Source organism: Sceloporus occidentalis, unplaced genomic scaffold, assembly GCF_023333645.1.
Source record: "Sceloporus occidentalis isolate IW3139 unplaced genomic scaffold, rSceOcc1.0.p SCAF_19, whole genome shotgun sequence".
Taxonomy (NCBI): domain Eukaryota; kingdom Metazoa; phylum Chordata; class Lepidosauria; order Squamata; family Phrynosomatidae; genus Sceloporus; species Sceloporus occidentalis.
In genome coordinates this window covers 9490577-9562665 of record NW_028316999.1, presented here as the reverse complement: position 1 = coordinate 9562665, position 72089 = coordinate 9490577, and the positions used below count along the sequence as shown (strand labels likewise).

Genomic DNA, 72089 nt, shown 5'->3' with positions numbered 1-72089 from the left:
AAAAAAAAAAGAAAAGAAAGGAAGAAAAAATTCAAGAGAGAAAAAATGTAAGAGGAACTGCTGTTCCTAAATACCAAAAAGAAAAGTATACAAAAAGTATACAAACTCTATAAATTCTGGTGTATGCACTAGCTCCAAAACAAATAAACAATATTTAAAATACATAATTGAACATATAAAAAGCAATTGATATAATATACAATCAACTTGCAAAACAAATACACAAATGCCAGTGACCTGACACATTTCGCCCTCAAGGAGCTTCTTCAGAGGATTTTTAGAGCTGGCTTAATAATATGGACACTGTAACCTTTAAGGCCCGCTTTAAATAGTAGTGATATAGTATGGCTGGGTTCAGTATAGTGCAGCTGGATTTAATAAAAAACGGTGTATATCCCTCACCAGGTTCAATTCCGTTTTAAATAAGGAGGCGTTCACAGAGGTCTACCCGCTACCCAGATTGATGCTGCATTAAATTTAGACCATACATTAAATTGGATCAATACAGGGCTTTTATAGTTGTCTGGTGACAGGGTCATTTTTCCCAATACCAGTGATCGTTTTCCCTTTAGCACCCTAACCCTCTCTGACACAGTATTCGTCCAAGTTTTTCTCCCCTACCCTATCCTTTTAGTTTCCTCCATGGTCTATCTCCCCAAGCTTTTACCCTCTTTGTCTCAACCAATCTTTTCCATCTCTCTATAAGCTGTGTTTTACTCCTTGTTGAGGTTTTATTCACTAAGAGAGAGTTCACAAGAGAGATACAATTTCAACTTAACTTCATTATGCATTGTTCCAGTATCAATCCTGAAAAGTTTCCCTTTCATACAGGGCTTGGTCAACCTTGTGTAACGCAGGTTAGTCAGTGAGATGCATTATATTGAGCCAGCCAAGCTAATCTTGCGGAACAGGCGCCCCCTGGAGTTGGCCCTTCACAATGCATAATAAAGTCATGAAGTTTAAATGTTGATCTTTCCTGGAAACTTCTATTTTGAGTAACAAAGCTCAGCATTTCTATTTCCCATTATGTCAGGCAATCCTGAGTGGTTTTTCAGTGTAGCGAGTAAGAGATTCGTGGTTCTGACAGCTTGCCCCCACCTTTGGCAACTATGGTTTTTTTTACGACAATGGTACCCAAAAATGATTTTGTTGGGAAGTATATCCAGTCATTTTTTTATTGTGTCAGAAAATGTGTTTACATTTGATGGCTCTCCATTTTTCCTTTATTTTTAACCATTTTTCCAACTTTACTTTTAGTTTACTTTTACTTTGCTTTGAAAAATGTGGTATTCAATTAAAAATTATTTAGCTAAATCAAGCATTGCATGCTCTGTCAGTTCATATATTTATTAGAAAAAATCGCAAAGTTATAACAAAAGGTACAAAGCAACAGCAAGCCTTCCTTGAGCTGGCGTCCTTCCTCATGCTGTGCTGCGATTGTCACAGGAAAAAAAGTTCATTCACTGAAAGCCTACTATTGTTTAGAGCCATGTCTTGTGGTGTTGGTTACTATATTGCTGCTATAAATAACATTAAATAATACATTTTGGGAGATCCTGTTTTGTGGATGGACTACACAGAAGTTCCTGTGACCTTCTATAGAGAAAAGAATCTGACATAAAATTCTATTTTTCTAAATAGGTATCTCAGGTAGATAGCCAATGCAGGAAAAGTAATCTACTTTAGTCACCTTTCCTCAAGTATTGAATAATGATATATCAATAGGTAGAGCCCCCAAAAAGGAAATAAAGGGAGGGCTGTCAACGTTGGGAAAACCCAAAACGAATAATCCAAGTCCATGACAAAGGTCAAAGTCTAAATAATCACAATCATCAAATGGGGAACAAAATGACTAAACAAGGTCATAGTCTCAAGCCTAAGGCCAGGAGTCAAAATTCTGGGCTCCAAACATACAGGATCCACAACAATGCAGATCCAGGAAATAATGCTCTAGCAAGGGTAGCTGGGAGCAATGGCCCTTGATTATAGAACCAGTCCAGGAACCCTAAAGTCACATGGAGATGACAAGAATAAGTGCACTACCTTCTATATGTAGGGTTGTTGGGTCAAATCTCCATGGTTCCTGGCACATTCATTTTGGAAGGCAAGTCCAGCTAAATAAAGACATTTAGCGGAGAAGGCATTTGTTTTTAAGGATACATTTATAGTTGCATTAAAATTGTAAGTAAAGCACCACTTTTTTTGGGGGTGGTAGGTCAAACTATTTAGATCAAAGACAGCCAAGTGTCATTGTGCATTTTCCCTCCATGCCAGCCATTCTCCAGAATGCAACAATGGTAGAAGAATACTGTGGCATATACAAGTCTGTGAATATAGAAAGAGCCCTCAGCTATCTTCAAACAACTTCCCATATGTTATTTTTGCCTTCACCAAAATCTTTTTTCAGGTCTCCCTTGTCCCCTACACTACATTCTCGCTTTCTCGGTCACAAATATAAGTCTCTATCAACCTAACCTCTTTTCCACTTTCTCCACCTCCAGAACATTTTCTCTCCTCTACCAATTATCCTCTCATTCTCTGCCCTGGCGGTTTTTCTAGTACTTACTACACAAAAAATGAAAAACAAAAGCAAAACAATTACAAGCTAATTTCCCCTTTAAGTGGCGATGTTTCCTGCGATGTCTGCCGGAAAGCCCACTGACTTCAGCGGGCAGTCTTGGCCGTGTCACGCAAGGGTAGGCTCCGGGTAGCCACAAGTTCACAAGTTACGAGGTATGAGTATACATTTCACATGTTGTTGAGTAGCACATTCATACTGCTGCCCCATGTGAAATGTATAAACATACAGAAAAGAACCAGACCACCAATTAGGCAACAGACCACACTAAACAGGTCACATACAAAGTATAAAACTTTATTTATCTTGCACAACTATGCTAAAGGTTTCATATGGTATTGTTCCCAGGCCTAGTCTAGCTGCCTTTGGCTTGTATTCTAATTTTGAAATGATCACCGTATCCACCTGTTACATAATACATTTGAAATATGTGTCGCCATTAGCACAGCTGTTACCTTAAGCTACTGAATAGTTAATAGTCTCCCATGGTACACAGGCTGCTGTTTTTTCATGTCAGTTTAATTTCCCTTTATAGCGGTTTAGACTTTTCGGGCATTTCACAGAGGAAGGTATTTTGCGACACTTGCTTATTTTGTATTTTAATAAGAACTGGCAAATAATCCTGGGAAAAACATCAGCCCTTTATCTGTGCTAGATGTCTCGATGTTTTTATAGAAGTTACCTATATCCCTCTAAATCTTAGTGTGGCTTGATACAAGTTTGACAAAACAAAAGGATTTTAAAAAAAATGACAATTTAGTATGTTATTTTTTCTTTATTAACTTTTCTGCAGATCGAAATTAGAATTCAGAAGTGCTTTATTGACAGCGCTTTGTTAACAAGTGGTTGGAAAGCCAACAAAAGAAATTGTCTTCTATAACACAATACAGAAATATTCAGCTATTTGTTCTCCTTCTCCATAAATCTCTGTGGATGGCTCCTTTGTGTGGGTGCAGGACAATATGACATCATAAATAACAATAAACGCAGAAAATAATGATGGATTTAATACAATTACAGAATAATAATGGTTTCATTCATGGGCGTAGGAACCCCTAAAAATCTGGGGGGGACAGCATTTTCCCCCATCAGATCCCCACTTTCTCCCTATCTCTCACACTATCTACCCCCTCTCCCCCTTCTCACACTATCTACCCCCTCTCCCCCCTCTCACACTTTCTTACAAATCTACCCCCTCCCTACCCTCCCTTCTCACACTATCTACCCCCTCCCTACCCTCCCTTCTCACACTATCTACCCTCTCCCTATCGTCCCCTTCGCACTAGCTACCCTCTCCCTACCGCCCCCTTCACACTAGCTACCCTCTCCCTACCCCCTTCTCACCAGCTACCCTCTCTCTACCCCCCCTTCTTACTAGCTACCCTCTCCCTACCCTCTCTTCTCACCAGCTACCCTTTCCCTATCGTCCCCTTCGCACTAGATACCCTCTCTCTACCGCCCCCTTCACACTAGCTACCCTCTCCCTACCCCCCCTTCTCACCAGCTACCCTCTCTCTACCCCTCCTTCTCACTAGCTACCCTCTCCCTACCCCCCCTTCTCACTGTCTACCCCAGGGGTGTCCAAGTTTTTTCTGCAGTGGGCCACTTCATCAGAATTGTATACGTGCGCGGGCCGCACTCATTTTTCACTGTGAGAAAATATGGCCTTTAATAAAATATGCAGATTAAAATAAAGTAAATGACACAAAACCTTTGCTTTTCCTCTCACTGATTTCTGGGCCTACAAAGTGTTGTGACTACAAATTCAGGACTCAGGATAATTAAAAATGAAATAGTTCTATTTATTCTAGGGATCCTCCAAAATGAAAATTCTGGACCAAAACATTCACAGTTCACTTAGCCAAAACCGAAAATGACCCCCCACCTTTAAAAATAATAATAAAAACTCACATCTTTTATAAAAGTAGGTAACACACCACAATTGGACAAAAAAAATAGCAATATGACTTCGCATGATAGGAGTGTGATTGCTAACAGCAATCACACTCCTATCATACCCAGGCAGCCAGTACATGCTGGTACAGGGTGGCTGTAAGTGATGTGCAGACCCCATATTGCTAGCAGCATCAATACACAAGGGGGGCAGCTAGCTAGGTTTCAGCATGTACTGGCTGACTTGGCATGATAGGAGTGTGATTGCTAACACCAATCACAGTCCCATCATGCCTAGGTTCCAGCACTTACACATCCAACCAGTACATGCTGGAACCTAGACATGATGGGACTGTGATTGCTGTTAGCAATCACACTCCTATCATGCCAAGTCAGCCAGTACATGCTGGTACAGGGTGGCTGTAAGTGATGTGCAGACCCCATACTGCTGGCAGCATCAATACACAAGGGGGGGCAGCTAGCTAGGTTTCAGCATGTACTGGCTGACTTGGCATGATAGGAGTGTGATTGCTAACAGCAATCACAGTCCAATCATGCCTAGGTTCCAGCACTTACACATCCATGCTATCACACACACACTCATTCATTCATATACTCATTCATTCACAGATTCATTCCCTCAATCACGCATACTCATTCAAACACCCTCCCCACCCCCTTACTTGCACTGCAGCTCCTCAATGCCGCTCACAGACTTCAGCAGGGGGCGCGGCCTCCCTCTGTGTTCTCTGGTACTGCCAGAGGAAGCAGGATGTGATGTGATGTCACGTGAACTCTGTTGGGTTCCGCTTCCTCTGTGCAGTACAGAAGACCCTCCCACACGTAAGTAGCAGGGCTCAAGGTGCGGACCCTGTAAGATCGGTTGCCCTGGCTGCCAATCTTACGCTGGCTGCTCCTCGAGGTCTTGCGGGCCGCATTTGCGGCGTTTCTATTGTGGGGGGGTTCCTACGGCCCTGGGGGGGATTTCTTCATTATCAGTCCCCCCCGCATGAGTTACTGGGGGGGATCTGTCCCCCCCATCCCCCCCAGTTCCTACGCCCATGGTTTCATTATTGAAATAAAGTACTATGGCAATGATCCAGTTTTGACTGGTGTGAATGTATAAGAGACAATGTATGTTTTTCAGGTTTTTTTTGTGCTTGTTTGAAAAGTACAGGTATGCAGAGCGCAGTTTGCTAAGTGCTGAGCCCTATTTCAGTCTTAAGTGCTCAGCATAAAAGCCAGGATTTTATCACTCTACGGCTGAACCTGCTGAGCAGATCAACTGGAACATCTCCTGTACACAAAGACTAATTAGACCTGTTACCCTCTGTGGGGAAAATCAAGGTATTCCTAATTTGTGGTTATCACCTAAGGATAACCAAAGATAAAAAAAATACATAGTACAAGGTTGCATAGATTTTAATGCATATTATTTTCAACCATTTGACGGATTGAGGCTCTGTAGGGCCCTAGATGACCTTTCTCATCTATACCACCCTGTGCACTGCAGCACAAAGTAGGGTGATGGTAAAATGATATCATGACATCCTTACCACAGTTTCTGGTTCCAAAAATGTGAATAAACATTAATGGCCATCGGACTTTCCCATGACTCGTTGCACTAATTGCGATTACCCTAAATGCCTGCTTTATGAATAACTCTATTTTCAAAGGTAATATAATAAAATTATATAGATACAGATATAGATATATATATATATATATAATATATATATATATAATTAAAGACAGGAGCTGAGAATACCGGCTGTGTGTGTATAAATTAATCTTGAGCCTACCAATTTATAACTAAATCCTAGATTAATTAGACCCATCTTAAATGAATGCGCCATCAGTGTAGCACAAAAAAAAGGGGGAAATATGGACAGAGAGGGGAGACCAAAAGCATTATACCCCCTGTTCGCAACCTTGTCTTTTCAATACTAATGTGACAAGCTATTAATAAGACAATTAGATACCAGCAGTTAATTTTTTGAGTAGCTTGCTGGTCAAAAGTTTACATTTTTAACTGGGCATTTGTGCGGGCAATAACAAACATTGGACTATATTTAACCCCTTAAGGACCAGGCTGTGTTTTACCTATTGTACCATTGGGACCGAGGCTGTTTTAATACTTTTGCGGTGTTCGTGTTTAGATGTAATTTTCTCTTCACTCATTTAGTGAACCCACACAAATTATATGTTGTTTTTTTCAGGACAAGAAGGGCTTTCTTCAGATACCATTGTTTTAATCATATTATCTAATTTCCCATAAAAAAAATAATAAAATATGATGAAAAATGTAAAAAAACCCCACATTTTCTGACTTTTACCCCAAAAATCTTTTACTCATCCAAAAAAGCTAATGAAAAAACCTACTAAATATATTCTACTATTTGTCCTGAGTTTAGAAATACCCAATGTTTTTATGTTTTTTTGCTTTTTTCTGCACGTTATGGAGCATTAAGTACAGGTAGCGTTTTGCTATTTCAAAACCATTTTTTCCAAATCTGGTAATTCTTCCCCCCATGTGCCATTTCGGGTATCTTTGAAGCCGGCCAATGCAATTTACCCCATCAAATCATATATTTTTGAAAACTAGACACCCCAAGGTATTTCAAATGCTAGTATTTTAACCCTTTCCATGCATAAGATTCTACCACCAGCCTTTGCCACACTTTGTGTTAGTATTTTTTTGGTATTTTTTTTTATACCAGGTCAGGAGACCGTCTAGCGAACTTTTTCAACTTTATTATTTTTTTTCCCGGACCGCTGCCATCTTGCGGATGGTGAAGACTGCGTGCAGCTGCGGCTGTGACCGCTCTCCGGAGCGGTCACAGTCCATCAAGAGGTAAGTGTTTGGTGTCGCTGGATGCCTCCTGATCGAGGCATTCCAGCGACACCATTGAAGTTTAGGAGGTGATCGTTGATCGCCTCCTAAACGCTTTTAAAACGGGCGTCCGCCGCCATACAATGTATGGCGGCTGTTGACGCCCCGGGGAGGGGCCAGACATGGCCCATCATGCCGATCTCGGTGTTGCTGAATGCCTCGACATCGAGGCATTACAGCAACACCGTTTAAGCTTAGAAAGTGATCATTGATCACTTTCTAAGCTTGTTTAAGTCTGATGACGTGTCAGGCACGTCATAGGTCGTTAAGTGACCGTTTTGCATGACGTGCCTGACCCGGCAATGGACGTTAAGGGGTTAATTAATACTCAAAAAGCTTCATAACGACAAAAAAAATCATCGAAAGTGTTGTTAGTGGAGCATGAAAAATCCTCTTGCTTGGTTACGTATGAAATTGTATCTGCTTCAGTGCACCTGAGCTGTGGCAAATAGACACACAGTTTGTGAGGGTTAACTAATAGTCAAAAATGTCTTTACATATTTTATCTGAATTGATACAAAATGCTATTATGTATTTAATAAATAAGAATATTTATTAATACAAAATATTACATATGTAATATAATGATGGTTTTTATGATACTTGGCACTTATTAACTACTAATTCTAATTTTCCTTTATCACAACGCAGAATTTTCAGGTAACACACTATTATGAAATGGTTTTTTGGTACTAAATCTTTCTGATTCTGCCATTTTTCAGTTATTGGAATGTATACATCAGAGAAATAGCATGTTTTCTATTGCCGTGCGTGACTGCACCCAAGGGGTCAGCTTGCTCCATATAATGCAAGCATTTATTCTGCAGTAATATACATAATTATCCAGTAACACCAGCAGCTGCTTATATGAGGGCTGATGTCAGCAGATCTTACAGATTGTATTCTGTAAATACCGGCATCAGCAGTACTCAGAAATGTGTTCCTGTCAGCATATGTTATAATATCATATAAAGTGCATTATAAGGAAACAAATAAGGGATAAAATGAGTGTGAACTGGGCCGATATTCGTACCGGAGGCTTATATCTGTACACAGACACAAATTATATCCTCTGTTTGAATATACTAAGAAAGTATACTACCTTCCGTGCAACTGGAACGGGCCGGATGGACGTCCAACAATTACAATGAAATCACTATATATGTATAATGAAAAAGGATGTAATAAACAGACTAACTTTGCAAAGGGCTGGAAAATAGAGATCAGCAGCACATAAAAGCCTAGTGATCTTACGCTTGTGGGTTAGATTGTAGGTTATATGGACAGAGATCACACTAAATTATCTATTAGAAAGATGTCAAGGGCTGCAATAATCCATCAGGTACAGATATTTAAAAAAAAAGAAAAGCTATTCTATTTATTATTAAATTCAATTATTATTATTTATGAAGTCTAGGCTTATTCTATCATTACGATGACCACAGGATCCATTTGCCAATCTTTTTATCAGCATCAAAGTCATGGAGGATAAATAAATATTTGTGTCTCAAGACATTCACTATAGACCAGTGACAAGTAGCGAGAACTTGTGAGGGAGAACACTTGGCGAATTCAATGTTCACCAGATTCTAGGTAAAGTACAAATTTAGGACTCCCAAAGAATAAAGGTAAATTGCCAAAAGAAATTGCTGGTCGTACCATCTACAAGACCAGAGCAGTCTCTAGTAACCAGTTTACAACAAGATTATGGCTTATGACAATATTTAATTTTATTATTATTATTTATTGTTTTATATAGCGCCATCAAATTCCGTAGTGCTGTACAATGGGTAGACAGGACATAACAAGTAGTGTGTAACATAACAAATTGACTAACAGAGACAACAGGTGAGGAGGGCCCTGCTCAAACGAGCTTAATAAAGGTCATATTTCAATTCTTGCCATGGGGTAAAACTTGCTCTATCCTGAGAATGGTCATTTGTTCCACAGCATCCATAAGAGCCAACATATCCACGAATGATGAGTTAATGTAACCCTGCAAATATGTCTGCTTTTATATGTAGGGCTGTATGTATTTTGAGTGCTGGTGAGGTCCCTTGGTTGCATTAATTTAATGACCTAGAATGAAGACAGGAGGTAGTCCTTGTTAGGGTAGGAGGCCCTCCTTGGATGTAGTTAAAAACTTTAATTTTGTGTTGATTTGTTAACTAGGACACATAAAAGTTATTTTTTTCAAGTTTGTTGTGTCCGTTGTGTTATGGTACGTTGCAGTAGGTTTAGAAGTTAAGCCATCTTTATATGTATTTGCATAGTGGGATTTGCCGGTACTTATATGTCAGCGTGTTAACAAAAGGCAAAAGACAGGAACAAAGATTCACTACATATCATTAGAAATAAACACAATTCTGTTCTTTCCTGTCTTGTTATCCTACCGCATACAGGTGGCAAATTGCATATTATTAAGATGAACGCACAGTTCCATCACTGATACGGCTAAGTAACAGTCTGGTTATTATACCTCTAGGTCACAAATCTAATGATTACTAGTCTGAAATGTAACAGAAGAGATGGTTACTGCCGAGAGCAGCAGTAGGTAATGTAAAAGCATATTTGCATCACTATAATAGATGTCAAAGTTCAGAGGAAACAAAGAAATAAATTATACTGCAGAACGTTCAGTACAGGCTGTTTTATGTTTCTACCTGCGCTAATTCTAAACAGCTCCCTTATAATAATTTACCAGGATAGAACTATTATCTCCAAGTGCACAGTCATCCTGGCTCATCACTGCTGATAACTCTTCTAGAGGACATGGGTAAAGGCAGTTTGAGAAAACAATGATGGCAAGAGGACAAAATCATCCGAAGCTCAACAGGTGGTTTTAGTCCTCATTCTATTCACAGGACCAGCTTATATAGTAAAATTACTGGGCAGAGATGGGTTGTTTTTTTGTGATAATGATAGTAAATTAATTCCACGCTGTTAATGGTATTTTACATAGGTTGACAAACTCCCTCCAGTCCTTAACTGTTCCCTAACAAAGGCTCTCCTCCTCACTTATCACCTCTTCCTTTTCCCGTCTACAAGATTTCACTCGAGCTGCCCCATATCTCTGGAATATAAAACCCACTTCTTCAGAGAAGCATTCCACCTTAGCTGCTGGAACTTCCTTGTCATTGAGACAACCACCGCACTACCTCTCACCCTTTCTCTGTGCCTTATACCCCCCACACTACCTCTCACCCGTCACTGATACCCCCCGCACTACCTCTCACCCTTTCTCTGTGCCTTATGTTTGTCACCCCATTCCCTCAAGATTGTTAGCTTGCGAGCAGGGCTCTCTCCACCTAATGTATCGGTTTGTCTTAGTCTGTCAATTCTCGTCTTGTCATACCCTTTGAACTTATGTATTGTATTAAGCGCTGCGTAAATTGTTGGCGCTATATAAATAAAAGATAATAATAATAATAATAATACCCGCCGTTACCCCATGCTTTATTATTTCTGTTTGGACTCCTTGTTCTCTAATGCTCACTAAATACTAATGCTTCATGTGAATGTTGTTAAAGTATTATGCACTTTAAAGCAAAAAAATTGAATCAATATATTTTATTTGAACACATAAGTCAAAATAAAGTAGTTTGGATGATGAAATCCACCACATTTGGTGTCGCTTTTCCCCCTAAGTCATGGTAGGCACATATAATGCCTTCTTTTTGTAGGGCTGCTGAACACAAATAAAAAAGAGCACCTTCATTTTGCATTACTAAATATTTATTATTTAGTCTCAAGTCTTAGACCTTCAAAGACCTAGCCAATGTATTGCTCATATGAACTGACTATGATCAAAGACCATTAACGTGTCATCACCAACTTTTCCCTAATTGCAGCTATGTTCAGTAAAATAATGATGAACATGCTAGGCCAGCAAAAACGAAGGGGCAATCGGGGTGACAAATTGTGCATTTGGTATGTAGTATTTTTCAATTCAGTGTTGCTAGCAAATTTTTATCTCAAAAAAGGTATGGCAGAAAACAATAGGATGAAAGTAGGTTAAAGCAGTGTCTCTCAACATTTTCCCTATCAAATGCTTATAATAATAGATTCTTCCAAGTACTCCCCAAATATAATTTGATTGACAATGAATTACCCTCGATATTACCTGGTTTCCTTCCAAACACAGTTTACACTATATGGCCAAAAGTGATATGGAGAACACAAGGTTGGGTATGTTGAGAAGGCTAATCCAAAGTGTACGGTTGAAAAATGACTTTAATTTCTTTACTTTGCAGTTATAGGTTTTCCAGAAGGAAAACAATGTTTGGTACCAGTCAAGTCAAACACATGTATGCACTCGGTAATAATACAATTAATCATTTCCTGCTCTAAACAAAAGATCATGACTTCTAATAATGGGAAAGTGGCAGTGGTATGAGAGTTTTAAATCACCCCACACAACTTATGAGCTATATGGTGTTATGCTTGTTTATTAACTTTTTATATCTAAAGTACTTGGTTTTCAGTGTGTGTCAACGGTGCCGCTCATCATGGGGGTGCCAACTTGCTGGAGGAGCAGGCTCGGTTGTGGAGATCAAGGATCTCCCTTTAACCGGCTTCAAATCAGTCAAGGGAGCCGGAGGTCTGTTAAAGACCTCCGATACCACTCCCTTGTGACGTGTGCGGCAACTGCTGCTGTGCGCCAGGGTTTGTTGTCAGATCCCGGCGCACAACACTGAAGCCGCGCCCACCGCCGTCCGTGCCCTCTGAACCGGAAGAAGACGGAAGAAAACAGAAGAAGAGCGAAGAAGAGGAAAAGGAGCTGACGGCTGAAAGGAGAAAAGAAACAGAGGAAAGGTAGGAAAGCATTCAGTTAAAGTGAGAAGGGAGGGGGGTAGATAGTGAGAGAATAAATGATTGTGTGAATGCATTGTGAGAATGAGTGAGAGAATGGATGAATTGTCTGAATGAGGGATATAATTAATGAGTTTGTGAGAATGCATTAATATTAGCAATCATACTCCTATCATGCCAAGTCAGCTAGTACATGCTGGAATCTGGGTATGCCTGGGCATGATAGGAGTGTGATTGCTGTTAACAATCATATAAATATATTAATATATAATAATAAATAAATAATAAATTATTGTTATTTATTTTTTTTGTCCTATTTTGGTGTTTTACTTACCTTTAAAAAAAAGTGTGAGATTTTTTTTTTATGGTGGGGAGTCATATACGGTTTTGGACAGGTAAATGCTGCATTTTCAGTTTCAGTCCAGAATTCATTTTGGTGCATCCCTACTACAAAGCCAGACAGTGAAGTGGTAGGCCTACACCACATCAATGTTTGGCTTAGTATATAGTGATAGGAGTTATGCTGCACTATTTTTAATGTCTGGCTCAATGAATAGTGATAGGGATTACACTGTACCACCGTCAATGTCTGCCTCTGTATTTAGTGATAGGTGTTATGCTGTACCACCGTCATTGTCTGCTTCAGTATATAGTGGTAGGTGTTATGCTGTACAACCGTCAATGTCTGCCCCAGTATATAGTGATAGGTGTTATGCTGTACCACTGTCAATGTCTGCCTCAGTATATAGTGGTAGGTGTAATGCTGTACCACCGTCAATGTCTGCCTCAGTATATAATGATAACAGTAATGCTGTAGCACCTTCAGTGTCTGCGCCAGTATAAAGATAGAAGCTATGCAGTTTTAAAGTGTGTGTGTGTGGGGGGGTGCCACATACAGGATCCGCCCCAGGTGCCAAATACTCTAGGTACGCCCCTGATGATACTGTCCATCATTATTACTAATTTGTGTTGGTACTCTATTATGGGGGTAGGATACAGCATATTTTTTTTTTAATTATACACTCACTGGCCACTTTATTAGGTACACCTTGCTAGTACTGGGTTGGACCCTCTTTTGTCTTCAGAACTGCCTTCATTATTGGTGGCATACTTTCTACAAGGTGCTGGAAACATTCCTCAGAGATTTTGGTCCATATGGACATGATGACATCACGCAGTTGCTGCATCTTGCTGATACCTTATATTCTTGAAGGTTATTGTACAAAACTGAGAGTTTAAAGGTAAACTAAAAATCCCAACTCACCTATCTCCCTCTGCATTATAAAGGATTAACTCCAGAAGTTCTAAGTAGGTTCTTTATAATATTTAGCTAATGTAGCAAGATTTCTTGAAAGTCATGTTGCTTGTTTAACTATGCATGACCTAATGCCATTTCTGCAAACTTCTTTCTACAGTGACTAAGATTCCAGCAGCAATTCATCTAGTCACAGAAACTCTGTTGAGTTGAAATTAGGGCTCTTGCTTGGCAAAATTAATTAGACGATTCAGATGGAGAAATATTGACACATAACTCGACTGACATAACTGCATGACAATGCATTGACCAATACTGCAGTGCACTTGAGCTCTGTTGAATGCAACTCAACCATGGAACTTGACTGATGCTTGCAATGTTCAACTTGACAGCACTTGACTTTTAATAAATGAGTGTGTTGGTGTTCTACAACTCATGTTATGCTGAGTGCCAAGCTAGGCTAACATGATATCAGCTACATTTTTAGTTATCTGTGTACAAATATAACATACCTAAAGAGGAAAAAAGATAGCGTATGTCGTTTACACACTGTGTTTTGTGGACTCCAAGAGAATAATAGAGATCCCATCAAACTTTGTATTGTTACCTGCTTGCCAAAAATACCTGATTGATTCTTTGCACTACATCATAGATTTTTTGTTGACTCTTCAACTGTAAAAAGAAACATCCCTCTAAATTGGATATTTGGACAGCACTAATGTATGGAAACATTGTTTTCAATTAAAAGATTGAAAAAAGATACACTTTTGCTGAAAAGCCAAAAGCATGTAAACTTTTCTTCCTGCTGTGGAACAATTTCTCCCACTGGTCCACTTACAGTGTAAAAACAGGAATCCAATTTTCATTTTTATTTACCATCGTTTTTGTTGCATTTATTCGCCCATATTATACATCACTAGCTCCAGATGTAGCTACACAGGGTTCCTGCTATATGATGTGCCTCTGGAACCTGAGGAGAACTATTTGGAGTATACATAGCTTTTTAAAAATGGGATAGACTTCAATCAGCAACCAGAATGCTAATAAGATACAGGGAATGTTAATGAGATCGAGATAAACACCATTAGAGTGCTTTTGTGTAAGCCTGCAATAGGATGAGAAGACATTGACACTCAAACACAATCGCTCTGAATGATCCTTAAATGATTAAATTAGAAAGTATAGTTTCTTGGGGCTTCAGTGAAAACATGGATGGCTCCCCACTCTTCAGCTGTTGAATTGAATGGCCTCTTGTTGCAGCTTAGTTGAGGTGAGCTATAACTTATCAATTTAAAGGTACAGTAAATGTTATATTTCTGTTCTTAGAGATCAGTGATTCAAATCACATTTGATTTATTGATGTCCTTCATTCAGCCAGATGAGTAGATATTTCATTCCCATCAGTGGTTGCCCACTTCCTAGCTAGCAGCACTACTGTGTCTATTGCACATCTTAATACCTGAGAAAGTTTTAACTCAGCTGACCCTGCGATTAACACCTTTAATAGTCAACACACGAGGTTTATTTACTAAGGGAAGATTTGGTAGGACAGTTTGAAGGAGAGTTGGGGTTTCAGCTTTCTTGATTCGCTATCCTTTCTGAAGGACCAACACTGGTATGTTTCTCCAACAAGAAGAGCTCAGCTGACCCTTCATAATGTTTAATTCAATGGGTGAGAAATAAAATCCCACTGATTTAACTATACATTATACAGAGCCTGTCAAGCTCTTCCTGCAGGAAGAACTAACTGAGGTTGGGCCTTTATAATCTGTGAAGGCAAAAAAGTATAACATTCTCTCGGAAACACTCATGCCAACTATCCCAAACAATTCTTTTGTAATGACATTGTAATTTAAGGTTCCACATATACACGTTTCAGAATGTTCGCTCACTATTATTGATTCTGAAACACTGCACGTTGAACACCTAGAAACTGATGAAATAAAGAATTGTGAAATGTTCCATAAAATAACAGTTGAAACTTAAAAACTCCAAAATAAAAGCCACAGATTTAACTATAATTCATGTGATACCTAACATCTGTAAGAAATAAAGTGAATAGGATTAAAATGGTCAAATGTAGGAGGTAATAATAGCCCTTTCAAATGTGAAGCTGTCACGAAGCTGTCACCAAAAAACAAGTTGCATTATTTTTAACAAGCTCTGAAAACTGCTTATACATGAGACAATTTTTCCCTACGACAGCTGGTTTTAAAATCCTTACTTTTCCTTTTCTCGTGTCCCTGAAGGTATAAAAGGTGTTTACCCAGCTTGTCATGCAACTCATGCAGCTCCCGTTTGTGAGATCCCAAAAAAGCAATTTTAACCCTTAGCCAATTTTCTGTTTGTGTGTTTTTAAATACAAATTATTGTATATTTAAAGCCCAGCTTAAAATCACAATATTATATTTCCTCTTATTAACTGCACTTATTTTACAGACAAAAAGCAACATTCTACTTGGTTTACTTTATTATAGCTAATAGTTTTTTCTCCTGAAGTTTCGAGGGATTCATATCTAATTGAACAACACTTTCAATAAAACACGTATAGACCATGACCTAGATTTCAAATAAGACTCTCAGACTTTTATTGTTCTAGGACCCTTGTAAGGCGAGAGGGACCCTCAGTGATGGAATCTGATATATAGCACAGTCTCAGACAGGAATACCAGGACTGCTAGACGCCAGAGTTATAAGCTCAGTCCATCTCCTGGGGGCTTGGGTAAAACGGAGAATACAAGTCATATGGAACATGAGGCCTGTGAGTTTACAAGACCTGCAGTGGCACAAATGGGTGGAGAAATGTAAGTAGAAACTGGTCAGAAGAGTACTGGCCTTCCACTGCCGGAGAAACATGCGGTGAGGAAAATGAGTCTCTTAGATAGTGGGAAACTGTAAGCTACTTTGGTCTTCTGGTTTAACACACAGGTCACAGAGAAAGGACTGACCAGGCGGTTCATAAGCATTAGAGAACTAGCACCTGCAGCTGGTGTTTTGATGGATGGACGTGAACCGTAGACTGGTGATTGAGAAGTCAGATGTCTGAGCTACCAGGAAGAATAGCTGGCTAACCAGGGTCAGGAATGGAGATGAGAGGATGGTCAGGAACAAGCTGAGGTAAAAAAAACAGAAGAGCCGATATATCAGTAGTCAAGATGATTGTCAAGGTCAGGGCTGGAGGCAGGTCAGAATGGTCAGCAACAAAGCCGTCTTTTGATCATTTGAATAGCGCTCTAATTTCAACCCCTGTCTCTGGAATGGAAAAGAGGCATGAAATGCAATAGGGTGTATGTCCCTTTTTGAAGGACTGTACAGAACTCAGAAGTGCTCTAACACACAGACACACACACACATACTAAAATACATGCCAATATCATCACGCTTACAGATACATTAACAAAAACCTAAAAACACATGCTTATACACACAGACACTCACACAAATACACACAGACACTCACACCAGCACAACCAGATTATCAACACTAACACATACAGACCCAGACATTCACACTAACATACCTAGACACTCACGCTAACGTACTCTGATAATCTTACTAACATACCCTCACACACTAACATAACCAGACACATACAGACACTATGCAATTCACTTACCCTCCATGAAGCCTCAGTCAGTCTACGCAGCTACTACAATGACTACTACCGCTACCAGTCATAAAGAGGTCATAAAGAGGTATGTCCTGGATTTGGGACTTACCTCTTTATTCTGGTACTGTCCCAGTGAAACCAGGATGGGTGACAACCCTACTCCCAATACCAACATGACCCACCTAAGTAAGCACATAGCAGGACATACGAAAATTTGATAACAAGTAAATAATGATGACTAAAGTATTATAGAGAAATAAATATACTACACCAAGAAATCATACATACATACATACATATCTTTCAAAAACCTGGTGATTATACATGCAAAACTTTCAATAGAGGTCAATATTATTACAATTTAGGTGCCACCATACTCTGTGGCGATGCACAATGAGTAAACTTGATTTACCAAGTAGTTCATCAAATAAAAATTTTGAATTACGGAAACAAAAGGTTAGGAGGGCCCTGCTCAAAAATAACGAGAAACATATTATTTATTTTGTGTAGCTAAACAAAGTAGCTAAAGTTTAAAGTCAAAATAAATCTAAGTAAAAATGCTTTGGCTGACCCAAAATCTTCTATTTTTCATCAGAAACTGTTTTAGTTCTATTTTGGTGATCTATGGGATCTATTACCTCCACATACAGTGTTTACAATTGTGCTGCAGTTGGAAATGCTGATGCATCCTCCAATGTAATTGATTTCCACATTTTAAAAGGTACACTTTAGCAATTTAGAGACCTTTAAATTGAATTTTATGACTTGTTCCCTTTTTTTACTCAAACCAAAACACATTTTGCTTTTTTCTTCTTGTTAGGAATAAAGACTCTACAAACAATTTTAAAGGGGCAGTTTAATGTCTCTGATATCCCTACTATAGACTAATGAATGTTAATGTGCTCTGGAAGTGATTTAATATGGATTATTCAAAATTAACAATGAGCATATACCTGACACAAAATAGGCAGCCCTATTGTAAAAGCTGCCCTCCTTCTCCATTGTCTGATTATTCTTGCCACATACAAGAAAAAGTTTTTTTCTTTAAAAAAGCACCAAAAAAACATGCTGCCACTCTGTCTCCCCCCCCCGAGATATGCTGCCACTGTCCTCCCCCCCGAGATATGCTGCCACTCTCCCACCCCCGACTTACCAGAGCAGACTCCCGGGTGTCTTGCGGGGCCGGCGGGGGACATCTACGCAATACGCGTATACAACTTCCGGTGCCGGCACTCAGCGGATTCCCCCGTGGGAATTCCCGGCAAGGGAGATTGTTAAAGCACATCGTGCAGACGTGCCGGCAGCGGAGGCTGTTTACCCGCATCGCCGCAGCCGGTGACCGTCCGCACGATGCGCTTAGACAACCTCCCGTGCCGGCACCCCCCCCCGGGGAAAGTGCAGGCAGGGGAGGCTGTCTGAGCGTATCGGAGAGTAGGATACAGGTCCCCTGCACCGCTGCGGGGGATCTGTATCCTAACCCCGCTGCCTGCCCGGCAGTCCCGGGCGTCGGGCGCTAGACCCCGAATATAGGCCGCACCCCCACTTTAAAGACTTAAAGTGGGAGAAAAAAGTGCGGCCTATATTCGAGCCAATACGGTATATTTATTCTGGGACTAGCCCAATTTCGTTCGCAATAAATAAATAAATAAAGTTGATCCGATAAAAAAAAAAAAAATAAAAAAAAATAAATAAAAATAAATAAATATATATATATATATATATGTCAATAAAAGTCAATACAACGACCTTTTAAAGATCCTAAATGCGTTTCGCCACCAAGGCTTCCTCAGGAGGTATTTGTAGTGAAATTCTGACAGGGGGTTGTATGGTGTTAGTGTGACTGTGTGGGTCAGTGGATGGTGTTATTGTCAGTGTTAGTGCTGAGAGTGTTATACTGTGTTAATGTATGTGTAAGTGGATGGTGATACAGTGAGTCATGCATGTTATTATGTTAGTGTGTTTTAGTAATGCGGTCGCCTAAATACTGCAACCATGGGCCACTTAGCCTAGGCTGGCCCTACAATTTATTTAACAGCCATATAATCTATATATACGTTGGACTTTTCCCGTTGTTAAACAGAAGGTATTTGTCTAAGTGTACAAAATGCAGCGTCAAGTATTTACTTGACCCTCTTCAACCTAGATTCTGCTTTCAACATTCCACTGAGAACACTCTTACTAAAGCGGCCAATTATTTTGCCATGGCTAAATCCAAGAGCCATTACATGTTTTCTTATCCTCCTGGCCCTTCTGCTACTTGGTGGACCATGGTGGTTACACAGCTCATTCCTCGTTCACATACTACCTTTCTGATTGCAACTTTAGAGTTTGCCTTTATGCTAATTCTTCCTCTCCACGTTCCCTCTCAGATGGTGTACCCCAAGAGCCAGTGTTAGGATCCCTTCTCATGGGCATAGGAACTAGGGGGGACGGGGGGGGACCGTTTATGAAGAAATCCCCCCCAGCGTCATATGCCGGCGCTCAGCAGTGAAGCCACGCGCATTGCGGACTGCAAGGTAAGTAACCTACAAAGGGGGGTAGGGAGAGGGTAGCTAGCGAGAAGGGGGTAGGAAGAGGGTAGCTAGTGAGAAGGGGGGCAGGGAGAGGGTAGCTAGTGAGAAGGGGGGCAGGGAGTGGGTAGCTAGTGAGAAGGGGGGCATGGAGAGGGTAGCTAGTGAGAAGGGGGGCAGTGAGAGGGTAGCTAGTGAGAAGGGGGCAGGGAGAGGGTAGCTAGTGAGAAGGGGGGTAGAGAGAGGGTAGCTAGTGAGAAGGGGGATAGGGAGGGGGTAGATAGTGTGAGAAGGGGGGGTAGATAGTATGAGGAGGGGTAGATAGTGTGAGAAGGGGTGAAGTGGGGATAAAAGTAACAAAAGGGGAGTAGTAAGTATATTGAGTTGAATGAGAATGAATTAATTAATATGTGGATTAATTGTGTGAATGAGTGAAATAATGAATTAATGTGTAGATGAATTGCTTTAATTATTTGTGAGCTGGGCTGTTTGGGGACAAAGTTGGCTCACGCTGGGCTGTTTGGGGACAAAGTTGGCTCACACTGGGCTGTTTGGGGACAAAGTTGGCTCACTCTGGGCTGTAATTTGCTTGTGTAATCTGAGCGCTGGTCAGGTTATATGTGGGGAATGTGGACGCCAGGGCTGGCCTTTGGGGTGTGCAACCTGTGATCTATGCGTGTAATTTAGGGGGTTTCTATCTTTAATGCTGACTTTTAATGTGAATTCCAGTTGATTTATACCTGCAAAGCTGGGTTTATGTGTTGTTCTGTTGATCCATATCTGCTACGCTATATTTCCATACATTGTTTATATATACCCTCAAATATAGGGTTTGTATGTCTTATTCAGTTAATCTATACATGCATGTGTGGATCTGATGGGGGAAAATGATGCCCCCCCCAGATCTTTAGGGGTTCCTAACCCCATGTCCCTTCTGTTCTCACTTTAAACTACCCCTCCGGCAAATTTCATCCTTTGGCATTCAATGCCACCTGTATGCCTATGACACTATCTATCCTACCCTGATCTCCCTCTCCCTATGCCTTGCCTCTTTTTCTAACTAGATGTGTGCACGATTCCTAAAACTCAATCTCCAAAAGATTTTCATTACCTCCAATTCTAACATTCCTTGATAATGTACAACAGTTTCTCTCAGTATTGAAGGTGCAATCATCACCCTGTCCCAACACAATCTCTTCCCTGGTGTCCCCTTGACTCCAACCTCTCATTCACCCCTAACAGCTGCCTGATGGTAACGTGCAAAGGGGGATGGACCAAGGAGCAAATGCATATGCAAGGGTGACACCATACACATTTAAAGTGGCCATACATATGTATTAAAGTGCTGGAGTGTACCTTTAAGTAATCACCTATAATATGTATTGAGAAATTATGAGAAAATAAAGAAGGCAAAATCCTTTTGTTGCTAAGATAAGACCACCTTTAAAACTTTCCATGTGAGATGCTCTTTATAAATATACCACAGTACAGAAACGAAACTTGATACAAGATGATGGTTAGCAAGCCTTTTATAGCCATACATCTGTTTATTTGTAATTTATGTATGTATGTATGTATTTATAGGAGGTCACTATATCTCCCAGCATCATGTAATTAAATAATTATATATATGCATATATCAATGTTTTTACTTCAAGCCGAGTTATAGAACATTGTGATTGAAATGTCTACTACATGATCTGTTTTCTATATTTATAATTCATTAATAAAAACACTTGCTGCATTCTATTCAGTGTAAAAATATTTTATTTGAAAATATTAATTACTGAAATACAGACATCCTAAATGCATATGATTTTAATGTGGCACAGAACACAGCCTTTAAATATCTGGAACATTTTTACTATTGGATTTTTTTTCACCAGCATTCATTCATTACTAAAGGTTTTATTTAGAATGGACATTTTTATATACTGAATACAGCTATAAAAATTTTTACTGAAAAGATATTTAAATTCTATAAATTGAAATGGAAATTGAATATACAGGATAAGCAGCATGACCTATTGCTTTTTTTTTTTTACATTTAGCAGGTTTTTTTTTAGATAGAAGGTGGCTGACAAATAATGCGTACATGATATGACTACATTTTGAACATTAACAGTGCATATAAAAAAATAAGTTTACATATTTTCTGATTATTACTGATGTTTCTTTATAGTTATGTAAAGAACAAAAGAAAATAAGGGAATATAGCACTTCATAGCACTTGTTAGTACCTGGGTCGAAAGGAGCCATTCACCTGTTATCCAAGGGTACGTTTGTGGTTCCAAACAAGAAATAAATAAACTGCCAGATATAAGGAGTTAATTTTACATGTCAAAGGTAGTACAGTACATTTTTTATAAGAACCTAATACATTTATTGTGTAAAATAAAAAAAACAAGTGTTTGGAGTTTAGATGCTTATTGGGGCGTTTACCTGTTGGCAACACATAGAGCTATATTTGTAATATTCTACATTACAATAATGAATGAAGAATGTTGATTTAACTTTCAAATTAGCATTGCTGGAAACACTGAGGATATGCCTCTGGGGCTGCAGGTTTCCCAGCTAATTACGGAGGCTCTTGATGAAGCTGCTGTTTGGGCAGGACCAGTTCTGCCAACCACCGCTTCAATCACAGTTCATTTATGCGCAAAAGCTCTGGATGACCTTGGGAACAAACCTCGGAAAGTCAAATGTATGCAAATGATCTTATAAATATAAATGAATTTATGAGCATACATACAATCTTGTATATATATAATATATATATATAGTCTCATTTTACACCTATCTTCCTAATTCCTTAATTAAAGGCTGAAGTATAAATTCAATTAAATATTATAGTTCACCCATTGGGAATACTACGGTAAGCAAAAAAAATTATGTATTTTTTTTTTTATATAATTAATATATTTTTGAATATATTCAAATGTCTTAACAGCTTAATATATTATCAATATTTAATATAGTTCTGAAAAATACATATTTAATTGAGCATTAGTGAATATACATCTGAGAGCCGGTTGCAACATGCAGGAGCTGCTCCACCACTTCTGCACATGGTTACATGACATGGGATTATGTGACCCTGCTGAGCACCTCCCTTCTGGTATCTTACAGAAAGGAAAAGCTTGCCTGCTCTGGCAGTCTAAGTGATACAGAACCGGCTCTGTACAGTTAGTGCTAAGTAGGTCAAACCCTAGGTGCAAAGCAAATCCCCGAGAATTTGACATCTGCTGATGTAAATATATATGTGGCGGAACTTAATAAATATACATTAGAACAATAATGGTGATGGATGCCAATGGTATAGAACATATGCTAAAGAAATATTTGCATTAGAAATTAGATGATCTAAATTATGACCCAGGGGAAAGAATTATCCAGCCACTCAAAGCTACTATATATATATATATGGCTTTGTGGAATATATCCCTGATTCCGACATTGCAGTACTTTACAAAAAAGTCTACACAAGTTAAATTGCTACATACTGAACAACACCAGAGGTGAAATAAATAATTACTACTTATGGTGACGTCTGTTATGATTATTTTTCCATAGATGTGCATTTCCGTAGTACTTTGTACACCTGTGAAACAGCACCACAGCCATGGGTCAGGCTTTTAACTGGTAAGAATTATTTTCATTTATGTAGTTCTTACACAGCGGGCCAATATATTAAAAAAGATACAGTTTTTAACATGTGATCCGCGATTCACCAATTCCAGATGTTTATGGAATATCTGCACATTGTTCAGTTACAATGTAACCGTGAAATAAAATACTTAGTGGTGTACTTTGATTTTATATAGAATAATATTGTTACATCTGGGATTTATACTAGATCTCATCTTTTGTTTCAAGGTCGGGTTCCAGATCCTGTTTTGGAGAGGCAGCCAGCTCCACAGTATTAATTGTTGCAGTTGATAGACTGCATAGGCAATCTTTGGTACCCTCATCAAGAGCCTCAACTATTACAACATTGTGTACATCACACATCTTCTTCAGATTTTTCAGGTTCCTGTCCTTCTAAATGATTTGTTGGATCCAAGGAAGTTTCATTTTTATCAAGGTAAACTTTTAAGTCATTATCACATTTAGTTGTGTTTTCACTTTGTATCAATATTTCGTTGATTGTATTCACTTCAGGTGTTGGTTGCTTAGTCAGTCCTTCTGTTTTTTTAGAAGACATGCACTCTGGACTATCAGGTGTACACATGCTCTTAGCATCCTTGGATTTTAAGGAATGTTTTTTTAGTGATCTCGTTGGAGGTATTGTCTTTTTCGTGGCTTTGTTTTCTTCAACCTGTTGTTTTTTTGGTGGACCCCAAATAAAGTGTTCGGGAGGCTGGTAATGATGACACGCAAAACGTAAAAGTCTCCTTCTCTCCTTCCTGTCTTTGATTGTGTACACAAAATATTCCAGTGTGCTTTGTTTCATGTTTGGTATTGTGTTTTCCACAATGGACTCTTGAAGAAAGATTTTTACAAGTGGAAATTTAAAGTTTTCATAGCCAAGCTCCCCAAGACTTTTCAAAATACGGGTTATTCTTAAATAATTGTGCTGAGATCTAAAAAAAAGATTAAAGAAGAGTATTTAGTAATATGCAGTACCATTGCCATTACCACTTTCTTGCCCAATCTCTCTTTTTTATGCTGCTAAATTCTATAGGTGTAATATAACAGATCCAATAGAATCTTTAGGCCTTTGACCCTACAAAGTAAAACAAGGTGGTCCCTAGGTATGCTCCTCTAATGTTGGGAGAACATTCCACATTATGCAAAATTACCACCCAAAGTAAACTTATCCAATATATGTGGTTGTACATACATGTACATTGCTCAAGAAGCTCTTGTAGGTAGCAGTGCACAACATATTTCAGGGTAGGATTACATAGCAAGGGTCTCAATTCCATAATTATGCTAAAAAACAAAATATAGTTTTATTACGTCATTATCTCCATGCACTGATCCAGCCCCAAGACAGGGACCATATTTTGGGGGGATCTCTGCTAATTAAAAGTCTTGTGTGTTCTACAATACAGAAATGTTAATTTAGCATTAGCACCTAGAGATGAGTGTAGGGCTCTGAAGGAGTCCCCAGAGTGCCACTGCATACATGGTATGTAGATGGCATCATAAGCCTACTTTGCAGCTAATATAATTGCTATTCTAATGGTTACAAAAGGAACATCGTAATATTTTCTTGTAAGAGCTAAATTATCTTACACCTAGAACATGCATTTACATGAGAAAACTATACATCATTTTATACATTTTGGCATAAAGGCATTAAAAACGGTTGAATTTTATTAACACCATATCGCCATCATGACATTGTGTATCATTATAGCTCTTATTAGACTATGAACGCCACAAATCTTTAGCAACTCTAGTGTAATTATTTACTAAAAAAAACTACAAAGCTGAATACAGTTATTTCAATTTCAAGAAGACCTCTAATGATTGATGTGCAATTTTGTTTCTCAAAAATCCTACTGTATAACAAAATTGCAGGTTATTACAAACCTTTTGGAATAGAGCCATGAAACCAAAATTATAGTTCTTAAACATTAAAGTTTCAACTGATCCTTGTTTTCTTTTATTGTTTTCAGTTGTTTTTGGCTCTAGAAATAAACTGCATTAGAGATCAAGTAGTCATAAAAAAGTAATAAAAAGTAATGACTGGAAGCTTACAGTACTGGCATTTGCTATATGTAGTAAACTATCAGACTGTGAAAGACAAAGCACTGCAAGAATTGTCTAGGTACAAAAGCTAATAGCCTATAATGGGACAGACCATAGAATTCAAGTATGTCTTACAACATTGTTGGTGTTTCGTCCACTTAAATTGCAACTAGTTAAAAAGGTAAATAGAATAAATCCAGAAGTTAGTAGACACCCTCATATTATTTTGTGGAGCAGAGATCTTGATTTTGAAGCTAACAAACATAACATTTGTGTTTACAACAACAGATCAAATCCATAAGCCTTAACATAGTATTTATCTACCATAAATATTAAAGCTATGTATGAATACAAAACTAAGAAGCCACATCCAATGTAAGGAGCAAATTCCAAATCACTGCTGGTACCATGATCAACTGTACAAATCATGGGATCACACAGACACTGTGGCACAGATTAACTTGCAGGGCTGGATAAACTTTGGTGGAAGAGGTTCAACTGAACCCATAGACAACAACAAAAAACTGGGGAAGGGGTTGGAGGCATCTGATGACAAAATATTTACATCCCAACTGTGAAGCATCAGGGTGGCAGCATCCTGATGTGAGGGTGATTTGCAGGAAAAGGGTACTGGTGCACTTCAAAAAATAGATGACATCATGAGAAAGGATGATTATTTAGAAATACTGAAGATATCTTTAACTAGAGAGTTAAAACTTGGTTCGCAAATGGGTCGTCCACAGGACAATGGGCTGCCAGAGAGTAGGATCCAGGTCCCCTGCAGGGGATGTGGATCTTAGTCTTATAGTCAGACCTCTATTTGAGGTCCGATTATAAGACAACCTCGAATATAAGACGAGGGGTATTTTTCAGAGCATTTTCTCTGAAAAAACCATTGTCTTATATTCAAGCGAATACGGTATTATGAGAAACTTGTAGAAGTCTACCCCAAGCATTTGACTCAAGGGAAGCATATAAAAATGCAACCAAATACTAATAAATTGTATGTAAACATTTGACCCACTGAAGATAGAGAATTAAAGCTGAAAGAATTCTGTCTGTAATCGGTTACTTCAAAATTACCTCTGAAGAGAAGATTCTTTAATTGACTTTCCAAAAGAAATGTATTGCAACATTAAACTTGAGTTTGAATGTCTTTAGCATAGGTTTATGTAAAGTTTTGGCCTCATGTGTATGTCCATGAAATTTATTACGAGTCTACTATCATGATACAATTAATATATTGAAGTCTTGTTAGATTTCCTTGACATTTAAACTTGAATGATGCAAAACACAGTGCAATATACATTATGTACTGTATGTTAACTAAAAAGGTACAGTATGATAAATGGCAAAAATGGGTGTTGGCAAACAAATTAAACATCCAAAGTGGGTATGCCTCCAAATCTGTCTTTTTCTTGAGCACAATTTAGATAACAATGCCTAAAGAAACATACAATCATGAGATTATAATAGCAATAAAAATAATTTTCACATACTCATTTAAATGCTGAAACCTTTCCTGCCAGACTGACGCACGTGAAACATTTCCATTTTTGTCCATTAATTTTAGACCAAAGAAATCCAGCATCATCTTGTATGCCAAAACAAATCTTTTACTGGCTTCCTTGGTCTTTTTGAATTCCTAGGAAGCAAAACAGAAGATTGGAAAATGATGAAAAAAAAAGCAATAGCGAATGGAATGGGAGTAGATAAACAACATTTCAGACAAGCGGTGTATATTCTTAATGCTGGTGCTGATACACAAAATAGGAACATACAATTTGATAGCAGCTGAGACGCATTCGGCCCATTTACTTTTTTTGCTGCTGTAAAGACTCCATGCATAATCATGCCTTGGTCTCATATTAGATGGCTGCTTTCATGTTGAGAACTCATTTTAAACTTTGCCATTCTATATCTATCACACTGAAAGTATTTGCATTTGTTTTAGTTTCTCCATTACAGTCAGAGCCAGACTGGAGGTGACCTGAATATGTGCGGGGCACACTTTACGTATTAAGGGTCACACAGCGTGTGGCCATGTGTATCCAGCTGGTGGAGAAATAGATTTTGACAGCATAAAAAAGCCTACTGGCCCATCTAGTATTCCTTAATATAGATTCCTGAGCTTTCTCTAGTTCTTCCTTTAAAAAAAAAATGATACCCACTTGTACTCATATCTTCCCTCTCCCTTCTCGTTTCCAAAGCCTACATATTAAGGTTTGTAAGTCTTTCCTGGTATGTTTTATTAGTATGCCCATGTACTATTTTAGTAGACCTTTTTGAATTACTTGTGTCCTTGTGAAACCAAGGTCTCCAGGACTGCACGCAATACAGTGGCATTTGTACTTCAAACTAATGATACCTCTTTTATACAACCTAGTAATCCACAGTTTATTTCCCTACTGCTTTACTGCACTGTCTGCTTGCCTTTGAATCATCTAAAATGATAACTTCCATGTCTCTATCTTATAACATAGTTTCTTTTGACGAAGTTGTCCGCAATTAAAAAGAACAGGTCCTAAGACTGACCGCTGAGGAACTAGTAACCATTCCTTTTCATGAGCGTACCCAACATATTTCGTTTATTAACTTAACTGTGTGGAACAGTGTGAAATGCTTTCTTAAAATAATTTTCAGTTTCAATTATTTTGATTCAAATTTTGTTAGTATATTGCATTGTACAATATTCTGATAAATTTGGGGGTCTAGAGTAATTTGAACTTTCCTTACTGAGCAATACAGCGGATGCCTTTCCCATTTGTAAATAATACATCTCATGTCTTGTATTTGCCCTGTCACTGCAATATATAATTTGGCAGTGTTGCTGAGTACTGTAGTATAATAGAAGGCACATTTAACAACAATGGGCCATCACTCCACATACTAATGGAGGTATCGGCTCTGAGCCTCTGACACATTCAATTATATTGCAATCCTGGGTTTGAGCAGAGATGTGATAAGTGCCATTACATCCTGTGCCATACTCAAACGCATTCCATACGATTAATTCACTAGTTTTATTGCATCGCTTATATATATATATTTATATATACTGTATATAAATATACATGGGTTGGCAGGTAAATAAAGCATAAACGTGCCTTGATTAAATGCGAAGCAGAGATTTCAGCAAAAAGCTGGATAAAATGTGATTATATTATCATATAACGAGAAAGTGGAAAGATTTATCTTATGATGTTTTGGAATTGAGCTATCAAACATTTAGGTTAATACTTTTAAACATTTCCATAGTGAGGGTAGCAGGGATTTAATTGGATTCTTGGAAGAAAAGATCACTTATTAAAACCTGCACAAGGGTGAAATTAAATGTGAGTCGTCCTATGTCATTTGTTCATCAAATCATTTTTTTTTTCTTCCAGCTGATGCATTACTAGATGTCACACGGGAACTTCTGAAGCTATTAGCAACATCAAAGATGTCTTCCTGCTCAGATTGGAGAGAATCCATTAGCAGCTCTCGAAGAGGACCACAGAAAGAAATAACACCCTTCAGTTTGCCAAGAACATAAAAGCATTTATGAAGAAACAGAAAAGAAGCAGGCTTTACCGCGGAAAAGAGGAAGGGTCAACTTTTTTTTATTTGGTAATAAACTGCAGGAAATCATGACCATAGGATTGATTTTTTTTTTTTACCTCAATTTCATACGAGGTCAGTTCTTTAGCGTAAAAATTTAATCCTTGCTCTCTCAGAGGGAAAAGCCTGTAAAAAGTTAAAGTGCAAAACAATTAGATTTGTGATCAATTCATTGTATATGTTACTTCCCTTTGAAAATGTGAACACAATTAATTAAAGACAATATAGATGTCATATTCTTGATCTAATATATCTACAGGGATTTCAGATATTTGTTGCATGTGTTTTGACTTGATGGGGACAGGTATTTTTTTTGTGCTTACCACTGTATATAGGTGTGATTATGTTCCAGTTTTTCATAGTCGCCTTTCCATTTATTTAATATTTCTTCAATGTAAACACCTGTTAAAAATAAAATACAACTAATTTAAAAATAGAGTTCAAAATCTCTTGATTTTTATGGCAAGAAATCAAGAGCACAAAATAAAAAAATATTAAAGGAAGGGCAAAAAATAAAAAAAAATATCTAATACAAATAAATCTAAATAATATTCTTAAAATGAAAAACATGTAATTTTCATAATTTCAAACATAGCAAGATAAAAAAAAAACACAACACAACTACCTGATTGAATAGTTGAAAACAGGGATAGGCTCAGACATGTTTCCAGGTGGACATTTTCAAAACCAACTGGATTAGAGTACACTATCAATTTTTTACAATTTTTAAAACAATCCTACAGAGTTTCCTTGGTTTAAAACATGTATTAAATAACTAATTACAATAAAATCACTATAGTCCCTTTTATAAAGGCTCACATAGTAGTCAACATACTGTAAAGCTAAGCATTTTCCAAAATTTTATGTAATAACCCAAGTGTCTATGTACACTAAGCCCTATTATCCTAAGCCATTAAATGACTAGACTACCATAACCAACATAAAGGTTGTAAACTTGCTGCCATGTAACTACAAAATATTTACTGGGAAAAAAATGTGGTCTTAAAACAGCCTGATTTCAGGAGGGGCACTCACACTAACACACACACTAGCACAACCAGACACTAGCTACCTAACACTAACACACACACTAGCACAACCAGACACTAACACACACTAACACAGATAATCACACTAAGACAACCAGACACTCTACACTAACATACACCCATATACAGTAACACATCCACGCTGACATACCCACATTCACACTAACACATGCACCTGGACCCTCCCACTAACACACACACAGAGACACTAACATACAGACACTCACACTAACGTACCCACACTGTAATATACTCAGACACACACACACTAGCATATTCAGTCACACACACTAACATACACACACTAACATACCCAGACACACACACTAACATACCAAGACACACACTAAGATACCCAGATACACACTAAGATACCCAGACACTCCCGCTAACAAACACACAAACTAGCATACCCAGACACACACAGTCACACAAAACTCATTTACAATTGTAAAGGCTCAGAGAGAGTGAGCTGCTGGACTACTACCGCAAGGTCACGCAACACAACCCTGCTCAACCCCATCTACTCATTGGAGTACTGCACACACACATACACTAAGATACCCAGATAAACACTAACATACCCTGAGATACACAGTCACACAAAATTGGAATTAGAGGAATAATAATTGGAATTAGGGGAATAATAATTTGGCCGTCTTTCTTTGCTGGGGCAATTGCTCTCCTCCCTCCTGTTTGTAATCTAATTCTATCTTTTTAGTGTCTCTTCTGCCTACCTCTTGCACTCGCCTTTCCCTTTGATCTCCCTTTCTGTCTACTTGAGTCTTACGATTAGTACGATTTCTTTTGCTATATCTCTTTTTCTGGACCCAACTTCTCTTTGTCTTTATTTTGTGTTGTTTAAGTCCATCTCTCCTTCTTCCCTTGCTGTCCTGTTTTTTTCCTGCCTTATTCAAGTCAATATCATCTCGTTACGTCCACGAGAACTGATCCGGATAAAGCATTGTTAAAGGATACAAGTACATTGTTTCTTGAAGAAGCCTATTCTTGTGGGTGAAACGCATAGAGAGGATATTGAATTGATTCGTTTGTATTGGACTTCTGGATTTATCTTGCCTGCATTTTATCCACACTTGTTTCAGTGCGGCTCCTGTAAGTGTATACTTTAGCTGAAGTATGCCTATGGTTCTTAGATAATACACCATTGGTGGTATTTTTGTCTTTTTATTGAAGTATTTAAGAACTCTATCCAGGGCAGAGTTTCATCTTTTCTCATATAATGAGCGTTCCTATCCATCCTCTTTATTAAGGAAGAAGAAAGAGCTCTATCCAGGGCAGAATTTCTTCTTTTCTCATATTGGGCTCGTTCCTACCCATCTGTTTGTGAGTGCAACTACTTCCTATTTCATCTATCATCCATTTATTTTACATATTGCACTATTGTGTATTATTTATTGTTTTTCAAGTTGTCTTGGTGTCCCTGTGCCATGTCCTTTGGAAGAAGTGCATCAGTGGGAGGCTGTGGTTTACCAAGGAAGTATTTACATTTGTTACGTTTGATATTTGTGTTCACGCTATCTTTGCACATGTTCACTTTTGGTTTACAGGAATCAAAGAGACAAAACATGAGAAATCAAAGGGAAAAGAGACTGCAAGAAGTACGCAGAAAAAAAGTTGAGTAAGAGAAAAAGAGGATAGAAAATGGGGAGAAGTCATTCAACAGATCAACATGTTTGCTGTATTTCTTTTTTGCACCTCTCTTTTCATGATTTCGCTTCCTTTTTTCAAGTCACTTTTTCTATCCTTTTCCCATCCTTGCCTGCCATTTTCCTTAATTTACTTCTCTACATCCTATTCTATTAAATCCTAACAATGTCCTTTAACTACCCCCACAGCTAGCTCCATCACTCCACTGTGTGCCAGAAATTACATCACTTTCGAGCACGTAGTGTAAGGAGAAGACTACCTTTAAAGAGATCACATGATGGGACAAGATCAGGTTTTTTTGACAGTTTTCAGTTTATTATAATTTCTCGGTGGTCCGGGTGGTGGACACTGGAATTCTTTGTGTCAGACACAGGTCACGGACACCTTGCTCACCACCGGTTGAAAAGTGAGATATCATGGGAAATAGTTAATGGTGCTGGTGATCTTACCAAAAAAACCATTAACTGCAGGTTGTAGAATGAAGTACAATATAAACCATAGAATTTAATTATTCCCTCTCATATAACATTCACACAAATCATCCAGACGATTTGTCATTAAGTTTTAATGACAACAACCTATCCATTATTGCTTTGGTGTCACATGACAAGAAATTATGAATGAGATATATTTTACATGTTTATATTGGACGGCTTTGGGGAATGAGCAATGCTAGGAATTATGTTGTTTATGCTGCATTTAGTCACAAAATGCCTAGTCGATTAACTTTTACAAACAACCCAAATGCAGTACTAATCTCAATGCAATCTCATCATATATTAGTTTTATTGATATATTAAAAGACCAAAAAATGTATGGGGCGCAGGAACATATATAGGAAAAAACAAAATGGAAAACAACACAATATAGTGTAGATTGTACTTCCAATATTAATGATTAAGTGATATATTGCACTCACAGGAAAAAGAGGCAAATCCAACCCTCAGACCTCAGAGACCTTACCAGTTGATTTCCTGAAGAAGCCTAAGGGCGAAACGCGTAGAAAAAGACTCAATTGGACTTTAACCTATGCCTGTATATGCATTTTATGCATGAAGAAATTGTGAGTGCATTTCTATTTGGTATATACTTTTTACCTAAGATACTGCACTATTTTAAATTTGTTTTTTAGATTTTCATTGAAGAATATTAAAGCCTTTTTACAGTCCATATTGAAGTGTTGGATTTGCCTCTTTTTCCTGTGAGTGCAATATATCACTTAATCATTAATATTGGAAGTACAATCTACACTATATTGTGTTGTTTTCCATTTTGTTTTTTCCTATATATGTTCCTGCGCCCCATACATTTTTTGGTCTGTTTGCATTTTACACTTTGAGGAGAGTGTTATTTGGGAGCTGCGGTCCAATTAGGGAAGTATTATTATTTAATTTTTTATTACACCCTACCTGAGTGACACGTGTTTTTTGGTTTTTTTCGGTTCACGATATTTTTTTGATATATTAAAAGTATGGTTTTGTATATATGAATATATATATATATATATATATATATATATATATATATATATATATATATATATAGTACCGGTAACATTTGAAGATACTGAATTATTTATAATGCACTGAATACTGGACTAAGATATAAAGTGCAGATTATTAACCTAAGCATACCATCAGGCTTAAAAGGGATCTTGTTCATGTAAAATCTGAGATTGCACAAATCATTTTGACAACGAAGATCTTTTAAATTCTGCTGGAAATAAAAAAAAAGAAAATAAATTTGAAGAACGTTTCACATGAAACTGAATATGTTTATTGCAATTCAGATTTTGGACATTCCTTACAAAGGTTTACTGCTGAGAAACAATCAATGGGAAACCACAATCTTTACAGGGACACCAAGGTCATCATATGCACTTTAAACGTATGAGGGTATTTGTAGAATCCCCCATATGCATTTTTCCCTTTCCCCATCCCCTAGCAATTTTCCATGCAGGAGATGTGTTTGGCCAAACAAATCTCCTTGAACGTAACATACATATCATTCAGACTATGGAGAATGAAAGCTTCTACCTTAGGTTATTGTTCTACAGACATATATTCCGGTATGTGTTTTTTTAAGAATGAGTATTAAAGTGTGTGGTTAAACTAGAACACAGATGACATTCACTGTAAGAAAAGGGGATGCAGAAATAAATCATTTTCTGCTGCACAGCTTAACTCTTGAAGTCATTTGTAAGAGAAGAAAGATGAGTCCCACCAAAGATCACTCTTCTCCTGGTTCTGGCCCTTATATGCAATACTATGGACCTGGGGATCAGGATAAACATTCACTTGGTGGGAAAAAAAAGAGAAGAAAAGAGATCTGAGCCATTGGATGCACAGATCCTGAAAGATCACTGGGCAGGTGGTATGCAGATAACTGGGCATCATTATACTGGGTCTCAGCTGCAACCCTATCCTTATGCCTGTGACCCCATGAATGCCAGAAGGTTGGACCTGACACTATTATTAATACCCCTGGCTAAAATCAAATAGCGTGTGTTTTATTTTGAGGTCATTACAGGTAAACAAAAGATACTGATGGCCTTTCAGCACCTCTTGGTCCATTTTACTAATACACTGTGACAGCTAAATCTCTGCAACACAAAAGATGTGCATGAAAATGTCAAACATTTTTGGACAGAGTAAAGCAATGCTGCCATGAGTTAAAGCTACTGTAGAAGTGCCTACAAGCTATCACTTTGTTTGCTTGTACTATGGTAATTGACATTGGCATCTGAAACCACAGGCCTGAGAGCACACATGTAATTACATTCACAAAAGCACAGTAACAGTAGTCTTAACATAGGAGTCCTCCTGCATACAGTCTTCACATTATTATTGGTGTACATCTGTTCCTCAAGCTACATGCGAACATTCTTTGGAAAATTAAAAATAATATATATATATATATATATATATATATATATAAGAGAAAGACACAAAAGGACAATATTTTCATATCGGTAGAAAAACTACCACTGTCTGATAAATAATAGGTGTACCAAAATTCTCTTACAGGGTACTGGTGTCGATACTTGTACAGATCTCGTGCTGCATAAAAACTTCTCTTTGGTTTGATGTTTTGCTCAACTACGTTGCTGTTATTCTGAAAAAAAAATTATAATTTGAGATTATTCAGTGTTTTTATTTAACTCCCATTTGTTTCCTTGGGTCCCGTTCATTAACAGATTAGTCAGTGAACTAGTAAAACATAATAACATCAGGAATAAACATTATAAACATCGGAGGTAAAAACTGTAAACCCCACCAAAAAGCACTAGTCTCTTAGAATCACAGTATTCCACGTTTCTCCCTAAAATCAACATTTAGCGAGAGCTGGCTTAATTTCTGCTTAGGCTACATTTCGGGATGTAGCTCCAGGGATTTTACAGCAGAGCTTTCCCTGAAATCACCGTTACACAGTGTTTCCAGAGCATCTGCAAACTTCACAGGTAATTAAAAACTTCTAACATAAAGTGATTGCATCTTCACAAGGAGCAACATATGTGCTGTGTTTTATGCTATTTAGAGTAAGTCTTAAATAATATTCCTTAAAAGGAATACAATCAGCAAAAAAATAAGACATCTAACAACAATTCTATTGAATTTGCCGACTCTCCATTGCTTATCTCCAATATCTAAAATAACTGATGTCTTTTTTCCTTCTTTTTGCTTTGTCCCTAGCCGTGTCTTGCCCACAGTTGCCAAATCCCTGACTCACACGGCAAGCTAAACGGGTCTGAAGCTCTGATAAATGACCTATTGTGCTCCATTATTGGCTCTTAGCTATCCAGAGACACAAAGTGAGGTGGACGACGTTTTTACTAACATACATTTTTTTTTTTTTAAATACATAGCAGTAAAATGGGGGTAATTAATGCAGACATCTTATAGGATCTATGAAAAAAACAACTATATTTATATATCTATAAGTCAACACCTGCTTATATACAAAAAGTAATTTTGAGAGCAATGAAGAAGGACATGTGATTTTCTTACAAATGCTTACTTGAGTACCAATAGTATATACTCTTTTTATACCAATTGATATTAATTTAAGACACACATAGTTGAAATAAAGCAAAAATAGAATTACCTAAATTATTTGTTAAAATAATTTCTGTAATTATTACAAAATGACTCTGTTTATGACAGGTTGATGCAAAGGAAAATTAATTTTGAGAAAAGTATATAAAGAAAGAGAAACAAATGAAAATAATTATTCACTTTTTTCAATATTTGTAGTTTGTTTTATAACTGTCACATAAATTAGGGCACTGGAAAAAGTGTAGTCTTGGAACAGAGCTCTGTTCATCATTAAAACGTAAAGATAGATTTTGTAATGCGGTAGATGCACTTGAAAAAGTCAGATTCTGTAAAAATACTTCTTATTATAGTAAATATAGTGAAAGAACAATGCAAATAATGGGTTTTGGCTTATTGCCTATAATACAAATTATTTAGCCTTTCATTTAAAGTTTGCCTTTAATACCTCCAAAATAGTACATAATTGAAGATCCTGATGCTTATCCACTTTACGTAAACTGGATTTATTAGTCATTTTCATGCAATATACTATCAGCACTAAAATTCATACCAGGATACTGGGCGAGTCACTTGTATATTTCTATCTTACGTGTTAGAGCATGAAAGAACATTTGTTGTATAAAAATATTACTTCAGTTGCAAGATTAGCAAGAATTATCGCAGCAGAGAAAACTGTCCTGTGTTCCTTCAAGAAAATATACTTCTTGTGGCATGAATCAAAGAACTACGTGAATGGTGCTTGACGTTTTAATTTCTATTGTAACTGAGATAATTTTTTGTATGTTCATGAATTTCTAGTACACAAATATTGTCATTTTATTATAAGAAATAACATCCTATATGAAATTAATAATCAAGTATTTGCTTAGTAACATTAACATATACAAATAAGACATGGCAAGCTAATGTAGAAAACCTTTATTGGTAATAAAATGGGGACGCAAAGCCCTTATTAATGCAAAATAATGCCAAAACAAACATAAGAGTATGATTCTGCCAAAGGTCTACGATGCCAGGGAGGGCTAAATACTAGAAAAATGGTAAGAAGACAACAAACATATTTATTATGGTAGATATAAAACTTAGAGAAATTGATATTTTAAATAAACAGTTTGGTGAAAATTTTGGCTAACTGACTCACAAAATAGATGGTGATATTGTGAAATCTCTTACAGATCAGAATATACCAGTGCATAAAGTTACCGGCAAAAGCATGTGCCGGATTCTATGTAGAATGAATGGTTAAACAGATAAGACGGCATAATACATCCAGACTGCAGAAGTAATTATAATATGCATATGCGTGATACACAAAAGTAAGCTAGCGGAGCAGTAGGCAAATAAAGGGTTAAATGATGTGTAGGCTATAGCAGAGGTAATATTTGTCCTATTTTTCCAACTAGATGTTAAAGTGTTTGAAATCAGAATATGGATATAAGCAAATATTTGCAATTATCAGCAGTCGTGCAGCAAGAAGGGTGTGTTACACCAACAATAAGAAAGTTCTAGATTATGACATCTTTTTCTAACATTTCTCCTCTTTTCAAATAATCTTTGCTCTTGTACTTTGTTAAATCCCTTTAAGTGTTTAGATGTTTCTATAATATCTTCCCTCTCTCCTCCATGCTATACATATTAAGATCCCTTTTACTTTACTTTAGTGTTCTGCCAGCTCAGCAATATTTTCTTGCATCTGTAAAGAAAAACATTTGAGGCAAAACAGTGTAAATTGACTAGAACCAAACAAGTTATTATTACACAAAGAACTGCACGCTCTGGAAGCATCAAATAATTCCTGAAAAGAGAACCCTATTTTGGCAGGGTTCATTTTTCACTAGAATCTAAGCAAACTGGGAGTTAAGCAAAAACTTTTTGCCAACACTCACAAAGCAGTTTCATTAATAAATTTCACTATTGATACATCTTAATTATACTGTGCATTTACACTATATTTTTTCAAAGAACGGAACAACGGGTTAAAGAACATTTTACATACACAGCAAAAATCATATAACTTTTAACTGCCAGAATAGTTTCTGAAATTTTGGAGCAATCATAAAAATAGGAAAGAATGGTAAAATCTGTGAGACAGAAATAATGTTCACTTGTAGTCTCAGTATGGTCATAACATGGACATTAAAATTATGGACCAGTTGATACAGTCTTGTATTTATTCATAATAATCTTATTGTTAGCATGCCTTTACAATTTTGTCTCTTCCAGTGTTGGAGAGTCATTGTAGAAATATACAGTAAGGACTTCAAAAAAGGCTGGAGACATCCCTTGATTGATCTACTTATTCTCCACCTCTCTTAAATCAGCATTCAATGTATAAATGTAGTTTAACATCAATATTATCATTATTTCTTGTTCTATAATGCTCCATCATATTCCGAGGTACAATATAGGCAGGACCTAACAAGTAGTATATAACATAACAATTTGACTTACAGAATAACAGGTGAGGAGGATTCTGCTCAAATGAGCTTACAATCTAGAAGGGGTTTTGGTGTATTACAGAATAGGTAAAAGTGGCCCTACTGGGGGCGGATGAGACATATTGGTATAAGTATTGCAGGAGAGGGACTAGGAAAAGAGAGCTAAAGGAATAGCGGAGGATGTAAGGTTGTAGGTGCCCTTAAAGAAGTGGGTCTAGAAGGATTTTTTGAAGGACCGAAGGCAGGGGGAAAGTCAGATAAGTGGAGAAGGGCATTCTATAGGGTAGGGGCAGATGTTGAGAAATGTTGTGAGCGTGCATGAGAACTAGAAATCATAGGAGAGGACAGGTGGAGATCATTGGATGAGCAGAGAGACCGGTTAGGAGTGTATTTAGAGATGAGTGAAAAGATGTAAATAGGGGAACCGCTATGAAGAGCTTCGAAAGTAAGAGTCAGGATTTGAAATGAATCTGCATAATAACCTGGTTGCAAAGTGACACTAGCTGTGTAATATACTTTGCACTCCATGTGTGCAGTTTAAGCACTGTACATGGATAAGGAGAATGAAGAGCACACATGATGAGATTTCTCTGTTTTTTTTATTTTTAGAATACCCAGTTATATAAAGAATAGTCACTTACATCACTATAACTACGTGAGATGGTTATTTGTTGGTGCCAATGGAATCTAAGGTAGGTAATCTCCCCAGAATGGAGGTCAGCATGGATTACACTGCCAAAAAAAACAGGCATGTGGGGATTCTCCCGTTTGTCTTGTCATCTAAAAGATTTTTATGCATGTTGACCTACAGTGTGAAATGATTCTGGGGAAAGACTAGAAGCCTAAGTTTATCTGACTCTTTTATCAGGATACTGAAAGACCCTGAATCAGTGAAAATAATTGTTCTAAAAATCATAGCAGCAGTGGGGTATCATCTAAAGCAGGGGCGTCCAACATGCGGCCCGCGGGACCTTCAGGTGCGGCCCGTGTGAGATCGGCAGCCAGGATCACAAGAGCCCTGTGGGAGGGTCTATTGTACTGCACAGAGGAAACTGAACCAATCACATGACTCTGCTCCAGTCCTGGCTCCTCTGTGCAGTACAAGACAAGGCAGAGGGAGGCCACGCCCCCTGCTGAGTATGCGTGATTGAGGGAATGAATCTGTGAATGAATGAATTTGTGTGTGTGATAGCATGGATGTGTAAGTGCTGGAACCTAGGCATGATTGGACTGTGATTGCTGTTAGCAATCACACTCCTATCATGCCAAGTCAGCCAGTACATGCTGAAACCTGGCTAGCTGCCCCCTTGTGTATTGATGCTGCCAGCAGTATGGGGTCTGCACTTACAGCCACCCTGTACCAGCATGTACTGGCTGGCTTGGGATGATAGGAGTGTGATTGCTAACAGCAATCAAAGTCCCATCATGCCTAGGTTCCAGCATTTACGGGTTGACTGGGTATTATAGCAGTGTGATTGCTGTTAGCAATCACACTCCTGTCATGCCTAATCATATTGTTGATTTTTTTTGTCCAATTGTGGTGTGTTACTTTTAATAAAAGTGTGGTTAACACACCAAAATTGGACAAAAACATACAAAAACAACATTATTACATTTTTTTGTACAATTTTGGTGTGTAATTTACTTTTATTAAAAGTGTGGGATTTTTTTATTATTTTTAAAGGTGGGGGGTCGTTTTTGGCTAAGTGAACCCTGAATTTTCGGTTTTGGTCCAGAATTTTCATTTTGGAGCATCCCTAGAATAAATAGAACGATTTCATTTTTACTTATCCAGAATTCTGAATTTGTAGTCACAAAACTTTCTAGGCCCAGAATTCAATGAGAGGAAAAGTAAAGGTTTTGTGTCATTTACTTATTAAAGGCCATATTTTCTCACAGTGAAAAATGAGTGCGGCCCTCGCACGTATACAATTCTGATGAAGCGGCCCACTGCAGAAAAAACTTGGACACCCCTGATCTAAAGTAAACCATATTATCAGATACTCTATAGACACAAATAAACTTAAATGTATACAAATATTACAAACTCAAGTAAATGCAACATATAATTACTATAAATAAGACAAAAATGCAAATCTGAGTCTTCTTTGATGACCTACATATTTTATCCAGGAACATGTGTCTACTGTATTCTTAATAGGAAAAAATCTAAATATTCCCAAGCCTAAACTACAAAGACTAATGAACTATGTTAACAAGGCTCCAGACACAAAGCAAACTCATATAAACTGTTGTTTGTATCAACATTTTCAAGAAAAAATTGAGTCTTTAAGATTTGAAGTGTAAATTAAAGACATAAAATTCAAAATATACAGTATATATATATATATATATATATATATAAAATGGATTTCATAATTATAGGTTTGCATCATGCCAGCAAATTCTATGAATTTTAATAAACTAATGCCGTGACAATGCCTGATAAGAAAACTAGATATAGCCATACTATATTGAGAGAATTGAGTTGCGTTTCATTTGGACCAACATATTTCTTACATGTAAATTCACATAACCTTTTGTGACCTCAGAGATCTCTTCTTCAGGGGAAATGGACTAAAGGGGATTAACATAAAGTGATAATCCATAGGAAGTATAAACCCAGATGGGGACATGGATTAGGATAGCCCAAAAAAAAATGGAAACAGATAGAGTTGTGTGGTGTATAATTACAGTCTTGGTTTAATCTACTTCTCTTTGAAGATGTTAAAATATTTTCATTCCCAAGTTTTATAGTTATGTGTGTTAATGAAGTTGGCCAGTAATATTAATACCTTGATATATGATTTAGTGTTGAGAAATGTTGGCGAATTATTATTGCCTCATCAGGGATGGATATAGAATGTCTATTGTGCTCAAGTCTTTTGTGCAGGGTTTACTGGCTTTCACCCACATATTTTATATTGAGCACTTCTTGCATTGTATGAGGTATACCAATTAAACTATTAAAGTTTAGCAGTTCTGCAGTGTGCGACTTGGAGGATGGCTTGCGAAGAGATGTGCTAGCTTGTTGTACACCTCTACCTGTACTCTGGTGAGGTGCCAAAAAAAATTTGTTTGAAATCCTAAATCTAGAGCTGTACTACAGAATGTAATAAAACCAACACCATCATTTGCACCTCAACCCCTTAAGGCTGGAATATGTAATATCACATCCCTGTAAAACCTACATTAGAGCTGAGGACATAATATTACATTCTTCACCTCTGACACCTATATGGCTAACTGTAGCAGGACTGATGTTGATGGCTGTCCAGAGACCCAGCCAGACCAGCATCAGCCAACAGGAGCCATGCTTGAGTAGCCAATCACATGCTTCCTGCTAACAGCATGGTCAGTAAACAGTTCTCATGGCAGAGATCGGTGCCTCTCGCCTCACTGTTCTCTTGAGTCAGAGAGAGAGGCATAGAATAGCGCATTTAAAAAAAATATTGCCTTTTTTAGCCACTTGATGACTAGTACAGAGTTTTTGTACAGCTGGCCATTTTTTTTTTTTACACTTTTTCATTTTATTTTTTACAATATGTATCTATCTATTTATCTGCACTAGCATTTTTTCTACATTTTTCCCTTTAAAAAAAAAATTGTACTAAATAATGGATTATCTCTTTCTATAAGGTTTCTAAGAAAATCCCTGCTTGCCCTAAAAAATATTTAACTTGTGTGGCTATACTAAATAAACTATGGAGCTGCAGTGTCTCCTAAAGGTATTTTATTTTTCTTACATCTTTAATGAATGCATATAAAAGTATTTACAAAATAGTTAAATATGCATTCTTTGTCTAAGATGCTAGATTGTCCCTTTAATGTAGAAACAGGGCACACATGTCATGAGATGTCTTGGGAGGAAAAACTGTAGAGTGATGGAACAGTCAGGAGTTCATCCAAGGTTTACAGAGGAATTGGTGTCGGAAATGTGCTGGACTCAACACTCCACATTCACACACCAGTACATTATATATATGAACATTAAACTAGAAATATCAATCAGCGTCCAGTTGTTAGTCTAAGATAGGACTGTTTAAACCAGCGGTTCATATAAAGAAATTAGGATTTGTAGGAATTTCTAGGTGCCTGTTTGATGTTTAAATTGTATGAATAAATTACAGTGTGTAATGTAAGCTGCTTTTATATCTGGTCACATCAGGCACATAAACAAAACCAAAAAAAACAATACCTATTTATGAGTGCACATTTCAGTACTAACAATATTTACACTGTTAAGTTTATATATGTCATGCTCCAGTACACATGAGGGCTTTAGCATAATAACAGAGTGTAAAATAAAATCTACTCTAGCTGTTGCAGGAGAATAGGAATTCTAATTGAGAAAAATACCCGCATATCTAATACAGACACAAGGTATAGCTTTTATTGAAAAACGCCTTGCTTATTTTTTTTTTATACTTTTGTTTCTCAGAAATAATGAAAATGTCTTTGTGATGACACAGAGAAGGAATCCACAAAAAAATACCCTTATGATAACCTTCTTGTGCCATAAAGGTTTATTAATAGTCATCTTAGATTATAGGTATGCTAAAATACACAATGTAGAATAGTCATTCATATTTCTATTTTCTAAAGGTCAGTTTTAAAAGGTAAATACCGTATTTGCTCGATTATAAGACAAGATATTTTTCAGAGGTCGTCTTCTAGTCAGACCTCAAATAGAGGTCTGACTACAAGACTAAGATCCAGATCCCCCACAGAACAGCAGGATCTTCCTCTCTGGGAGTCGGTGGATGTCTGTGCTATGTGCTCAGACAACTTCAGCTGCTGCCGGCACTTCCTCTGGAGCTTCTATGACGGCGCGCCGGCATCATATGACCTTCCGGTGCTCCAGCATAGAAGCCCTGTGCACAGAAAACCTTTGCTGCTCGTCTTATAATCGAGCAAATACGGTAAACTTTTTTCTTATATTGTAGTCTTATATTCAGGATTTTTCTTTTTTCCTAAATTAGTATTCAGATTTGGGGGGGGGTCGTCTTATAATAAAGGTCGTCTTATATCCAACAAGTTAGATAAATTGCTGAGTAAGTTAAACTATTTGTTGTCACTGAAGGCTTAACTTAATCTTTAACACTCTAAAATCTGTATGGCACATCAGTGCTGTGCCTAGGTTCACTGATGCCTTGGTGCAAGAATTTTTGGATGCCCCAGGTAAGTATGGCTATATTGCTAACTTCTCTTCTTAATAAACATAACACTTCCATCAAACCCAGTTTTTATGTTAACCACTCCACCTCTTTGTGCCCCCAACTTCCCCAATTAACATGCCAACCACTTCCCATAGTGCCATCTTTGTCCCAGACAGCTTGTCAGTGCCTTCTTTGTCCCAGAAAGAACCTAGTAGTGCTATATTTGTTTCCAAACAGGTTGTCAGTGCCATCTTGATAATGCCATCTTTGTGACCAGCTTGTCAGTGCCATATTTGTGCCCAAGCAGCTTGTTAGCGCCATATTTGCCCCAGTTTTCAGTGCCATTGCTGGCCCCAAACAGCTGCCATATTTGTGCCCAAACAGTTTGTTAGCACCATTCGTACCTCTAAACTGCTTGTCAGTGCGACTTGTGCCTCCAAACAGCTTCATCACCATCTTTGTCCCCAAACAGCATATCATTGTCATCTTTGTCTCCAAACAGCCTAACAATCCTATATTTGCCTCCAAATAGCTTTTCAGTGCCTTATTTGTCCCCAGTTTGTCAGTAGCATCTTTGTCCACAGTTTGTAATTGCCATATTTGTGCCAAAACAGCTTGCTAGTGCCATTTTTGTGCCCAACCAGGTTTTCTGTGTCATCTTTGACCCCAAAACAGCATTATACTTAATGTGTTTAGTGACATTCAGCATGCCAATTTTAAAGAAGGCGCAGAACACAAAGGGGCGGAACAGCTGGTTCAGACTTTACTCTTCATGCCCCACTAGGCTCGGCTCTGTGGTACATGGTACTCTGCCCATTTTCAGGTGTTATCTAAAAATCTAGGTAATCTACTCTAAATTTCTAGTTGTCAATTTAAGGAACTTAATTTATAAAAGAAGTCTAAAAGTCGTAATCCTAAACTCTTTTGTGTATTTAGTCCCTTGTTATGTGACCAATGACATACCTGGTACATCATGAAAATATGTCCCTAGAGGACCAATGACCTATCCGGTACATCACTGGTTGGCCTAGTCATGGAGTTACTGATGTAGCTGTCGGCTCCATGAAGAGTGTTCAGCCTACAGCACACTCCCTGCACTTCCGTGGATGTGATCTCTGCTACAGCCGGTCACACACAGGGACATAGTCAAAGGACAAAGGCAGTGTTTGTAAGAATTGCCTTTGTCTCTGTTATCTGCCTCTCTCCTTCTTACTGTGATCATGAGCTGGAAGGAAGCTGTAATTTTAATGCACATTGTGTAGTTAGAGTAGTGGGGGTTGGTTAATTAGTAAATAGGTTTAGAATAAGGCTTAGGGTTAGGTATGGGTAAAAAAAATAAAATAAAAAAAACATAAAAAATATTGTAAAACTTAATGTTGATGAAAATTATATAGGAAAATATGGTTTTTACGTCAGGGCAAGTTAACAAATATATTTCTATTATTTTTTAATATCTATGTCACCTACCTGAGTCGCCAGCCGCCAGTACGGAGGAGAGGGAGACTCCCCTACGTCAACCAGCAGCTGCAGCTGCCGCCACGGAGGAGAGGGAGACCCCCCTACGTTAACCAACAGCCGCAGCAGCCAGCACGGAGGAGAGGAAAACATCCCTCTGCCAGCCAACAGCCGCCGACACGCAGGAGAGGAAGACCTCCATCCACCTCCATGCCCTCTGGTGGTAAGACCGAGAACTGCATGCGCCTATACTTAAGATTATGGTCTTGCCACACTCAAGATGGCCTCCAGAATCCACGAAACGGGAATTCTGACTTTTTCATATTTTGGAGCCAATACCCCTAATTGGTGCCTAGTCACTTCCCATCCTTTATAAACCCTAGACGTTGCCCTCAGATGGTCGTGCCTATGTTTCATAATGCTCCTCTGGTTTTGTCTTCAGTGTTTGACCTTGGCTTGTTCCTGTTTACTCTGACCTCCGGATTCCTGACCTCGGCTCGTTTATTGTGTTTCCTGACCTCTGGTACCCTGACCTCGGCTTTACTTTAACCTTGAACAGGTCTGCTCCTTGTGTCCTACCTGCATCAATGTCTCTAACCTTGCTGTGCGTAACAACCTATACTTATACTTACAGTTATATAACTGTAAATTTGAGAATACATTTTTTAATCACAATTTTTACATTTAAAAAAATATCGCTTGCGTGCTTGAATATGCTTTTAAAAAACCTACTTGTCTCGGAAAAAAAAATAAAAATATATAATTTGTGTGGGTTTATTAAATGAGAGAGTGAAACAATGGCTGAAAATAGATACAGCTAAAACATGAAAAAATTAGTGAAGATCATTCTAGAGAATGCCACGTATAACAAATAAAATTTATTTTTTGTTTTGAAAAGTAGTGTTTTTATACTATTTTCTTATACTTAAGTAATTTTAGATGATATATTTCTACTGTACATAAACTATTCGTCTTAAACTCTTCGCCCACCAGAATAAAAACTCTTTACTTTGTTAAATTCCATATTTGATCACAATGGGTTTTAGAGTAACATGTAATTGGGTATTTACTGCTCAAACACATGATGTTAGAGTACATTGACAATGCCCAACTCCCAACTAAACAATCCAGCAGGCTTACATACATAATCTATAAACTACCTTAATACCCAAAAATCAATAAACACCACCATAAAGTCAAATTACCACCATTTACTCTGCTTCAGCATGAGGTCAATTTGTTTATCACTAAAAAGCAGAAACTATTTATACAATACAGTACTCAGGTAATACCTATAAATTATAATGGCATACTAAGCACACAAGATGATACAAAGCAAGTAGTAGAAGAAACGACCACAAAAACAAGCAGGACAAATATGATTGATTCCTGGATCAATACCGGGCACGGATTAAAAAGGGGAACTGTTATTGTCACAGACCTTAAACTAAATCCATGTACAATGGCGCATGCTTCTCGTTTGCCAATCAGTGTAATTATTTTAGAGATATTTAGTTTAAGTGTTAAGCACACGGAAGCTGAGATTTGTGTCTCGGATTTGCAGAACTAACGTAATGTAATCAATTTCAATGAGCCATCCAAAAATCCAGACTTTTCATGAAAAAGTGTTTGTATGCTAAATCTGTACTCACGCAATTCCCAAGGCACAAATCCAAATGCATGTACACATTTAGTGAGCACATGTCATAATCAAAGCACATAGCATTCACTGATTCTACGTCGACAAAGCTGCCTATATAATAAGTTCAGAGTTCTTCGTCTCCGATTGAGATCAGAGAAAAATGTCAAAGTAGTTTAAATTATACATTATTAACTGTAACTGTTAATCATCAATAGATGTGTTGTTACTACAATATTGTATTCTACTGGTAGAGATTGTTTGAAATTAGCCTTACATTCCCAAACGGAAGAAATACAAAATTGTTGAATAATACATTTACGTATCATTATAATTCATAGTGATGTTTGGGTATTACAGGTGTAGAATGTTTTGTTATAAAATATATGCAGGAAAACATTTTTGTGTGTGTTTTAAATAGAACTGCTTCCAACAAATGAATCAATTTTAAGTCTCTTGGCACAATTCAAAGTTCCTTTGATATGGTAAAACCATTTGAAAAAAGTTATTTTCCTGGCATGAAGCTCATATACTAGAAGAACAATATAAGACAATGCAGCAATAACATCCTTAATAATATGACAAGCTCTACACACCTATGGTTTGTTTACATTTGTTCTATCACCCGAAATGTATGTGTACAATGCATCCATTATGTTACTTCATAGAAATCAACAGAATCAATAGGGTACACAGAGATCGAGAGTGTGTGGCGCTATCGACCAGCAGCCCACCCAGCATTAGCCCAATGCAAGTATACTCTGCAGGCCCGGACTAGCCATTTTGCATTGGGCTAATGCTGGGTGGGCTGCTGGTCAATGGCGCCACACACTCTTGATCTCTGTGTACCCTATTGATTCTGTTGATTTCTATGAAGTATTATTTAGTGGTCACAGTCTGCATGCTGTTGAGATATGTAGTGGAATCGTACACTCTCACACACACACACACACACTTACCAGTCGACTATGCTTCAACCTTTGATTCTGGGCCAGCCCAAGTTGGACCAGCCCTGCTTGAATAATTTTGTCCATGTAGAATTTTCCCCTCCCCTAGAATACAGATGCAGATTTACATGGATACCCTCAACCCTGGGTCGGTGGAGGTTACCTAAGAGGAATATAATTGGCAAGCGAGTCTGTGAGACTTGCATTATAAAGAGCCAACTAAGCTCAATTCTTCTGCAAATCGAGAAGAGCTGGCCTTCTATAATGCATAGTTGAATCAGTGCAATTGTATCTAGCCAACTTAACTATGTAGCTCTACCCTACTTGCATGATAGACTTGCCACATTTTAAATTGGTAATTAAATTAGTAATTAAATATTAATGAAATTACAACTCTCTTACTCCCCCATTTGTCAATAAACCCCTTGACCTATTCTCTCAGTGGCGTTCCCATCAAACGTCTATGGCTCCCTCAAGTTCCCCACTATATATTTATATTTAAATTACATGTTTTTAAGGTGTATAAAAAAAACAAATGTAATACAATGCAATAAAAAAATAAACTAAGAGAAAATACATTTTAAAAAGTTTGCGAAAGGGTGAGATAAAAAAAGCATTAGGAAGGACCGCTACAGCAGAGTTTCCCAGGCAAGTTAAACTGCAATGAGATCAAATTTCTTACCTAATCTCATCACAGCTCAATACTTTGTGAATGAAACCCATATATTACATTTATTTTTATAATGCCAGCTATAAATTTGGCTGACATGAAATTCACATAGACACGAACCACCAATTGTCGTTTCAAGGGTCTTATATTTCGGGTCCTTTGTGAGAAAACAAAGAATCTTTTCAGTCCATATGGCATTATTGATGACATCTTCATGTGTCATCTCCAAGACAGCTGTTTAAAATATTCATGAATGACTCTGAGATGGGCATATGATACAACATTTGATATAAATATTATACATGTCACGGTAACAATGACCATAACTATAGGCCAACTTGACACTTTCATTTTTTCATTTATCTAAAATGTGTTTTTTACTGTTCCATGATATAATTTGCCCTTCCATGAATGCAATTTTAGCAGTGTATACATTTATTTATTTTATATAGACACTTAGCAGCAGTAAAGTAACCCAGTACATATGAGAGGCAACCAAAATATATACATAAAGTGCCATGAAATATTTATACAGCACTTAAATGTACTATTTGTGTTGCTGTGTGTTTTGGTTAAAGAAGATTTGACACTTTATCAAATACAAAATGTTACAGTTCATTATACAGTATTCAAAAAAGTACCTGCAAAGCTTTAAGCACCATCAAAGAGAGAGATTTTTGGTTTTAGGGGATGTACTAAGAAGCATAGCTGGTGATGGTGGAGGTTGGGATGGAACTTCGCTAAATCACAAGAGAAACCGCCACAGAAGAGTGATACCGTATGAGATGATAAAGGCAAAAAGGTTTTCGAATTATCTGTTTCTAACTTTCTAGTCTATGCAACTTGATTTGCTCAATTGAATTTATGAACCCATTTCCTGCTATTTATATATACATTATTGTGAAATTCAGAGCCGCAGAAGATTGCGAAACACTCATACCTGCAAATATTCTCATAGCAACAGGAGGAAAGAGTGACCCAAAGCCCATAGCTTTAACTTTTTTTGTATTTTAATTAGTGTCATTATAATAACATACTATTTTTTGTCTATCGTATTTGAAGAAGATTCCTTATTACATCACTATACCCCCCAAGCCCTAGCATGCCTTAAAGAGTGTTTCACACTACAGCCTCTCTTACTGAAATGACACATTAGCCCGGTAGGCTAGTGTGCCACTGGTACGGACTGATTGTGGCAAAGTTCAAACCTGATCCCTACCTTGAACAGAACATGCACTGTGAGAATTTAAACACATGTCTACAAAGTATATACTGTACATGCATTTTTTTCATTTAGGAATAATTTTCTGCATGCAGAACTTGAGTTATAGTTTCAGTTGGGAAATTCTGCAAAAAATGACCATCAAAATGTGTCTAAACTGTGACATCTAATGCAGGTCATTCAATTAGCTTGATGGACAAAAGTGAATCTGCTACACATGTATAGATCTTTAACTATATTGGAGTTTTAAGAGGGTTTAAGGCACCTTAATAGAAGTTTAAGTTCACTTACGGTAATAGTGCATTAAACACATGTTTAGACACAGATCTACATTTCAATTATATCATTTTACAATCTCCTCCAATTTATAGAATCCCTGCCACAAGTAAATCAACTCTTCAACATAGAAGATCTTGTGGCAATTCCCTTATACATGGTCATTTCAGTGGTTAAATATCCAATGTAATTACAAATATGAATCAATTGCAAATTTAACCTAAGTAACAAAACTGAACTGACCACTAATATTAAAAAAAAAAGAAACAGGCATATTGCTCCCTTATTCATATTTTGGAGTAAATCATTTAAAAAAATGTTGGTGGGAATTATCTGTAAAAATGCAGATACCAGAATAAACAATATTCTTAAATTATCGGTTAAAGTTTGAGACTAAAGGCAAATAATTATTGGGCCACCGTCTCGTCATTTTACAATAAGGGACTTTGGTTTAAAAATAAATGCACACAAGTGATTTTAAAATCTGTGGAGAAAAACATAGATTAAGAATTAAAAGCCATATAATTGGTCAATCCAGACCCTCAAATGTAATATATTTCCACATACATATTTAGCTATTCATTATCACTTATATAGGTCTTTTTAATTTGTTTTCAAATATCCTTCCATAAGTTCTTCATCACCTACAAAGGTGCAAATCCATCCCTAAACTCCCAAATCAACCTGAAGAACATTGCTTATATTCCTGCCAAATCCATAAAATCTAATCATGAAAACAGTAAAGACTGGAGTGGATAAAAAGAACACAGCTAAACAGTTGACATCTCAACAGTTGACATTGTATGACTTAAGTACAGCCTATAGGATTCCATTGGTGCTCCTCAATGTTCTTTCCTACAGTCATAGGGTGTCTTTTATAAAGCATAATTTAATACCTGTTCAATAAGCATCAGTGACAGCATCCCAGACAGGCCAGGCTAAACACCTTACACCCCTTTCTCTAAAAGTATCTAGCTGCCTTTATGTGAATCCTGCACAGTACCTGCTCGGTCGGCGGGCTCCGTGCCCCTTCTGTCTTCTCCTCCGCTTCCCCAGACAGACCTCCTTGCAGGATCTCCTCAGATGCACAATCCTCGCTGCCACCATCCTCAGTCTTCTGCTCTCCCTTAGCTTCTTCCTCTTTCTCCCCTTTGTCGACCTCCTCCTCTTCGCCCTCCTGCTCGTCTTCTCCTCCAGAGTCAGTCTCCCATGTGGAGTCACACTCCTCCACTGTGGTGGGTTCCTTGAAGCTGACCCCGTTGAGAAGGTTGCCCATTGACACGGCTGTGGCTATCTGCAGCTTAGGGACGGGTGGGGGCTGCCAAGCAGGCAGTTGTGTGCCGCTAGCACGGCAGCCTCCTGTGCACGGGGATGGGGACTGTCATGTCACACTGCAGGGGCAGCTGAGCTCCAGGCCGCACACTAGCCTGCTGCTAGCCACACCACTCAACTGCCTGGGCGAGAGTGGCACAGAGAGGTAACCCCTTCCTATATGAATGACACACTGATGGAAGGAGGAGCATTAAGCTTTGACTGGGGTTTTTTACACTGAAGCTAGTAATCAGGAAGAACCATGCCTCCTCCTCCTCCTTACAGATCTCCTAAGTGCTTCTCTATAGCTTACACCATGTCTTTGTCACTGTAACACTTATCTGTACCCTCATAGAAGGAAATGTCTCTATTCTCTCTATTCTCCAATTCCACAGTAAAGCTCATGAGTGGGGATTTCATGCTGGGGGCAGCAGTCATATATATCTAGTAGAGGAAATTGCTTCTGTCCTATTTTTCCTGTTTTTTTGGTTTTTTTTTTACTTAATACTGCTACTTTTAGAGGATTTTTGCAGTACAATTCAGATTACTGAGTAGTGGCAATCAAATAATCCCAGGGCACTAGCAGTAATTAAAGAAAACAACACAACTGGAATGTTATTTGAAAAGCTATCACAAATTGTAAGTGCTAGCGAACAGGTGCTTTCCACATTTTTATGTGTTTATTTTATATGTGATGCACGCTTATGTATAACGCCCCATAGCACAGTGCTGCACAGTGTCATTGCAATATAAATTAGCAATAAAGATTAATACCAAAACTGACAATCAACAGTTACAGGAACACACATAAGACATAGTGGCAAAAAGAAGAATGTTCTACTCTTAATATTAATAATAATTATATCCTAAAATATATCATTCATACCTAGGGACTCACAGGGTTTGCCAATGATTTAAACGGAGTCTTTAGCCGAAGGAGATTGCTTTTATTGTGCCGCCATAAAAAAAAGATATAAAGTTACATTAGCTTTCAGAACCTCAGTGGTCTCCTCAGAGGGTCTTTAAACCAATCTGAGACTACAGAAAATGTAAGTGAACAGATAATGATACCCGAACGTGCCAGTGGATGTTACTGGTGGCATGTGGTCAGGGCCGCCATCAGTAGGGTACTGTGTTTGGATAGGTATTGGGCCCAGCCTTTTTGCTTCCTCAAGTGAGAAAGCATGGATGACAGACCCCCCTGCTTGGCCACAGGGCTGCTCTGAAACAAGCACCACGGCTGCAGGGGGGCCCAGACGCCTGGTAACTGAAGCGTCACTAGAGACACTGGCGTAAACTAGAGTGAGAGCTGCATGGGAGACAGAACTAAGAGTGGTAAGAGGGGGGGCGTGTGAGTGTGTATATGTGTATGTGTGTCTGTTAACTCTACTGTTGTGTTAGAGTAGAGTCCATATGTAAAGTGTTAGAGTCAGTGTGTAATAAGCACACTATTCCTGCCCGGAACTTTGTATAAAGTACTATAAGGCTAGATGGCAAGCTCACGGGCTCAATGGTATTTGTTATGTATGTGTTAACTTCCCCAATTAAATTGCACAGGTCGGCGTAATTTATTGGGACTTAATAAGTAAAAAGTAATAATAATATACATGTATACACACACTGATTTATACACATATACATATTTACGTTTTTTTAGTGTCAATCATTGTGTGTGTGTGTATATATATATATATATATATATATAATAACACTACATATGTAGAGTTAGAGTCAGTGTGTGTTGTTGGATAATGCAAGCTTGTATATAAGAGTGTGGAGTGACTGTATGGTGTTGTGTGTGTTTTTGCATGGTAATAGTGTGAGTGTGTATCTCACTATGCTGTGTTACAGTGTGTGTATTGGTGTATGGTGTTATCATGTGTGTTAGATGTTAGTGTTTGTGAGTCTATGATATTAGCATGCATGTGCCTGTTACTGGTGTTAGAGTATGTTAGTGCATGGTGTTAGCATGAGTGTGTGAGTCAGTGTATATGTTTGTCTTGAGTGAATTTGGGTGAACTCAGGGTTTTTTTTGATCTGTGAGAGGAGGAGCAGGAGAAAGGATGTGTGTGTAAGTGTATGGTGTTAGAGCGAGTTTGCATGTTAGGCTCGCCTCTGCTCTTATAAGGTGTGCTTATGGGAGGAGCACAGGGGCCCAGGCATTAAGCTGGTGCTAGAAAACAAGATTTCTGATGTTGACACGTCTTCCCGTTGTTGACACGTCTAGTGAATTGTTACAAATATATTCTTTGTGTTTATCTATTAAATGCTTAATATTTACATATTTATATCAGAGTGAACCTATTAAGAAACTTCTCAAGAATAACAACAGCCATATAGATCTCATTAACAAAGAAGCACACTTCCAATTTCACATTACATTCGAGTTTATTTATAGAGCAGATTTCAGACCACTTTTACAATAAAGGACAGTGAAAATAAACAATAACACTAAATTCACAATAAACGGTACAGAAAAAGAAGAAGAGTGTCCTGATCTTGCATGTTTGCAGACTAATATGAGGGTTAGAGGGAGAGTGAGACAGAAGGAATGAAACTGTGGGTGAGGATGATTTCATTGTAGCAAAGACCATGTGGAGAAGTCAATGGCATGGAGATACAGTATCAAAGGTGGGGAGAGCAGATTATTCCTTTAAGAATGCAGGTTGTGGGTACTAGGAGAATGGATTGTATGCTCTAAATGGGTAAATTTTTAGTGAGAATTTAAATTTAGAAGGAGAAAGTTTGGCAGAACAAGGTAAGTCGTTTCAGTGAATAGTTAAATAAGAGCAGAGCTATATGGTAACAGTATTGTTAAGGGCTCAGCAGAAGGTGAAATAAGGGACTAGCACAGTGCTACAGCAGATGGAGAGTGGTGGAATATAAATACTAGACTGGCAGAGGTCTTCAGAATGGATTAAGTTGTAAAAAGTGGAAGTAGGTGAAGCCAGTTAGTAGGGAGTTGCAATAATCCATTCAAAATGGAATACATTGGAATTCTAGTGATGTTTGAGGAAAGGGCACATTCAAAAGATATTTTGCAGTTGACAGGTGCAGGATTTGGTGAGTGACTTGATGCGAATGGGTGAAAGGCAGAGTGGTATAGAGTATAATGCCAGTGCAGTGAACTAGGGTTGTTGGGTATATTTGTGATAATCTCAATTTAGAATAGATAGATATATCAAGAATTGATAAGAGCTGGGGTAAACCGGAAGGTCTATCTTGGAGATGTTGAGCCGCGGGTGGTGGAATGTCATACAATATGCTATTTCAGAGAGAGAATTTTTTAGGTGAGAGGTGACGAGAGAAAAGCATAGAGGTGTGTGAAATGCCTAACAAATTTTGGCATACTACTGTGCATGATTAGTATACCCCCTTGGGGGAGGTGTATTACTTTTATAACTGAGTAGGCCTTATAGTTCAGTCAGGTCGAAAGTATACATAGTACCTAATGCGACATGTGTGCCTGTTAGTTTTGAATAGTAGTGCTGTTCAGTATTCATGGTATTTATATGTCTGTCCTCCTGTTACTGCATCAGCAAAAATCCAAAGAAACGCACAACATAAACTACATATATTTTAACAGCAAAAGAGGAAGTATTAGATTAATAGGGGAAATTGTTCAGTTTCAGTGAAACTAGGGAAGCTATATTGAGAGAATAATAACACATCTTAAAAAGGGAAATCTTTGTGATCTGGAGGAGGGAGGAAGTGCATTGTATAAGGTACCTTATTTATAAAAATAATAAATCAGAGCTATACCTTTCACACCCTTTCATCCCTATTCATTTTAAAACTCCCACTGTGCCCCCGATCAGTGTAAGTTAAGGAGGCCTGAAGTGGAGCATTTTTGGTAAATTAAAGTCCGGTGCTGCAGCCACTCTGGAGGGTAGTGTTTGATATGTTGCGCCAACTTTTTCGCTGCCCCTTTGATTTTCTTCCGGAACTGGCGCTGCTCCATATGTTTCCTGACCCATTCCACCTCCATCTCGTAAACTGCTCATTCATGTTCTCTTGGCTACTAAATTGTGTATAGCCAGACAGTGGAAATCGCCTTCTCCCCCCTCCCCCACCGATGTTGTTTCCACTATTGAACGACATAGAATCCTTGAACAAATGTCCCACGACGCTTCCTGCACCGCACACATATACATGAAAACTTGGACCCCTTGGCTCACGAGCCGGCTCCTTTCTGAATACTGTTGACTTAGAGACCCGTGTCTTTCCTCTATAGAGCTGGCGTGGGCTTGACCTCACCTGACCAGCGTTCCTTTCTTGGCGGCCTTGATCTGTGCGGGTGATGGTTTTATTGTGTCTGTGGAGGTTGTTCACTCTCTCGTGGTCCTTTCGGACTGCTAATTGTGCAGACGTGGTTTCTAGTGCATCGCTGTAACGTGTTCTCAACATAAAAATTGTATTACTTTGTTTTTTGTTTGGCTCTGGTAGCCATTGGTTCTGTATGTTTGTACTTTGCAATCCCGTTTTTGTGACATTTGCTTTCGTTGTACTCAAATGGAATAATATCACCGGATACGACTAGATTGGCAAGTTCTCCGCTTAAGGCTGATTTCGACCCTCCATCTACTCTATACGCTCGTGCCTCTCCGGCCTCCGTGGTGTATCTTGCCTTTTGTTATCTCCTTGTATCTCTATCTCATGTTTTTAAACCGTGTCTGTGATACTACTGTACCGTCCTGCGAGGCGGGTGCCTTTATATTTTCTTTTAGTTATGTGCACGGATGTTACTTTTTCTGTATTGTACTATGATTCCGGTGAATAAAAGTTTTAAATTGTCAAAGTCTAATATAAAAGATAATTAAAACGGTGTTAATCTATGGAGTTCACTTATTTTTGGTTGATAGTTTAGTTGGCTCTTTTATTATTCACATCTTATTTTGAAAATTCATGCTATTGATTTTTTGGTTTACAACATCTGTAAGTGCCAATTTTAACCACTTTGCAACCTTAGGACATACTATTACATGCTAAAAAACAGGACATAGATGACCAATGATGTAATAGTATATCCTATGGTTTTCGCACCAGGGGATCAGGGTGTTTTTTGACATCCTGGGGTCTCCTTTGTCACCAGGAAATAACATTGAAAATGAAAAGGTTTCCAGAGGGTCTACCCAGGTACTGCAATTAGCAATGCAGGGCAATGGAGCCCTGCTTACTGATTACCCTATGATCAGTAGTAGCAATGGAGAGAAACTGTGTGTCTCCTGCTTTTTTAAAAAATAGTTAAAAAAAATTAAAGAACATAAAACATTAAACTGGCTACAGTGATGTCATCGTGACATCATGACACATACTGTCCAGGCCCAAGAGAGATCCTTTAGTCCACAAAATGATCTCCAGTCAAAAAAGGTCAAAAAAATAAAAATAATCATTAAAATTACTCCCACTAGAAATATACTTTGAAAACAACCCCTCTTTGTCCCAACACAAAGTTCAAAATTAAAGAAAAATAATGTAGTATGTAAGGGAGAATGTTGCTTCCTAATATAATTGAAATCATAGGCATGGGATATTATTCTTTTCAGGGGATGTTGCTGAACATGTATTTTTTTATCAGCAGCACCTAATTTGTAGAATAAATCCTAAATTGGTAAAAATGATGGTATAAAGAGAAAACCATAGCTGTCCTTGAAAACACAACATATAATTTGTGTGGGTACACTAAACATGGAAAAGATGAATCATGGTTGAACATGGTAAAAAAAAAAAGCTCAGATTATTTAAGAGGGTAAACCCCTCTGTCATAAAGGGGGTTAAAGACCCTTCCCCAAAAATCCAAACAAAAACAGAGACTTTCTATTAAGTGCAGTGTTTCAGTTTCAGCTGTTGGATGAAATTAAGGAGACCACAACTTTAGATGTATCTCACATGCAATAAAAGAAAATGGTAACAGTATATCAAGTCAGCACACAGAAACAGTAAGTCTGTGCAGAAAAAAAAGAGGAGAGAAACAACTGGGTAATGAGACATGGGACTGTAGTAATTTGGACTGTAGAAAGGTGATGTCAACGTGTACTAATTTATATCAGAAAAGAGCCAACCTTTGTAGAATTTCTATGGCTCATCCAGGCATTACAGAACCCTGGCTAGTCTGTATAACAAGCTTCTGTGCCCATAAATTGGGTTCATTACTCAACTGAAGCTGTACAGGTATTTTTGTATTCAGCTTATATATTTCCAGAGACCAAGGAAGCAGACAGAACTTGCTTCTGTTTTGGCTTTTTATTAACCAACACATTTCAAAATATCAACTGTAAAACATTATAGTTACTCACATAAAGTGCCATGGTGACCCATGTAGAGCAAAGATAAAGCATTTTTCTTCAGCATTCCAAAAACACAAATAAGGGAGATACCAATAAATAAAAGCTTTATGGCTACCCCATGCATGTTTATGTTCCCTCACTGTATTAGCCTCTACCAATTCTGTTGGGAGGCTGTTCCACTTTGTTTACCATCCTTTCAGGAAAGTAAAACTTCTTGATATTACATCTAAACCTCTGGCCCTTTAGTTTTAGATTATGAAAATTCAAACATCCCTCCTGTACTTTGTAAATAATTTTATGTGTCCAATGTTTCGATCACATCATATTTCTCTCTTTTCCTCCAAGTTACACATATTCTCCAAAATGTGGATATCCTTGTGGAGATGGGGTTTCCAGAACTGGACATCTCCTAGGCAGGGAGGGGGTGCAGAATACCCTCCTAGTACTGCATGCCTGGGTGGGACATTATTCCTTGAAGCCTAGTATCAGAATACAAAAAGACTGTAGTGGTCTGTAAGGCCCATCGGACCTCATCGGACCTGATTACTACTCTGCAGTAGACAGCCCCAAAACCAAGACAATCGTGAGACTATCATACACAACATTTCCAGACTCCAGTGAGGCATCAACCTTAGAGGCATGAGGGACATGGGAGAACATTTGTGGTTCTGGAACAGTCCTCTTCACCTTTGGTGCTTGTAAGAACATGTATATACATCCTACAAAACATGATCCATGAGGACCATGCATATTTATATGCACGTCCTGTGTTCACATGTAGCGGGCGCTGAACACAACGCTACTTGCCGGCGCTCAGTGTCTGAGGTTGTCTCAGACCAGAACCAACCCTCCCCTTCCAGGCTTGTGGGGACCTTCATATCCCATGAAGCACGAGCATTGAAAAAATAAACAAAAAAAATAAAGTGTCACAATAACTTAATCACAAGCGTAGCATTTCTAACACCATCAAACCTGTCTTGAAATACAAATGTCCTATGTTTTAATGGCCAAGGTTGTATGTGGCACCTGTGAAAAGGTTTTACAAAACCGGTAGACTATAGACTGTATAATGGCAATGCTATGATCCAGGATTTTTCCCAGGATGTTTGTTTGTTCTCCAAAAATACACACTTTATGGTCTATTTCTCTAAACAACATTTTAAATGTTATCCATTTTTCATCTGTGTTTTACCATTTGAGATTTCATCCAAGTTTATCTGCTTCAGAGAATGTCTATATAAATTAAAATGTGACCTTTGAGTGTCTTGGTTAGTCCTTCTAGACTGAAATCATAAAAAGATGATCCAAGTTTTTGCCACAGGCTCAGTGTTAAATCATTTACAACAGTTATGACAAAAATAAGAAAATCCCCAATCCGCTAGACAAAATGATCAAAATTTAGTTTCAAATATATAGTTTATTACCCTTAAATACTATTATTTCATGCATTTTTTTTTATTTTAAAAGTCTGACACACAAAAGAAAGGTATAGAATATATATATATAGAAATTGTGAAAGCAAGCATTAAAAGTATGTTCCATTTCTACTGTTGATGTTGCATTCCTGATAACATCTCCGTTCCTAAACTTATAAATCCGTAGTTTTAAATCCTGATAAGAAAAGACAAAGATATGCTGTTGAAACTAAAAACCTTTATGAATGAGCTGCATGTGGCAAGGCACAATTTGGGCATGTGCATAGTAGCACAACATTTATCTTGTTTTGTAAGTCCCAATGATCTTCTTTCAGCATGAGTTTAATGAGTGCATAGGCAGCCATATTTTCTAGAGCAGTACTCTCGGTTTGGTTAATTTAGATTTCAGGGTATTTTTTATAGTATTTTTCTCTTTATATATTACATTACGCTTTGTATAACATTTCAATCATGCTGGTAGGATGCAGCAGCTTAAGTGTCCACAAGTCACTTGTTATGGTGGTGATATATAAATATTAGACTTGGGCACCAGGGGGCTCTTCGTGTTCGTCTTCGTGCTCGTCTTCGGGGAAAAAAAAATCTTCGTATTCCGCGAATATTCGCCCGTTCCTGTCTTCTCTTCGGGCGAATATTCGCGGACATTCTTCGTGCTCGTTTAATCTTCGTTTTCCTCCTGGTTGCCTAGCAGGGGTTAATACGGGGTTAATAACACATCACAGCAGCAGCAGCTGCCGTGAAGGTACGTGTGTGCAGCTCTATTGGTCGTTTCGGCAGGGGGCTGGTCTGGCATCAACGAGTGAATTGCAGAACTGCAGAATGCACTTCATTCGTTGATGGCAGGCGAGCCCCCTGCCGAAACGACCAATAGAGTTGCACACACATACCGAGGTGTACTGTCCATAGATGTTTAATAAAAGAATAGGGAATATTTTACATTTTTAAATTGATTTTGGACCACTTTACATGCCTAACATTTGCTACCTATTTACAATGGCATACTTTGCAACAACCCAACTTACTTATTGGACAGGACTGGAAAATAGCAGGACTGTCCACCAAAATCTTGGGTGTGTTGGCAGGTATGCTGATGGAAAAATGTTGGACAAGAACTAAAAAATAGCTTAGGGTTAATGTACGGTTATGTTTAAGATTAGTAGCAGTGCACTGGTTTGGTTAAAGATGGATTATGTCTAAATAATAATAATTTAATTTTAATGTTTTTTTTTAAAAAAAAATAGGGGTTTATTTAAATGTATTTTAAAGTTAGATTTATTATTTAGTACTTGATTATATTTATTAAATGTTTATAGTAGCGTTACCTACCGAGCTATAACTACCTATGTGTATTTGCATTTTGCATACCTAGTTTAGCTAAATTAGATGGGACAGGACTGGAAAAAAGCAGGACTGTCCCTGAAAAAGTTGGGTCTGTTGGCAGGTATGTGGATGGAAAAATGTTATAGGGTGAAGTGTGAGTTATAGTGTTAATGTAATGCTATTAGTGAGTGAAGGCCAGGGCAAATAACAAGGAAAAGGTCCTTGTGTTTTGTGCATTGTAAGTGTGTGTGTATGTGTGTTATGTGTGATGTCACTGTGTGTTATATGTGTTATATGTGTTATTGTGTGTGTTATGTTTGGTTGGTTGTGTATCAGAAGGAAAATAATGAAATGGAAAAGGAAATGGGAAAGGCAAATGAGTGGGCAATTGGCGACCCGCTCACCTGTTTCACCCCAGGGCAAAGCACCCAAACACTGTCAGTCTTAGACGTTTGGCAGCAGACTTCCAGAGCTCAGACACAAGGCCCTAGCGTAAGCTGGCCACTCCGGCGGAGGTAGCAGGCGTTGCCACACCGCAAACAGAGGCAGCCAGGGGGGAGAAACTGCCCTTACCATTAGGGACATTTTGGGCATGACTCTAGCCAGGAAGCGAACTGGCAGAGAAGAGATGCTGGCACCACCACCAGCAGCAGCATTGAAAAGGCGAATGAGTGGGCAATTGGCGACCCACTCACCTGTTTCACCCCAGGGCAAAGCACCCAAACACTGTCAGTCTTAGACGTTTGGCAGCAGACTTCCAGAGCTCAGACACAAGGCCCTAGCGTAAGCTGGCCACTCCGGCGGAGGTAGCAGGCGTTGCCACACCGCAGACAGAGGCAGCCAGGGGGGAGAAACTGCCCTTACAATTAGGGACATTTTGGGCATGACTCTAGCCAGGAAGCGAACTGGCAGAGAAGAGATGCTGGCACCACCACCACCACCACCACCACCAGCAGCATTGAAAAATTGGAAAGGCGAATGAGAGGGCAATTGGCGACCCGCTCACCTGTTTCACCCCAGGGCAAAGCACCCAAACACTGTCAGTCTTAGACGTTTGGCAGCAGACTTCCAGAGCTCAGACACAAGGCCCTAGCGTAAGCTGGCCACTCCGGCGGAGGTAGCAGGCGTTGCCACACCGCAGACAGAGGCAGCCAGGGGGGAGAAACTGCCCTTACAATTAGGGACATTTGAGGCATGACACTAGCCAGGAAGCGAACTGGCAGAGAAGAGATGCTGGCACCACCACCAGCAGCAGCATTGAAAAGGCGAATGAGTGGGCAATTGGCGACCCACTCACCTGTTTCACCCCAGGGCAAAGCACCCAAACACTGTCAGTCTTAGACGTTTGGCAGCAGACTTCCAGAGCTCAGACACAAGGCCCTAGCGTAAGCTGGCCACTCCGGCGGAGGTAGCAGGCGTTGCCACACCGCAAACAGAGGCAGCCAGGGGGGAGAAACTGCCCTTACCATTAGGGACATTTTGGGCATGACTCTAGCCAGGAAGCGAACTGGCAGAGAAGAGATGCTGGCACCACCACCAGCAGCAGCATTGAAAAGGCGAATGAGTGGGCAATTGGCGACCCACTCACCTGTTTCACCCCAGGGCAAAGCACCCAAACACTGTCAGTCTTAGACGTTTGGCAGCAGACTTCCAGAGCTCAGACACAAGGCCCTAGCGTAAGCTGGCCACTCCGGCGGAGGTAGCAGGCGTTGCCACACCGCAGACAGAGGCAGCCAGGGGGGAGAAACTGCCCTTACAATTAGGGACATTTTGGGCATGACTCTAGCCAGGAAGCGAACTGGCAGAGAAGAGATGCTGGCACCACCACCACCACCACCACCACCAGCAGCATTGAAAAATTGGAAAGGCGAATGAGAGGGCAATTGGCGACCCGCTCACCTGTTTCACCCCAGGGCAAAGCACCCAAACACTGTCAGTCTTAGACGTTTGGCAGCAGACTTCCAGAGCTCAGACACAAGGCCCTAGCGTAAGCTGGCCACTCCGGCGGAGGTAGCAGGCGTTGCCACACCGCAGACAGAGGCAGCCAGGGGGGAGAAACTGCCCTTACAATTAGGGACATTTGAGGCATGACACTAGCCAGGAAGCAAACTGGCAGAGAAGAGATGCTGGCACCACCACCAGCAGCAGCATTGAAAAGGCGAATGAGTGGGCAATTGGCGACCCACTCACCTGTTTCACCCCAGGGCAAAGCACCCAAACACTGTCAGTCTTAGACGTTTGGCAGCAGACTTCCAGAGCTCAGACACAAGGCCCTAGCGTAAGCTGGCCACTCCGGCGGAGGTAGCAGGCGTTGCCACACCGCAAACAGAGGCAGCCAGGGGGGAGAAACTGCCCTTACCATTAGGGACATTTTGGGCATGACTCTAGCCAGGAAGCGAACTGGCAGAGAAGAGATGCTGGCACCACCACCAGCAGCAGCATTGAAAAGGCGAATGAGTGGGCAATTGGCGACCCACTCACCTGTTTCACCCCAGGGCAAAGCACCCAAACACTGTCAGTCTTAGACGTTTGGCAGCAGACTTCCAGAGCTCAGACACAAGGCCCTAGCGTAAGCTGGCCACTCCGGCGGAGGTAGCAGGCGTTGCCACACCGCAGACAGAGGCAGCCAGGGGGGAGAAACTGCCCTTACAATTAGGGACATTTTGGGCATGACTCTAGCCAGGAAGCGAACTGGCAGAGAAGAGATGCTGGCACCACCACCACCACCACCACCAGCAGCATTGAAAAATTGGAAAGGCGAATGAGAGGGCAATTGGCGACCCGCTCACCTGTTTCACCCCAGGGCAAAGCACCCAAACACTGTCAGTCTTAGACGTTTGGCAGCAGACTTCCAGAGCTCAGACACAAGGCCCTAGCGTAAGCTGGCTACATTGGCGGAGGTAGCAGGCGTTGCCACACCGCAGCAAGTGCAACCAGGGGGGAGAAACTGCCCTTACCATAAGGGACATTTGAGGCATGACACTAGCCAGGAAGCGAACTGGCAGAGAAGAGACACTGGCACCACCACCAGCAGCAGCAGCAGCAGCATTGGAAAAGGCGAATGAGTGGGCAATTGACGACCCGCTCACATGTTTCACCCCAGGGCAAAGCATCCAAAAACTGTCAGTCCTTGGCGTTTGGGAGCGGACTTCCAGAACTCAGACACAAGGCCCTAGCGTAAGCTGGCTACACCGGCGGAGGTAGCAGGCGTTGCCACACCGCAACAAGTGCAACCAGGGGGGAGAAACTACCCTTACCATCAGGGACATTCGAGGCATGACACTAGCCAGGAAGCGAACTGGCATTGAAGAGAGACACTGGCACCACCACCAGCAGCAGCAGAATTGGGAAAGGCGAATGAGTGGGCAATTGACGACCCGCTCACCTGTTTCACCCCAGGGCAAAGCATCCAAGCACTGTCAGTCCTTGGCGTTTGGGAGCAGACCTACAGAACTCAGACACAAGGCCCTAGCATAAGCTAGCTACACCGGCGGAGGTAGCAGGCGTTGCCACACCGCAGCAAGTGCAACCAGGGGGGAGAAACTACCCTTTCCATTAGGGACATCTGAGGCATGATTTCAGCCAGGAAGCGAACTGGCAAAAGATACTGGCACCACCACCAGCAGCAGCGTTGGAAACGGAAAAAGGTGAATGAGTGGGCAATTGACGACCCACTCACCTGTTTCACCCCAGGGCAAAGCATCCAAAGACTGTCAGTCCTAGGCGTTTGGGAGCGGACTTACAGAGCTCAGACACTAGGCCCTAGCGTAAATTGGCTACACCAGCGGAGGTAGCAGGCATTGCCACACCGCAGCAAGTGCAACCAGGGGGAGAAACTACCTTAAACATTAGAGAGAAAAAATTTAACTTTCCAAGCTAAGAGCTGGGTAACCCAATTTGGGCAGATTGAATTTAAGAAAGGCAATCTGCTCCATCAGATGAGGTGCCATGCGTGAGCGCTGTGGACTCAGTATGTTTCCAGTCATAGAAAACACGCGCTCACTTTGAACAGTGGTTGGCGGACATGATAGAAGCTGCTGCGCAACCCATGAGAGTGCAGGCCACACACTCTTCTTTTCATCCCAGTAGCTAAGAGGATCAACATTAGGAGCAGAAGGAACTTCACAGAGGTAAAGTTTGACCATTTCAGCAGCACTACTCTCCTTTCTGCTGCTAGCTCTGTCAGATGGTCCAACTATACTGCCAAGTGCCTCTTCCCAAAACGCAGCTGCTCCACTCAGCTGTGTTGTGCTGCTTGTGGCACTGCTGCTGATGCTGCTGCTAGGGGTAGCAGACCACATCATCTCTTCCTCCTCCTGCACCTCACCCTCCTCGGACAGCATTCCCATTTTACGCTGCCAGTCACGCACCTTGTTGACCAATTGCTCCCGGTAGCTACTGAGAACATTGAATTTCAAAGCTAGCTTTCCCTTAATTCTTGGATCACAAAGGCACGCTAGCATCATTTCGGGACTCTCTTCCATTCGCTTGCGAAGGTGTACTTTTAGCAGATCCTTCAGCTTCCTGACTATGGCTGCTACGTCAGGATGTAGAGTGCCACCTTGAACAGCCTCACGGTTTCCAAGGAACACATCCATCTTGCTGCCTAGATGGGAGAACACTGGGATTACCTGGGCCAGACTGGCAGTGTTTGAGCTTAAATTTTCTGTGGCATCCCTGAATGGTTTAAGGACTGCCACTAGCTGGGCGATCACTGTCCAATCCTCCCTATTCAATGGAGAGGTAATCCCAATATTGTGCTCTGAGGCAAGATTATGGATTGCCCTCTGCTGCTCCAAAATCCTCTCTAGCATGTCTAACGTGGAGTTCCACCGTGTACTGACATCCTGACGTAGGCAGTGTACGGGAAGACCTGACCTCTCTTGCTCTTCCCTCAAAAGTTGGCTAGCCTTAACACTATGGTGAAAGTGCCCAGCGATCTTTCTGCAGCGGGACAGAACTACTGCTGCCACATTAGTTCCTTCTGACATTGCTGCCTTCACTACAAGATGGATGATGTGGGCTGCACAGCGCACACCAACAATATGACCATCTCGCAGCGCTTTCACCATATTGGCACCTCCGTCAGTTACCACAAAACCAACTTCAACATTGGTGCCCGCCTCTGCTCCCACCCAAAGGCTAAACATTTTCCTAATCGCATGCAGAATATTTTGGGAAGTGTGCTTTTCATCCATCACTTCTGCATGGAGAAGGAATGATCGGTAGCCTGCTGCAGCAACTTCCTTAGACACACCGGGCTGCCACCAGTGTGCTGTCAAAGAAAGAAAGGCATGCTGGGCGCTAGGTGCACTCCACAAATCTGTAGTGAAATGAACACACTGACCAGCAGCCTTGGAAAGCTCCTCTTTCACTGCTGCAACACAGGACCGATACAGCGAGGGGACAATGTTCCTGCTGAAAGTGGAACGTGACGGAACTGTGTATTGTGGAGCCACAGCCGCCATCAATTGTTTGAAAGGCTCCCCTTCAATCATGGAGAAGGATGCCCCTCCAACAGCAATGAACTGACCAATAAGTCGCGTTACTTTATTGGCCTGCTGTTTGGGCATCGTTCTCTTGGAGTGGAATGCCCCAAATTCTTCCAGGGTGGGCTGGGCATGCAGTGCTCCAACCTGCCTTGGTCTCTGGCTGCCAGCACTAGTTGCTGCTGCTGCTGCTGCTGCTATTGGCTCAGAAGAAGAAGCTGTTGGGGTTTTTCCACGGCCACCAGCTATGCTGCCTGCACTAAGTTTTACCTCTGCATCTTTCCCCAATAGCACAGCGTTGTGTTGAGTGCTGAGGTGATGCTTCATGCTAGCACTGGTAAAATGGCCAGACACTTTCCCTCTGCTTATTAGCTTCCCACAATGTTTGCACTTTCCATAGCGCCCTTCTTCAACATTTTCAAAGTGCTCCCAAATTGGGGCGCGCATAGCCTTGGAGTGTGCCTTGGGTGCTGCTCTTACTGCTCGGGGTGGATGAACAGAGGCAGAACTAGTGGTGGTGGGACTGGTGGTAACAGTACTGGCCATAGTGGGACTGCTAATTGCTTTAGATTTGCTAGGTTTTGCTGCTGCTGCTGGTGGTGGTGATGGTGATGATCGTAGCGGAGAAGGTGGAGGCTCAGGGGAAAATTGTGCACTAGTCATTTGGACACTGCTCCCTGAGGAATCTGATTCCTGACCACTCATCTCCTCTACTTCCTCTGGCTCATAGTCTAGCTCTTCATTAGCCAGATCGAATGGAATTCCTGCTAGGCTGGAGCTAAGACTGATATCGTCGTGAGACTCGTGACTAGTAGTAGTGCGAGCAGGAAGAATAGACTCTGCACTTGGCCTCTCAGTCTCAGGCTCCTCTGCTACCTCGCTAGGTGGAGTTCCACTATGTGTAGCCCTCTCTCTAACTGTCTTTACAAAAATTTTGTAAGGACTTGGTGGCTTGCTAGAGGTACTAGGAGGACATGGCGTGGCGGTACCAGTGGGAACAGTAGGCGCAGCACTAGTGGTGGTAGAGGCGGGGGTGGTGGTGGTGGTGGTTTTCCCTACAAAGGAATGAGATCGCTTTGGTTTGGGACCCCTCTGAGTCTTGCTGCTAATTTGGCTCTGCTTGGTACCTTGCATGCTGCTGGTGGATGGGGAAGATGCTGCTTGGGGCAAAAGGCACTTCTTTTTAGTCACTGGGCTGGTACTACTTGTGCTACCCTTTAACTTTGAACGTGCTTCTGGTGCTTTAGGCTTTCCGTAAAAAACCATAGAGCTTGTGGGCCTAGCCGCACTACTACTGCCTGCTTTTGGTGCCTTTCCTTTACTTGATGATCCTTCAAGCAATGCTTCCCCAAATGATAAGCGAGAGCTTGGCCTACTTGGCCGACTAGACTGACGCAAAGGCTGCATCTTAGAGCTGGTGGTGGTGCTGGTGGTGGTGCTGGTGGTGGTGGTGGTGGTGGTAGATGGAGCTTGTCCCTCCTTAGTCCCAAAAGGAGGATCCATTTCAAATTTTGTGTTGTGTGTGTAGTGTAGTGTAGTGTAGTGTAGTGTAGTGTTTAAAAAACTACAAAAAAAAAAATAAAAAAATAAAAATAAAAAAAAGGAAAAACGAATTAAAGACAAAAAAATTAGAGGAAGTTCTCTTCAGTGCTACTGCTTAAAAAGTAAAACTATGCACTACTGCACTGTGCTGTGTGCAATCTGCCAAAATCCTAAAGTTATTGAAATTATTAACTCAAGATTAACTATTTAATAACTAGCAGTATTTTATTTTTAATTTGAATTTACACGGGCCTAAGAGCTTAGCCTACCACTATGCTAGCCTAAAGCTATATTTCCTTACTATAAGTCTACCTCTAGGCAGACGCTCTCAAACCCACTAAGCTAAAGTGAGGTTAAATCAGATTCAGTATATGATTTATTAATTAATATTAAGTTATATAATATTAATAGATTAGAACTAATTTACTTATATATTATGTATTATAGATAGAAGAATATAGATTATGAATTAGAATTTAGAATTAGAATTACTTATATTATAGATTATGAATTAGAATATTATTATTTATAATATATTATAGATTAAGATTAAAGAAGATTAGAATTATTTTAGTACTACAGCTAGTAGCTTGAAGCTTTGCTTAGTACAGCTCGTCACAGTCAATTTTTCTTGAAAAGAATTAGAAATAAAATAAAATGTCACAGCAAAACAGTTATCTTCACTGCTTGCTGCACTCACTAGCCCAACAAGTTCACTTCACTGATGGACTGAGGTGAGCAAAACACTAAGGGTACTTTTAATAAAATTGAAATAAAATGTAAAATAAATGAGAAAATCTTTGCAAAACAGTTAACGTCACTGCTTGCTGATCAAAAAAAAACACAGCACTTATGCGGCTGCACTCACTAGCCCAACAAGTTCACTTCACTGATGGACTGAGGTGAGCAAAACAAATGAAATAAAATGAAAGATTAATTAAGAAAAATTGACTTGGTCTCTTACTGTTGCTAAAACAAAGCACAAACTATAGAGCTGCAGCACCAGTACTAATAAGATTAGCTGAACTATACGCTAGTAGTAATTAATTAATATTATTACTTTTATTTATAGCTAATTTAATTAACTATTAAGATAAGAAAGAATTAGAGAATTATTGATATTACTGATTTTAGATTAGACACTAGTAGATGTTCTGAATGTCTACAGTACACTCTACACTAGTATACTATTACTAACTATAACTGACAAATATATATATAATTTTATAATGAATTCAATTATTAATTATATTAATTAATATTACTGATTTTAAATTAGACACTAGTAGATGATACTGACAAATATATATATATATATATAATATTATAATGAACTATTAAATTATAGATTCTATTAAATTGTAATTTATAAATTCTATTTAATTTATTTAAGCAGGACAGGCAATAGGCACTAGTGCCAGCCCAGGGCAAGGGCACCCCAGTGCCACTGAGGCACTGGGTGCACTGTCAACTCAACAGCACTTACACTAAAGTTGATGACAAATTAATTTAAAAAAAATTAAATTAATCAAATTATTATTATTAAATATATTAATTAAGTAGCACTGAAGTGAGGATGAAGTACACAGTGAGAAATGGCAGGCTAAGGCTTACCAGTCTCACACAGAACAGAACAATCTCTCTCTGTAACGCTCGGATGCAGCACAGCAGTGTTGCCAAAGCAGTCACAGCGAAAAATGAATGGATCTCTCAGGCAAGCTCTGGTCTTATAAAGGCGCCTTCAGAATTCAAAAAACAGCAGCACAGGCATTGGACGAGACCCTTAGCGTTACGTCACAAGAGTGAGCTGATTGGACAGACGAGGATCAGCTCACTCCTGTTTGAAATTTTGGCGGTTGCGCGGCAAAAACGAAGACGATCACGAAGAATCTTCGAATCTTCGTGATTGTGAGTCTTCGTCTTCGCCTACGGTTTGCCGGCACTGTATTCTGTTCTACGTTCCTTCGGAACGAACAAAAAAACGGCCTCTTCGTGCTCGTTTTCATGTTCGCCCGAAGACGAATGCACAAGTCTAATAAATATATATAATTGTGCCTCAAAAAGGGAACTGCACGATAATCTGATATCTCATCAGATCAACAAGCTATAACTAATCACCTTATAACCAATTAGGTCGTTGCACCTTAGTTAAAAAAGAAAGCCAGCAAAAAATAGGAAGGTAAAAGCGCTAAGAGCAATAAAAACCGCAATAAAATAAATAGTCCTATAAATAGCAGCAGCCCACTCGCCAAGGTTTCCTCTTCTTGGCTTGGTAAATAACTTGGAGGTCACAGGAGATAGTGGTTGCGCAAGCACTATCTCCTGTGACCTCCAAAAAAGAAAGCCAGTCCATAATTAAAAGCATCTCATTTCATAGTCTAATGACATCATATGCTCTCTAAGATTACTTTTTTTTAGTTTTCTAGCCTGACTTTTCTAGCCTTTCTTCATTCATTCCTCTTATTAAATATTGTAGCCCGTTTCTATACCTTTTCCAGCTCCATAATGTAATTGTCAGGTACACTCAGGGGTGTAACTAGAAACAAAGGAGAGGATGAGTAGAGACTTAGGCACCATCAATGAAAGTGGTTGGATCATGTGTTTGATGCGCTCACATGACTCTCCCCCAAGGGCAGGCTACAAGCAGACGGCAAAATTAGGTTTTGCCTCAGGTGGCAAAGAGACCTTCTCTACTCCACCCACACCAGCACTTACTCCAGCCAGTGTCTGCTCAGTAAGGAGTAGGCTTCTCTCTCTGTTATCAGCCCCCCTCAGTAATGCCAGTTACCCTGTTATATCCAGTATCTTAAATGCCAAGTGGGCAACTTGCTCACACTAGTCACAGCAATGCCTGCACCCCAGAAATGTATACATGTGGCAACTGATGTTCTCATCCCACCATGATGGGCATTTCCCACCATCCTACCATGGCTGTTATAAAGTTATAAAAGTTATAAAGTTAAAACAAAAGTTAAAAAGTACCAGATATACTTTTCCCTTCTCCCTGTCTTTCAACATCTTCCTGGCAATTCATTATCAGCTTTTACTTAGGACTTTGCACTTAGAAGGTTAAAATACTCCAACAAACCATGGTTTGTGATTCAGTTTGGTGTTAAATACCTTGTTCTTTAAAATTGGTTTCTATTGCATTCTGTTCACTTTTAAACTTAATCAGGAACTTGCCAGGACTGGCCACCCAACATCCTCCAACATTTGCTCCGTACAATAGCATTTCACCTGGGGCCTCTTAGTTCTGTGTATCAGGAATTAATGAATGTTACAAAATATCTTCTTTCTGTCTATTTGTGTTTTAATTAATGTTCTTATTTTGCAATTGCATATTCTTTTGTTGTTGCGTATTTGTTGCTAGATTTTCCTTATGATCAGCTGAGGAGTTCATTACACAAACCCATTTTGGTGTTATGTGAACGCTATATTGTCATAAATATTTAAATACTTTGCACCATCTAGTGGTGAAATTAAATTACAGCAATGCAGATTCTGGGTCTATTCTGTGCTTTTCATTATTATAATAAGTCTTTGCTGGCATATATTAATTAAAATATCCTAGGGCATGTATTGGTTTTAATAAAGGTTCTGAGACTTTACTTAATCAGGCATACCATATCTGATATCTGAAAGGAGGACTAAAGAATTTTGGTTGGTGTTATTTTAGTGTCAGACATGATAGGTGAGAAAAGTTATTAAAGTAATGTTTGATTTTAGATAATCAGAATGCATGTTTAGTTACTGAGATTCCAGAGTATATACACTTCCCAGTTTAGTGAACGTTCTGTGTAGATTTAGCTGTCAGTACACCTCTACAACAACAAGTATCTAAACTCTCAACACACATCAACACAATATGCTTTGGGCTACGTTTTCTTTAGTGCTAAAGAACAAGGGTTTAAACACCTAAACTTAATAATTAGAAGGGGCGTCCACATAGTTTTGGTCATGCATTGTATGTGGACACTGCTCCTAATTATTACGTTTAGGTGTTTTGGCCACACCCATTGCTAAATGGGTATAAAATCAAGTACATAGCCATGCCGTCTCCATAGATTAGCATTGGCAGTAGAATGGGTCTTACTGAAGAGCTCAGTGGCACTGTGATAGGACGCCACATTTGGTGTAAGCCGCCATGTAAAATATTCCCTGCTACATCAGCACCGGTCCACTGCAAGTGCTATGTTTGTGAAGTGGAAGCATCTAGAAGTAACAACAGTTTCGCCACGAAGTGGTAGGCCACTCATAGAGTAAGGCCACTGAGTGCTGATGCGCACAGCACCTAAAAATTGCCTGCCCTGTGTAGCATCACTCAGAGTTCCAAACTGCCTCTAGAAGCACCATCAGCTCAAGTACTCAACTGGAGTGTTGCAGTGCACAATGCCATTGGACTCTGGAGCAGTGGAAACACATTCTCTGGAGTGATGAATCATGATTCACTGTCTGGTAGTCTGATGGACAAATCTGAGCTTGGCTGAAGTCAGGAGAACTCTACCTACAAGGAGTCATATAACCTGATGTAAAGTTTGGTGGAGGAGAGATAATGACCCCTTAGTGAACGGTAACAAGGACATTTTAGCAATTGTATTCTTCCAACCTTGTGGCACCAGTTTGGAGAAGGTTCTTTCCACTTCTAGGTTGACTGTGCCCCTGAGCACAAAGAAAAGTCCATAAAGATGTTGCTTGACGAATTTGGTGTGGAGGAACTCAAGTAGCCTGCACAGAACCCATATCCTAACCTCATTGAACACCTTTGGGATAAATTGGAAGGTTGATTGCAATCCAGGACAACTCATCCAGTGTTTGACCTAACAAATGCCCTTTTGGTGGAATGGGCACAAATTCCCACAGACATGCTCCAAAATCTTGTGGAAAGCCTTCTTACAAGAGGTGGTCATAAATGCAACCCCATATTAATGTCCATGGTTTTGGAATGAGATGTCTAACGAGCTCATATTATGTGTGATGACCAGGTGTCCACATACTTTTGGTCATATAGTGTATATGTGGTTTAAAAGAATGGGGAAATTTTCCCTCAGGGAGATCTGTGGCAGAAAATTCTAAAACATACACTTAACATGTGATTAATAATTAGGGATTAATCTAGCCTTGGTGCAGTATTAATCTAAATTTTATTAAAGACAAGAGGCGAGTAATTTGCATTAAACCTTCTTTACTGTTAACCTCCAGCAGCAAAACAGTTAACAAAAACAATAAAAACAACCAATAGGAACACAGTAACAAGTCTATAAAAGTCTGCACATCTTG

At 39.2% G+C, this 72089-nt stretch overlaps 1 protein-coding gene across 1 annotated transcript; it reads right to left on the bottom strand.

Moving 5' to 3' along the window:
• Positions 1–23555: 23555 nt before the first annotated feature.
• Positions 23556–50706, bottom strand: LOC149302380 (opioid growth factor receptor-like protein 1). The gene is given in 8 exon segments (XM_089482450.1): positions 23556–24135; positions 26752–26897; positions 28912–28978; positions 29176–29254; positions 33204–33285; positions 34594–34683; positions 42870–42911; positions 50458–50706. Coding segments are annotated over 8 exon segments (1335 nt in total).
• Between the last annotated feature and the right edge of the window lie 21383 nt (positions 50707–72089).